The following is a 72089-nucleotide window of genomic DNA, read 5'->3' on the forward strand; positions in this document are numbered from 1 at the left end:
TGAAATCATTTACATTGAATATGCAATACATGTACCATATATAGTATTGATCATGTTGCAATTCTACAATACTATTGAATCATTATTGATTTAAATGCTTATGGATGAGAAAACGTTATAGTTCACGAATTTAGATTTGTGATTTTATATCAAATTAGTGGCTGCTTATTTTTTTTTTTATTTTTTTTTTATTTTTTTATTATTTTTTTTTTTACACTTGTCAGCGTATTTGACTGCTTTATGTTCTTTAAAAGTAATTTTTTACTATAGGAAAGATCTTTACTTTTAATATAGTGTAACAAAGAAAAAAAATGGCAAAGCTTATCATTATAATAATTTGAACTCAATAACATATATATTTTCATTTGGGAGATCCTTTCTATTAAATCTTCAAATAATTAAAACTAGAAGTACAATTTATTTTATGATGAATGGGTGATCTCTTTTTTTCTAAAGACTAAAGAGATACCAACAAAAATACACTGAAATTGAGAGAGTGGAGAAGATAATATATATTTTTCATATATATATCTAAATATTAGTAAAAAAAACAAATTATAGATAGAGAAAGGGTCCCAGTGTAATTGTTTGTTTTTACTTTTTTTTTTTTTTTTTTCATTGCAATTTGTTTAGTTTGTTAAAATAGAAAACACAAATATATATAAAAAAAATAGTTTGTAATATGTATTAAAATAGAAGACAATCATCATATTTAAGATACAATCTCGAATTAAAATTCGAGATGTATAATAGCATTGCTCCATGGCCATAACCAAAAAGATTTATCATCAACACCTTCTCACATATTACTTTAATTATTTATGGTAATTAATTAATTTTTCTCATAATTACTTTCTTTCATTATAAATTATAATGGCAAAAAAAAAAAAAAAAAAAAAAAAAAAAAAAAAAATTAATGAGGACGAAAAAAGAAAAAAGAAATAATACCTTGTGAGACCCACATGAATTTGTCTTAAAGAAAAAAAGAAATAATACCTTGTCTATTGGTATATATATTTTAATTTTTTTTTGGCCTGTATATTTTTTTATGTGATTTGACGAAAATAAATGTTTTGTTAAATGTAGATATCCTAAAATTTAAGAAAAACAAAGAACAGCCCAACTACTTAAGCCTCTTAATCAGGTATTTAACAGCTATTTATTAGTGATGATGTTGATCTCATTTTTTAATATTCCTCAAATCCCCCGAAATTCCAAATCGTCTACTTTTGCCTGTATAGATATATATATATATATATATCGTCGTTTAATGCCCTTTGCCAACTATAATATAAATGCCCCACATAGCAAACTGACCGAACCACAAGTACACAGAGACAAACAAGAAGAAAGAATCACAAATAGCCGACTTCTTGAGCACTCTCAAATACACACACACACACACGCACATATATATCTATATATCTGTGTGTGTATAGACACACGTAAACAACATTTATATATCTCTCTGTTTGTGTGTGTGAAATGTGTTCGCTTGTGTAATGGTTTTGTACATTAGTTTTGATAGGAAGGAGAGAGAGAGATTTAGAGAGAGAAAGAGAGAGATGCAGCAGAAGCGCTGCAGGTGGAGGACGCTGGGACTACTGAGGAAGTCGCTAACCTGCGCCGTATGTTCAATAGCACTGGTGGCTCTTTTCTCAGTCCACGTACGCATTTTTCCTTCCTCCAGAGTCCCCACCATGTTACATGACCCTCACATGTTCTCTACGGTGATCTCTCCCCTCCAATTCTTTCTTTTTTTCCTTTTCTTCAACACTTTCCCTTTTTATTATTATTGCCTTCTCAATCCTAGGGTTTCAAGTTCTTGGTCCTTTTCAACCCTTTCAAGTCTTGATGATTATTTATTTATTTTATTTTAATTCTTTAATCTTTTTTTGTGTTATGTATTTGTATTTATTTCTTTGTGTTAAGGAATGATTTTTGAAAAATAAAAATAAAAATGGGTATATTAAGCAATACCAAGTTAATGTACTCTGTAACTCTGTTACTTGAATATGTTTCTTTTTTGGAAGTTTTTGTTCAAGATTGCGTGTGTACATTAATTTATGTTGTATCACCACATTCAGCAATGATATGGGAATTTTTGGAATTTTATACTTGTTATTTGTTTTTTACTGTAACAATGGATTGGGATTGATAAATGAGATTATTTTCTCACTTATTTAAAAATTAATGTTAAATAAAGGGAAAAGGAGACAATCTTCTGATCTGGGTTGGTTTACTTTCTCAGCAACATGAAATTGAATACCAGAAATTGAGTAGGGAGCAAATCTTCACACAAGCATTCACTCCTCCCTCTTCTGGCAAGGTTTTGTGCTTCTCTCAATGTATCCAATTAATTTTCATCTTTATTTTATTTTTTACTTAATTGATAATCCCTTTCATATTTTCATTAATATGGAATTAGTATTTTTTTATCCTCTACATTGTGCATGTCAAGAATGCTGTATTGATCCAATCAGGTGTATTGTGGTCTCAGTGTCATAGATGGAGATGTATATATATATATTAATGCAAATTTGTCATGCATCTTTCATGTTTTCACTCCTTTAGACTTGACAGTTTGTTGGTGCAAGTGGGATTTCGGATACTGACAAGTTATGGAAGCCTCCGCCAAATCGTGACTATGTGCACTGTGTTGAGCCAAGTTCATCCTACACATGTAAGGAAGTTCTGATTTTGCACTTTTGCTTCAATTGTGCTAATATGAAGTGTCTTTGTATTCATTTTTCTCATACTATTCTCAATTCAGCTCCTGAAGAGTCTCAAGGATACCTGCTTGTTAATACAAATGGCGGGCTCAACCAGATGCGAGCTGGGGTTTGTACTCTCTCTGTCTCTCTAGCTGTGCATCTTTTATAAAGTTTGTACTCTATTTTCATGATCTGCTGCAATGCTAACAAATTATGAGGGAAAAAAAAAATGTAAAACTTGAAATCCTACAATAGCCACTCCAATCCTAACTTGTTATAGACAAATAACTAAAATAGAAGAACGATTTCAAGGCCTATGTAGGCACTTCTGAAATCAATTTCATACTATAAATTCGAAGGATAATTTTCTAATGAAAAGATTTCTGCATAACCTTCAAATAAGTGGTCTGTTATAGTTTTTTGGTGGGAAGTTTTGTGAAATTGTAAAAGTAACTTGCTAAATCAGAAAGGATAATAATTGCAAAAATAGAAAAAAATGTTCTCTTGATGTAATTAATAAATTAAGACATTAGGCAGGGAGGAAATTAGTCATTTCTGTGTGATTTAGCTGATGTGTTGCTATTACTTGTTAAATTATTTATTTATAAAAAAAAAAAAAAAAAAAAAAAAAAAAAAAAAAAATTATTTGTTAAATTATTTGCCTTCCAGTCATATTCAAAGTATTAAAATTAACATGCGACTTAATGACTTCCTCGACTCTAGGGCTGTAAGTAATTGAGGCAGGTCTCCTTTTTAATATTTATAACATACATTACAACCTTTATGATTGTTTGTTGTTAATTTCTGTGGAGAATGACCTTAACTCCCTTCCCCTTCCACTAGCTGAGTGGGAAATTTCCTGTGGGAGTATCACTAGATAGTATTTGGTACTTGGCTGCACTTCTTTTACATATGACTTTTTTATGCACATATACAGAGTTCTATACGTATGAAGTATGCTAATTTATCAAACAGTGGAGTTTGGGGTCTTCAATTTCAGACTTACCAGACACGTATCACTTTTGAGAAGTTTGGTTTGATTTTATGAGGTAATTAGAGAAGTTTGGTTTGATTTTTTGAGGTAATTCATGCCTTATGGCCAATGAAAAAGTTTAAAACCTGTAGACTCCATTGCTGCTGAGCTGTCAATTAAAACTCAAATCCTAAAGATACTAAACACGTTTAGATAGTATTTGGCACTTGGCTGCACTTCTTTTACATATGACTTTTTTATGCACTTACACAGAGTTCTATATGTATGAAGTATGCTAATTTATCAGACAGTGGAGTTTGGGGTCTTCAATTTCAGACTTACCAGACGCGTATCACTTTTGAGAAGCTTGGTTTGATTTTTTGAGGTTATTCATGCCTTATGGCCAATGAAAAAGTTTAAAGCCTGTAGACTCCATTGCTGCTGAGCTGTCAACTAAGACCCAAATCCTAAAGATACTAAACACGTTAGAACTACTTATCTTACTTGCCACTCTATATTTGCACAATCTGGACCGTTAATTGTCACCTCTTTTTAAGTTATGGTCAATGTTTTTTTGTGCATCCATTTCCTAATTAGTCAAAATAGACCTTAACCCGCTTTTGTTTATATTTAATTTTGGTAGTGCAATTATGCTCCCCAAACTGATTCCCCTGCATTTGTACTCGTCAGAATCTAACATTATTGCTTGTTTTCCTCTGCCAATCTATAGTTGGAGCATATCTTAACACAATTCTAACAAGTTAAATGTCATCTTTAGTTCATTGGCATGGTTTACAATATATGACACAACAGCTAAAGCAAAACTGAAGCTGGCAACTTATCCTTGAACAGTTTTAACATTCATCACAAGTTTACTGATACAGCTATTATCTGGAGCTGAAAGAATTGTCTCATTGTTGACTTGCAGATATGTGACATGGTAGCTGTAGCCCGTATTATCAATGCTACCCTTGTAATTCCAGAACTTGATAAACGCTCATTTTGGCAAGACACTAGGTACCATTTGTTTCGTATTTCTATGATATGCATCTCTCTCGAGTTCTGAATGCTTGATGCTGTACTTAGTTTTATATTTCTACATGCAGCAATTTTTCTGATGTTTTTGATCAAGATCATTTTATCAATTCCTTGGCTAATGATGTAAAAGTCATTAAAAAAATTCCCAAGGAATTGTCAACTGCTACCAGGGCAGTTAAGCACTTCAGAAGTTGGTCTGGTATAGATTACTACCAGGATGAGATAACAAGCCTGTGGGAAGATTATAAGGTATATACAATTGGCGTATTCCATTTAGAATCTGTTTAGTCGGTCATTAAGACATTTCAAGTGCAATATCTAATTAAATTTCTTATAGGTTATTCGAGCTGCTAAGTCGGATTCACGACTAGCAAATAATAATCTTCCTCCAGACATTCAGAAGCTGCGCTGCCGTGCTTGTTATGAAGCCCTTCGTTTTTCACCCCGAATTAGAGCAATGGGAAAAGTAAATTTTAAATGCTCAGATGACTTTTAAGAATGCCTTTATTTTTGTTGTGGCCAATGCAATATAGTCATCATTCAAATTATTGTGATTCTGTAGTTGCTGGTGGATCGCATGAGAACAAATGGTCCCTACATTGCTTTGCATTTGCGATATGAGAAGGATATGCTTGCCTTTAGTGGATGCACACATGATTTATCCCCAGATGAAGCTGATGAATTAAGGACAATCAGGTAAAAGACTTCATTTCGGCTTAGTTGCTTAGGACCATTATTATGTCCTATATTTGTATGTGTAAGGACAACCGTAATAACTATATGCTGCGTAATACAGACTTCATTTTTTATATTTTCATTGTGACATGTAGAGAAAACACTGCGTATTGGAAAGTAAAGGATATCAATTCCACCTTACAGAGAGCCAATGGGTTTTGTCCCTTAACTCCGAAGGAGGTTGGACTGTTCCTTACTGCTCTTGGATTTCCATTGAACACACCCGTATACATTGCTGCTGGAGAGATATATGGAGGTGATACTCATATGGCTGACCTGCGATCCCGCTATCCAATTTTAATGAACAAGGTATGGAATGGTGTCACTACCTTGCTTTATGCTTCAGCTTTTCTAATTTTTGATCACCAATAAATAAACTTTGCAGCGGGTTAATAAGAATCTGTTGAACTTCAGTAACTTCTGTTTAGTTGGTAGCAAATAGGTGCTTTTACTGAACTCTATTTACGAGAGACTCATGTGAAAAAATTAATGAGATATGCCTTGGGTCTCTCCAGTCAGTTACATTAGTAACTAGCTACCTAACCACACGACAGCCACTTAGGATAATTGAATGATGCCACGTGCATTGCATGTATCTTCTACTGGTCCATATATTACAGGACTTATTCATAAATTAATGATACAGTGGAAGTTGAACCATGCACTAACTTGGAATGCTATTTCATGAACTGGTTAGCAGTGCAATTGAGAAGTTTTTATGCCTCTTTTATAGAATGGGCCATCGCATATTCGTTTTAGCTTTGTTCCAAGGGTAGGTACTTTGCCTTTATGCCAAGCATGTTAATAGGTTAGATGTCGATAGGATTAAGCACAATTCAATTCTAAATATTATTACATATACCAGTCATCAGAGTTAGGTTTGAACTACGAATTTGATCTATTTTATATTCTTGAATTAGAACTAGTTTGTTTAGAAAATCTAAATCTGATATCCATTCAATTTCAGGAATAACCTGTCAGATCTTAAGTCAGGCAGGTAGCTAAAGATCATGATGTAGTAGTGTCTAAGAAATTACCAAGTATCCACTAAGTATTACAAATTACAGATGCAACTGGATTTGAATATTAAGGGGCCATTGATTGGTGTAATGCAATAATGGTAAAGGTTCAAGCTGCTAAGCATTAGAAAGTGGGTTCAAGTATGAGAACAGTCAATTTGTACAATATAGTACTGTTAGTGTAGTCTGTGTTCAGTCTACCCATCCTAATATCCTGCATGGGAGGAACCAACCTAGGTAATAATTTAAGTTTGTAAATTAATCAAATTTTCTATCCTTTTAACCTTTTCCCATTGATTATTCTCATATTACACAACTTAGATGATCAGAAAGATTAATAATGAGTTCAATATGGTTTTACTAGATGAAATTTAGGCACAATGAACAGTCCTATTTTGGATTAAATCTTTTTTTGGCAACAATTTAAATAATGGTAATAGAGTTGTACTGGTGACTGTCGTAGTGAGTCAGATACTATGTGATTGACATAACTTAATGGGCGCACTTACTAGAATTGTTAATTTTTTATTTTTTTATGTCATGCAACTCTTCAAAATATACCCTTTAGACATGTTTAAATTCCAAAATCCAATAAATTTGAATTTTAGTTTTTTTTTTGATAAACAACAAGGCATATAAGAGTTCCAAAAGGGGGACACGGCCCACTCACTACAAGAATTTTAGTTATTAGGGACAAAAAAAATCATTCCTAAAATTACTAAAAATTGTCCCTATTACCTTTTAGGGACGGTTAATGTCACCGTCTCAATTAGTTGCGTCCCAAAAGGGTTTTAGGGACGGACTAATTGGGACAGAATAAAAATCCGTCCCAAATACTTATTTGGGACGAAAGATTCGCCTCCGTCCCAATTAAGTATTTGGAACTGACGTTTTTTTGTACCAATTAAATATTTGGGACGGTTGTTTTTCTGTCCCAATTAAGTATTTGAGACTGTTGTTTTTCTGTCCCAATTAAGTATTTGGGACAGAATTATTTGTGTCCCTAATTCCATTTTATTATTATTTTTTTAATGGTGGTATTCCCGGCTAGTATTTCAGTAGTCCAAATTTCTTTTTGCCTATCTGTTATATCTTATATATCCATTGCTCATTCATTAAAACTATAAAGAAGGTAAATGTAAAGTAAAAATTAATACAAAAAAGTTAAATTTAATAACCATTAATTAAAAAACAAAGTGATATCAATTATGGTCGTATCAGTACCTAATAGCATAATATGTAAATATCAATAACATAGTTGGAATCATTCATCATTTGTTGGTGATGTGTACGAACCAAACGGGTCAAACATTGGTGGTTGCGGATTATTTAATAGGCTGCCAAAAGGTCCATAAGGAGGCTGCTGCTGCTGTGAGCTGCCAAGTGCAGGACGATATCCGCCGAATGGTGTGAACATGTGAATTGAGGAGAAGACACTCTTTGATTCTCCAAGATGCCTTTCACAGTTGCCTTCAATTCATTTACGGATTCCATCAATTCATCATATTTTTGTTCCGCTCTATTAGACTTCGTCCTTTCAGCCTCCAACTCTGCCTCCCACTCTGCATTTGTCTTCCTCTTACGACTTGAGGATTTTGGAGTCTTCTTTCCATAACCGAAGCCACGAAAATATGTACCCTTTCTTGTTCCAGGACGGTTCTCCAAAATCTGCTCATCCACCAGGACTGAACTACTAGCATCCACATAAACAGATGGATCTAATAATTGGGCCACCATTTTGTCCTGCATTTTGCAAAATAAATTTAGTAAATTAAATGAACAATTATCAGCCATCTCCAAACACATCATACTACAATTATTAACAAAGCACTTTACTTAAATTTTCACCACTCATCCACCAACACATCATACTAATAATGTTTCATCAATTTCCATTTCTACAGCCCCAACACAGATAGAAAACCAAGCCATACGGTGAAATGAAACATAAAACCAAACACAGATAGATAAATTGCAGAGAGGAGTGGTTTTAGTGTGAAAATTAAAAGAGAGCCAGGAACAGAACTGGGGCTTTTTAACTTTCTAGAACAGTCATTAATTGTCTTCAATTATTTGTGTGAAGCAACTTAAAATTATTGTCTCCTCTAGTTCTCCATTCTCTTCACCAACATTTGGAGATCAAAACAGATAAAATGAAAAGAGGGATTTGCTTAGCCTTAATTTAAAGTTGTTGTTAACTAATTCCTCAACAAAGTTCCATAATTAGCATTCAATCCAAGAGGATTTATTGCGTATGGTCCCCTTTGGAGTACCAAAACCACCTAACATCACGACTAACTTTTTCACCATGCCTACTGGAAGAAACGTCACTACCAGAACCACGTTCTCCGACACGTGACATTCTTCAATTTTGCTAATAAAAAATAAAATGTCTGTCTGCTTCTATTGTTGCATGAAAACATCTTCTTAATTAGCAAATTTCTATTAATTGAGTATCATGGAGTACTTATGAAGTATATATATATAGCTGAAAGCTAGGGAATTTTCTCTTATCCCTGAAAACATCTTCAGTGAAGAAATGAAATCGCAAGTCACAAATTTCATTATAACACAAAGCATAACTATATTGCATATTTTGATTAGTGTCCCATTTAATTTTGTGGGAGATACTGTAAACTCAATTCCAATGTAAATCAGTTTTTCAATTTCTCAACATGGATTCCAATTTTTTGTCTTTTCTTCATTTGAGGTCATTAATATTTCAACATGTTGATTTCAAATTTCAGTTTCGGGATGTTAAACATAGCCCACCTACGTATATGGATTCAATTGCTATTGTTTGCATAAAAATTGAAAAAGATAAAAAAATTAAAAATAAACTAGTTGCTAAATCACATACCTAATATATATATACATGCCTCTGAAAATTGGGGGAAATTTATCATAAGTGTGGAGGCCATTGAAGAAATTACGCACACAATAACCGTAAGATTGATTGCGAAAACTTATGGATAGTTGACGATTTCAATCACCGATCGAGAGAGAGAGAGTGAGCTCCGATTGACGCGAGAGAGATTAGAAGCAGCAGAAAAGCAGACCTTCCAAATTCAATCGATCCTCCTCACTATGCTTCTACAAATGAATTCCTTCTTAGCTCTGGTTTTTTGTATGTGTATCGCTTCACGCCGAGAAGAGTGTGGCAAGCTGAACCGGCATGAAGCAGCTGCAACTGCTGCGGCGCCGTCGGCTGTACAGAGAGAGTATGTAAGTGAGAGAGATGAGAATGAGAAGCCGAACTGGCCGGCGTGAGATAGTTGCAACTGGTGCGGCGTTGGTTGTACAGAGAGTAGATAGATGATATATGTTGTTAGGTCAAGTTGTATAGTGAGAGAGATGAGAATGAGAAGAGAGAGAAAGTGGGTTTACAACTTTACAATACCCAAAACGGTGTAGTATGGAAATTTTTTAATATTTTGCGCGTGGAAATTCGGAATTAGGGAGGGAGGAAAATCAAGCGTCAAATTTTCCCAAGTATACAATGCAGCCAAATTTCCCACCAAAAATATTCCCGGTTATTTTTTAGCTCATTTGGGACAGTAGATATGTTGTCCCAAAAACCAGGATCATTTGAGACAATTTTTAAGCCGTCCCAAATAATCTGTCCCAAGAGCCTCATTTTCCCACCAAAAATATTCCCGGTCATTTTTTTTCCTCATTTGGGACAGTAGATATGTTATGGTCCCAAAAACCAGACTCATTTGAGACAATTTTTAAACCGTCCCAAATAATCCGTCCCAAAAGCCTCCTTTTCTTGTAGTGACTACTGCTCAAAACTATAGCCTCAAGCTATCCACAAAAGACAAAAGAATCTCCATAGATTTACAATGAGAACTCTGTAACCACAAGACTAGAGAACTAAAAACAAAGTATTTAACCACTCCCCAAGGAGACTACACCCATCAAAGGATCTCCTGTTCCACTCATTTCAAAAGAGTCCACCATAAGCAAAGAGTTGTTGCTCTCTGCAAATATTTGACTTGGGGACGCACATGGCAGCCACCCCAAGAGTCGATCAGGCCCAACGCATTTCAAGCATGGCCCACTAGATCCCAAAAATGGTACAAAGCATATCCCAGCCATCCCTAGCTCTGGAACAATGAAGAAGTAGATGGTCCGCCGAATCCTCAGCCTGCTTGCTCATACACACCAATTGACAATAATCTGCCGTCTCCTTATCAAATTGTAAATGGTCAAGATCCTCCCCAAAGCCGCTGTCCAAGCATAAAAGGCCACCTTCAGGTGGGCTTGCGAACACCAAATTCCTTTCCACAGAAAGGACATCCCTTGAGAATCCATCAGCCGACGGTAAAATGAGCAGACCTCAAACCTCCTGTGACTCATACCCACCTAGAGCCCACTCATTCGTCCCCCCTCCAGATACAGTCTGACTATAAAGCACAGCTAAAAACTCAACTCTCTCCTCCACTTCCTAATCATACAAAAATCTCTCAAACTGAACATACTAGGACAGTCTCTCGCCATCAAGATATACAAAAATCTCTCAAACTGCACGTCCTAGGACAGTCTCTCACCATCAAGATGATAGCAATGAGTGACCATCGCTTGCCTATCAATTGCAATCCCAACCATCTCGAAAAGAATCTCACAAGTGGTCTCTCTCATCAACATGGGTCATCGCAAAATCTGACAAGGCGCCCATCCCTCACCCTGTAGTGAATTTGTTTGGAGAATTCATCCGAACCCTTCTGGATGCTCTTCCACAATCCAACCGTCAGGGACCTCAATTGCAAAGAGCACCAACCTCCTCTATCCTCACCATATCTATGGCAGTTTACCCTCCTCCATAACCTGTGCCTCTCTACCCCAAACCTCCACAGCCACTTGCCCAACAATGCTTTGTTAAACAAGTCCAATCTCCTCACTCCCAACCCATCCGCCTGAATGGGTCTACATATTTGCTCCCACGGTCCCACCCCACAAGATGGTATTTGAACTCGTCTCCCATGTCGCCGCACAAAAAGATAATATGCAATCTCCCTATCCTCCTCGCCACAGAAGCCGGGATTGGAAAGGGACATAAAATAAGTAGGGAGACTTCCACCCAGCCTTCCGCCTCTTGAATCATTGCACAACTGGATCCCATGACGAAGCTCTCCTCGCCTGGGGACTCCCATCGATAGGCCCACAGGAAGGTCCCCACCCTGGAACACAAAATGTTGGCCAGAAAATCAATCTCCTCCACCGCCCCCACAAGCACATTCTTGCTCTTTTCAAGATTAATCTTCAGCCTCGAGATTGCCCTAGTTACTTCAATTGACTCACCTTGGCATCACAGAACACATTAGTGTCATCTGCAAAAAGTAAACGAGATATCTCCATCTGGCTAGAGAGATCCCTCCCCACCCTTAAACCTCTGAAATAGCCCAACTCAGCCACTCGTCTCATTAGAGTGATGAATTTGTTGCATTCTAGAAGCGGTAGCTTCCTTCCTCCTTCATTCCTATTGCCTCATTCGGTGATAAGTTCCCTTCCCTTTTCTAAAATGCCTGAGTGGTCTGCTCAGCAAATGTACAAAGTGGACCTGCTCGCTGTTTGGCTGACCCTCTTCTTCCAATTCAGGTTGGGTTGACCCAGAAGTATAGTAAGAAGGAATGGAACCACTGGAGAGTCGTTTGCAGTTCACACTTGGGCAAAGACGAGTTACTTTGGAAGCGGAACAAGAACTGATTTCTGCTATTCCGGGTTTTTATTGAGCGTAGCGAAATCAAGGTTTATGATAAAGTCAGCAAAGTTCCTATGGTTTTCTACCTTTGCGCAGTCTTGGTCCAGAGTGTAAGGCTCCGCATCTGAGCCTCGTTAGACTCAGCAGAAGTGTAAGTTGTAAGGGAAGAGAATAGAAGAGATTAAGTTCGTCCCTTAGCCTAGTCTATATCCACAGCTGACGCAACTCTGTACTGATGCCTCACTACTGCACTTTTTCAATTGGTACTTGAATCTTGAATCCTCAACCTCCTCTTCGGGGAGATGGAGGAGATACCACTCAAGTTAATGCTTGGTGGTGAGAATCTAAATACCTTTTACTTTTCACTGCATTTAGGATAAAAATGCACCTAAACAAGAAAAAAGAATTTCAAACTTGTGATAGTTAGATTTAGGCATTTAGGAAATGAATTGTACTTGACCGAGGCTATGGCCTTAAATTGAGCGAGATGGAAACATAGGACTGATGTAGCCGACCCCAAGTAATTGGGAAAAGGCTTGGTTGTTATTGTATGAAATGAATTGTATATAAAAATAAAAGGAGTTTAAATAAGTGAAGATGCCTTCCTATATTTTCATACGATTCAAATATAGAAATAGTATATATTTCTGTAATAAGAGAAAATTACAGAATCTGGTTCTATATAATTGTGGATTTTTCTTATATACATATTTTCTACTGATTATTGAATAGAAGAACATAATACCTTGGGGTATAAAAGTAACAGTCACTTTTCAAAACTCCCTCACAGTTCCTGATCAACTATATTTACATAACAGGACTATATCTCATTTACTTTTCGTCCATGAAATTTGTCATTTCCCTCTCAATTTTCAAAACTGAACATCATAGAGCCCTTCATTAACGGCTTCCACCACCATGTTTTTCCTTTTGACCTCCTCCAACTCGATTGCAATGTTGATCTCCACCTCCTCTCTCAGCTATTGATTGTGAAATCTGGGACAAGATCTACCAACAATTTTTTAAAATCTAACATCAAACAGCATATGAATTCAAGTGAAAATATAAAAAGGTTAAAAAAAGGTTTGAAACTTACCAATCAACTATAATGTCCCAACCATTTGATTCAAGAAATAAGATTAGGTCCTGTGTATTATAGTGTTTGGTGAGGATATCTAGTCTTTCTGTTGCATTGGGTTTAGCAGCTGAATTTATGATAAAGAGTAGGAAAAAAGTGTCAGAAATGAGGTTCATAGATTTTACTTACCGAAACCATCATTACTGTGCTGTAATGGCACATAAACAGCCTTGTAACATCTTAAATGTAACTGTTGTGAAATTATAGTAGTTACGAAATGATGATAAAAGTTCAAGGTAAATGCTTGCTTACTGATTTTCTTTCTCTCTCTCTCACAAAGATGTGCTTGTGCGCATAGTAGATACGAAAGGTTTATGTTTATTTATTTATTTTCCTGTGTGTATTAAGGGGAGGGTGCATGTGCTACTAGCTTTTGAAAATAAAATGTTGTTTGTTTATTGTTCTATATTTGATTTATACTCTGTTAATTTTGCAGGAGAAATTGGCATCGGTTGAGGAGCTTGAACCTTTCATTAATCATTCAACTCAAATGGCTGCACTGGACTATATTGTATCAGTTGAGAGCGACATATTTATTCCATCTTACTCGGGAAACATGGCAAGGGCTGTTGAAGGTCATCGTCGTTTTCTGGGACACAGGAAAACTATCTCTCCTGACAGGTAAGATTTTATTATTTAGAGCACATACAGATTTTCATGAACAAATCATTACCCCAACATGTTTAAAAATGTCTCCTTTTCTTTTCTTCATCCATCAGGAAAGCCCTTGTTCATCTTTTTGACAAAGTTGAGCTGGGAATAATGAAAGAAGGCAGAAATTTGTCAAATCGAATAATTGAAATCCATAAAAGACGGTATGTGAATGTGATCATCTCTTCAGCCACAACTGTTAAGTACAATGTTATGCGAATTGTTTATTGTAATTGTGAATGGTAAAAAATAATGTAACTGTGGTTCTTTTGGTTTGGATATCCAGACTGCCGCCATTCCCTAAGAAGATTGGTTTATTTTTAAATCATTTCATATATAGTACTTATTTAAATATACACACAAGAACTTATAGCTCTATAAGCACACCACATAATAATCATTCCCATGCGGTTCTCATATTTTTGGATATTCCGAAATGGTATGTGGTGTTATAAATATAAGCCTCAAATTTGACACCTGTATGCTGGCATTTTTTTTTTTTTCTGTGTATTATTTCTTCACCATCTTTCCTCTTACACTACCTTAGTTGTTAGAAATGGGGAATGGGACAAGAAGTTGGGTCTTATGTCGATTGCCAGTAGCCTTCACTTCTCTTTTCTTATTCTGTTTACTTTCAGGGTACTCCGGCCTAACCTAAATTCTAGTCCATAGGTAAAAAAGGTTGGACAAAACCCCTTTGGCACTAAAAGGAGAATACTTCCATCACTTCAACTCCCCGCCAAACGGGTGCAACCTTAAACGACTAGGCCACACCAGCAGTAGGAAGTACATACGGTGAGGTGGCGTAGGGGGGGGGGGGGGGGGGGGGGGGGATATTGACATGTACAATGATTGTTAGTTGCATGCATCATATCTAAGTTAGATTCCACAAGAGAAATGGTGTACGACTTTGAAATAATTTTCTTAAGTTCAGATTTCATGACATGAGTTACAGTGCTCTATTATTACTAAAGTTGGTTTTTGTTTCTTTGTGTTGGTTGAACAGGCAAGGGTCTCCCAGGAAGAGAAAAGGCCCTATTTCAGGGACAAGGGGCATGGATAGATTCCGTTCAGAAGAGGCATTCTATGTGAACCCTTTACCAGATTGCTTATGCCGGATGAACACCTCTCTAGTTATTAGGTAGATGAGAATCGAGAGGATTCCTTTGAAGAAACATCTCCCATTGGTGGGTTGGTGGCACGTTCGATTTATATTATCTAATGAAAGCTTGAGAAGCTGGTTTTGCCATCATACAAGTTATAGGGGTCGCAGAGTGTGTATATTGAGGCTACATCACTAGGGCAATATATACGTGTAGATGAAAAAGGAAGGATCGCGGTGACATTTGTGACTCTGAGACATGCCTTCTCTTTCTATTATGAAGGCTCATTCATTTAGACTGGGAAATGGTTCCAAGTCTTAGTAGAATAGGAGAAAGGGGATTCTTGGGGATACAATACTGGGATTAGTGCCAATGTTGCAATAACATGGTTTTTTTTGATGTATCTACTTCAATCGGGGGACACTCAATGCAATAAAAGAAGAGAGAATTGATCGAACGGCCATTCTTTATCCTTTTTACTTGGTATTTTATATAGATGTCAGTGTAAATAATGAGTTTCTTTGGAGTGTCTGAATTCATCCAAGGTTTCCTCTTTCTGTGTATTTTTGATCCAGTTCTCTTCTTTCTCAACAACATTGAGCATCTTACATAGTGAATGCAGTCATTTACTCGGGGACCCTTTTCAACAAGAGCAGGATGTAAAGAGAGTGATTACCCCCGTCCCTTTTTGTCGATGACGGTGGTGTGTGGTTTTTTAAAGCATCCAATAATTCACTACCGGACACATGCAGTCTCCCTGTCCCACATGCATTGGGCAATTACCAAGAAAATTCCTTGACAGTGATTAACTGAAACCAAAACATTTCCAAACAATGCTTTGTTATCATGATTCTTAGATGAAAGCAATACAAAGCTTCCTGCAATCAAAATTTAGAACATATCTACATCGGCCATCAAATGTATTAGTACGATCATGGAAATCATACAGCTCCTCTGTTCTTGTACCTTGATGCTTGGTTAATGAAAAAGTTTGTCACAACGTGTTCAGAGTGCAAGTGTGCAACCCAGATATAATTTACTTGAGAATATTTGGAATTCTTAATATTATTTATTTTGAAATACTACATTGATGGTACTCACACGGACTGTAACTTTTTTTTCTTCATTCAGCGATCTGTGTACCATTCAAAGTCGAAATGGATATTTGAGGATAGAGGGACTCCAATCCCATACATATAAACTAAGCTAATCATACTGGCATCAACGCCCATTATAACCCAAAAAGAAGAAATTTCGTAGAATAATCTCAAAATTAATTGTAATTAACTCAACAAGCAAACTTCTTTAACCTTTTGATAAACTAAACACTTGCATCTGCCAAAAATTAAAATGCTGGATCTTGCGGATACAATTTCTAATATAGAATGTAAATGTATCATTCCATCATTTTATCTTGATTTGGGAGTAATGGCCTCAAGCCCACCCATGAAGGGTCTTAATGGCTCAGGAATGACAACAGAGCCATCTTCTTGCTGGTAGTTCTCAAGCAAACATACAATCATCCGAGGAACTGCGCAGGCTGTTGCGTTTAATGTGTGCACGAACTGTGTTGGAGCAAGATTGCCTTTACCCTTTTTAGGATTTGCTGATGATGATTCTGGACGGTACCGGATTCCCAGCCGGCGGCTTTGATAGTCGGTACAGTTTGATGCACTTGATATCTGTTCAAAATGATGCAGCATGCAGGATTAGAAGATTGCGAAACTCGATTCTAAAAGAGGTAATAATAAGGAAAAATTTGGCTGCATTTCCTGCTCATTTGATGAAGTAAAACCTTTTGGATGGCAACCATCCAAAAAGATTCTCATTAACCAATCTTAAAAATAAACAAAGACCTCAAATTTAAAAAGCTGTAGAACTTATAACTGAGACATAAATCAATTTGGCATGTAACATTTCCAGGCTGGTAATTTTGTTTTTGAGTAATATATGGTTAGATTGAAATTTTATATTAGTGAAGAATACGAGTGCATAACATATGAAACTTAAAAATTTGCATACCTCACCATACCGTCCTAGACCTGGCATCCATGCCTCTACATCATATTTACGATAAGCAGGTGCACCCAAATCCCCTGTAGCCATGTCCAGAGTTCTGCCAACACAATGTTGCCACTGTTATACACATGGACCAGAAATACGATTGATAATGAACAAATGAAATTGATAAGAATAATAAATCCTCACTTAAAATGAAATCCTAGTGATGAGAAGAGATCCTCTTCAATTCCAATTAGTTCTTCATGGTATGAATCACTTTCCTCTGGTCGGCATAGGATAAACATCTCCACCTTGCTGAATTGGTGCACTCGATAAAGGCCCCTGACCCAGAATTGCCACTAATTACCAAAATGATGCAGAAACGAGAAAAATACACTGTAATACTCAGTCTGCTCGTTAATAGGAAAGCCCAAAGCATGGATTAAACAACCACTTTTAGTGCATATATGGCATGTGTTCAGACACTAGTGTGCATGACTCTACTCAACAGGTTTTATCCAGTAGACCATAACCAAATATTTTAAAGACAAAAAAATAAAGCAGAGAGCTCTGTGTGAAATGTAATTCAGGGACTAATTAATAAGGTAGCACCACAACTGATTCAGGGACTAATTAATAAGGTACCACCGCAAGTGAATTATATAGTACAACTATTTTAACTACTGTATGGGAACTTGGTAGTGTGCCACATGCAGGTGACAACATTTCATCATCAATGATTCAACTATGACAAGACTCCAAAAGTATTAGCAATTAGAAAGGTATTGCCTGGCGAATGCCACTAGTAGCAATTGCTGTGAAATGCTAGCATGTATAAAGCAAACTTTCCCGTGTTTATCAGAACCGATCAATGCATTGGTCCTTGACACATTTCTGACCAAAATACAGCTGCACAGAAGGTATGCAACCATTGCAATAGAATGATAATAAAACAAACATATCAATCCAAACCCTTTCCCAACCCATCGAACCCCCTAAAAAAGAAATAATAATAATAATAATAATAAAAGGAAAGAAAAGAGGCAGCAGAAGCATAGGAGACCTCAAGTATTAATGATGATGATAGAGAAGTCAAACGAAAACCATTTCGAAAAATCAAACGGGAACTTGAAAAATTCACATTTGTTGTCCAACTGCACCAGAGATAGAGAGACCAATGTAACTCAAAGAAAGAGTTAAAGGTACCTTCACACATAAGAAGTAATCCACACGACTTACCTTGTTGCCGCACCTGCAGCACCAGCTTCAGTACGAAAGCAATGGGATAAAGCCACGTACTTCAAAGGTAACAACGATTCAGCAAGAATGGAATCCATATGAATTCCACCCACTGGTATCTCTGCAGTGCCAATAAGGCATTGGTCACTATCCTCAATAGAATAAACCTGCCAGTGTATGCCAAAAAAATATCAGCCAATTTTCCTATTTGCTTATAGAAATATCAATCAATTGCAATCAACTTATACCATACTCAGCCTAAAGAAAATAATACAGCTCTCCAAAGGAATATGTCTAGAAGCCAAGTTCCCCACCTCTCACCCACCACCACCCCTAATGCACAAAGGGACTATGGCATCACAGTCTAGCAAGTTGCACTAAATTTTTTCCAATGTCATAAAAAATACCAAACCCTTACCCTATCCTCAGGAACAACTCTTCACCAATAACAACTACAAGTAACAAAAGATGTTCTACTTATATTTATGTTAACAGGTTTGAAGGTTTTACTGGTGAGGAAATGGGTCAGTACAAACTACAACATAGTACATCCACTTATTTTCCTGATTATAGAAAATGAGAACTATTCAGATCTAAAATAAATTCAAAGCAGCCTGTTCAATTACCGCTAAAACCAGTTCACGATGTAACTGTTTTCACCATTTAAAGCACAGCCAAGGATATATGTGAAGCTGAAGAGTGAAGTGTCCAGGTCATGGTCATATGGTCCAACCAATGAATTCATCAACTTAGTGTCGGATGACCCATGTTACATAAATCCCAAGGTTTGTTCATCACACACTTTGGCAGCATTGACATTTTAGAAGAGTGAGTCACTGAACATAGCAAGATCTACAAACCTGAGTATTTGTTCCACGAGGTTGGAAGCCACATTTTTCTACAACAGAGGATCTCACAATTTCTGGGGTTGTAAGAGGAATAAAGCCCCTTTTCATGACTTCAGAGACTGTCCAGTTTAGTAGTCCCATCTCTAGCATAACTGCTTCATTCTTCAGATAATAGAATTTTGACCCACTGACCTGTATTAATTGAATTAAAGCCAGAGGAACAAGCTCCCTATTAGAAAGTTGCAGTAAATAGAAAGCAGGGCAGTCCAATGCACTAAGTTGCAAACAGATGCATATTGACCATATAGATGCAAATGGCTGAAAGGGCATTCCAGCAGACTATGATACCTGAAGTCTATATGATTGACAAACAAGTTTCCGAGTCTATCAAATTAAAGAGCAAAGGGTAATTCTCAACTGATAGTCTTTCCTCTACTCAACTTCTCAAACAGATTATATGCCATTTGGATTGGCACAATACCAGAAACCAATTTTTTTACACACTAATTCCCAATTCATATCTACCACATGCACATTTCTATGCATAGAAAGAGAAGAAGGGTATACATCGTCAATTATGCTCAGTAAACAAATGACTAAATAAGGGGATAACCAAGATACTGGTTTAGAATAAGCCAAAATTTTAATGCTGCACAAAAATTATTCATTAGCACGTGCACAAGTATGAATCCTGATAGAATTTCCATAGAAATCTTAGCACAAGAAAATAAGTTTTCACTTGACAAGCATACTTGACCATATTGCGGATATGCACAAAAGCCAATGTTCCCCACCACAGTCACACTTGCAATGATAAGTCAAATATTCAAATCCAGATAAATACACACAAACACACTGTTTTTGGGCATAAAGTTTTTCAGCTATTGTACAAAGCTCCCATCATTTCAATAAAACAAAATAGCCTCCAAATTAATCAACTAATGCTGCATGAATACCATGGAATAGAAAGCATACCTCGGAAGCAGCATCAAAATCAAAGAGATCTAGTTCTTTCCCAAGTTGAACGTGATCCTTAATAGGGAAGCCAAATTCACGGGGTTTACCAACCTACAATATATTTTAGTAAAAAAAAATAGAGAATGAAAAGGAAAGCTGAATAATTGATGTCCATCCTTGAGAAAGAGAGGTCATAAAAAATACCAATTTCCTTAATGTTGAAAAATCTTCCCCTCCTACAGGAACATCTGGGTGAGTCATATTTGGTATACATTGTGCTTCTTGCTGAAGTTCGTCTGTCAGTTTCAGCAGGTCTTCTTCCAAAGTAACAAGCCCTTCCTTTATGTTCTTTCCTGAATTAGAAGTATATCAGAGGGCCAAAGAAGACAATTCAAATCATAATCTTACAAGCTTGATATAAAATTCCAGTGCATACCTTCTTCAATGAGTTTCTGACGCTCTGGCAGTTCCAACTTTCCTTTCATCTTGTTTGCAACCACATTTCTCTCAGCACGAAGCCGTTCAACTTCCTGCTATCTGTGATCGACAATTAGCTAAAATTCAGAAGAAACAGGTTCGTCTTAAGCTGTTAAGCTGTGCATGTGATGTATTATAGATCAAAATTCAAGAATTGTAATTCAATTCACTGTCTATTGAAAAAGAGTGACCAGTGTGCCAAAAATGTGTGTATATATAATCACAGGCAAGACGACAATATATCTATAAGGAGTAAGTATGACATTCTAGTTGAGATGAGCAATCCACAGCATGCAACTTTTCCTATTGGGGTCTTTCAAAGTTATTCTCCAATTTCAAGGCTAATATATGAGCCAGCAGTAAGCATGGAATTCTTCTCTAGCTAAAAGAATTATTATGCCAGGTCCAAGCAGAACAAATAGTAACAATGAAAATAGTAGAATAAAAAGAGGATCAAACAGTAAACTTTTCCACTCATAGACCTAATTTTAGGTTTTTTGGTATCCCTGTACAACAAGTTATAATGGAATTACAAGGTTCCATTCTGTCCAAAGGCTAAACTGCAATGAATGTTGGAAGGATCTAAATTCTCAAAGGAGTGAAACTCATTGCCCTTAAACTCCATTGGCCACTTACACACCACTCAAAATACGCATACAAAAATGCGAAGGGACTACACACAATTTTTTAGAAGTTAAACCCCATGGACGGAAACAATTTTAGAACAACAGGTTACCATGGTACAGAACTCCATAAGATTATTTCATGTTACTAATCTCTAAATAAGAAGAGACCTTCATAATCTGCTTATACATAATACAAAGCCATTACTGCTTCAAGTAAGCACATCATTTTAGTAATTTCAACAGTTCTATCACTTCCATGCTAAAACGAGTGCTTACAAAGTAATAGTACTCAATATCTTGGGTAAAATCCTACTATCCTTCCTTCATCTCTCACTCACAATTTGATGCTTATTGCAAAATTCTGTGAATGATCTAGCAGCAGCTCCAACTATTTTATCAACTAATGTCATTCAATTAAGATTTTCAATATACATTGGTAAAATCTGGCTTGATTTCAATTATTTTATGTTTACACATAAGAACTTCCATTAGAGAGCAACTATTTTTCTCTTCAAATATTTTTAATTGGTTTTAGCTAATTGCTTGAATATGTTCAACTAAGAATTGACTAGAAGATACCATGATAAAACATATATTGCTCTCTAATTATAAAATGAGAGTGCAGCACATTTCAAGAAAAGAAACACTTTTATCAAATGATAAAATGATTGGAAAATAAAGCTGAAAAGTTAATCAGAAAACAACAGAACCCTAACCTTTTGAACATTTAACAACCTTTCGTAGAGATCAACTACCAGTTCCAAGTTAGCATTGGAGTTCCTGTTCTTTATGTTCACCGCAATCGCTGCCTTATTGTCTCGAATCCACTTGAAATCTATTGCCGCTTTCCATTGAGGTTTCACAACTATAACACAATCATTAAAAAAAAAAAAATTAATAAATAAAATCCAAATTAAATCAGAATAATGGTTTGTTTAATTGCTTAACACAATCATTAGAAATGAAACGAGTTCAAAGTTCCGGTTTTATATTGTCCAATGCATTCAACAACCAACCAAAAAAATAAATACGAATAAAAAATAAAAAGAAAAAGCTCAATTAATTGACCAAAGTGAACCTAACACAACTCCAAAGTTATAAGATGTAGAAATCGCATATATGCACATATCTAGATATATATATATATATATACACACACACACACACACACACACATACTGACCTTTATCGTTGTGGATTGTGATTGGAGTAGTTTGGACAGCTGGTGCTGACAGAGCTCTGACGATGAATGGAAGCAAACGTTTTGGGGGAGAATGGAGGCGGGAAAGAAGTAGGTCTAGGGTTAGGGTTTTGGAGAGTGGTCTGAAAATGGAGGAAGAGTGTGACGGAATTGCTGCGAGTTTCAGAGTTTGAAAGGTCGTCCCGTTAAAACAACACTGCAATCCCATAGCCTCAACTTCAGTCTGTGTGTGGAGTTCGTGTGTTTTGAAAGGTAGCGTCTGTTTGGAGTTCGCAGTGAGGATTAGGTAGATTTTATCTTCCGACTACGATCCTCGAGGTTGAAAGCCCAACCCTTTGAAGCCCACAGCCTTTTAGCCCAGTGATATAATTTGTGTTTCATGTTTGTAAAATGTCATTTATAAATACTAGTCAAAATAAAAATAAAAATAAAAATAAATTGTTTTAGCAAAAAAAATAATAATAAATGATTTTCACCCGTTAACCAAAAAAAAAAAAAAAAACTTTTATGGCTTGTCGCCGTCACCGGAACTGACGTACACCGGCGTAGAGCTCTCCGGATTTGTCGCCGAACTGTCTTTGCTATTTTTATCGCTACAATTAGCCTGTCTTTGCTGGGTTCATGAGTGTGTGAAATTGACTGTAACATACCCATACAACACCACCACCACCACCACCAATCCACCACCACCAATCCACCATCACCATCGATCCACCACCACCAAACCAGGAAAATAGAGCGGTGTTAGACCACCACTCCACCACCACCACCGAGAAGACTGAGAACCTTGAAACTTGGTCAAGTAGAGCGGTGTAAGACGGAAACCGCTGAATGCAATTCAGTGAGTGAAGACTGTCGGGTTTGTGATGATCGATTCGACTGTTACGCCAAACTTCATCGGAAATCTCAGCCTCCGGCTAATTTAGGAGCGACGCAGATTGATTCTCAAGAAGTCGAAGAAGAGCAGTGGAGGAACCCTACCAATTCCGGGTGGTATGGACATTAATCTTTGAATTTCATATCCATATTGAAACGATTTGCCCCTATTTTGTTCGGATTTGTCTCCGCAACTCGCGGATTCAAATTGGTCCATAAACGGTTTAATCCAACCAAAATAAGCACAAAATCGACCAAACAAGAGCTTGATTGAAAAGTTCTAATTTAACTCAATCAAACCCTCAACAAACTGTGTCAACAAGCATATATGAAGCTCCCTTATAGCATCTCCAATGTGCTCTTGGAATTTAGACTATCCGAATTTGTCCGGTATTTTTCAATAGTCATCTCAACATTTTTTATAGGCACGTCAAATTTTAGTTATTTGATGTACATTGTATTTTTGCTCTCCAATTTTATTAATATTTTAATATTTTTTAAATTTTTAATAAAATTAAATTTTTAATTTTTATTATATTTTTAAAACGTTTATATCATACAAAAAAATTTAAACAATATAATATTTATTATTAAAATAATAGATACAACATGAATTTAAACAACACAATAAAAATAAAAAATAATATAACACGACATGAATTTAAAAATAATAATAATAATACAATATCATTATTAAAATCAAATAGGAAAAACATAACAATTAGGAAAAATAGAATAATCATATGGAATGTTTGAGATCTTATTGAAAGCTTGAGTTACCGTGTGAGCGTATAGATGCTAATATTTCATTTTGGCGTTCAATTAGCCATACTTTCCCGGCTTGTGTTGGCATCGATTCTGGATCTTTCTGCATGATTAGCATTTCTTCAGCTCTTTGTTTGTTTTCAATCTTCTTAGTTTGCTTTGAAGTTCGAGTTGTCTGTTCTTTTTTTTATTTGTTTTGCGTGTCTCTTGTGCTATTTGAGCGGCTTCAAGACTTTCAGATTTAGATTTAAAAAGGGATGTTGCATGATCGAATTTGCTAATGAAATCATTCTGAATTTGGTTAGAACATTTATCCTTACTTTGCTTCTGCTTCGTTGCTTTTCGTCCTTGTGGTCGCTGATATTCTTCAACATCTGTCAAATCATTTTTGCCTATGTGCGCTAATCTTTCAACTAAACTTGGTGTCGTTGCTGCATTACTTGATGGAGTAAATGCGTTTGAGCAACCAATAGACTCACTATCATAAATGTGGATTCCACTCATCTTTTTCGGTTGTTGTTGTCGTTTTTTTTTTTTTTTTTTTTTTTTTTTTCATGTCAATTCTTTTTGACAATGTAAATGCCATTTATTGTTGCTCTTCAAAATGTTCCAACAACTGTTAAACTTAAATTTGGTATTATTTTGATGAGCGAACAACTCTTTGGCTGCAATCATCTAAAAAAATAAAAATCAATAATTATTAGAAGATAAATCTTTAAAATATCTACCAATTAAATTTAATATAATAAATAACTTACCTTATACTCATTGTCTTGCCCACTGGGGTAATTCCTTTTGATCTGGGACATGCATCCAGAAAATTTGGTAATCATTTGTTGCATGAAGGACCAACGATTCAAATAGATGTTATGATTTCTTTTAGGTGTACTAGCACCACTAACGTGTTGCTCAAAACTTTCATGAATTCAGATTCATAACACTGTCTTTTGTTGGTCTGAACCGATGACCGCATCAATGCTAATGGCCATCCACGCATAACATAAAGCATCATCTTCAACCGTGGACCAATTTGGAGGCTGAATAACCCTTTGCTTTTCTGGGAGGTTAGGAGTTACTGGGTTGTGACACTTCAGTAGGAATGGGCGAAACTTGAGAAAGTGAGACGGAAATTGAGATTCTTCTCTAACAAATAAGAAGGGATCAAAAATATCATTTGATTGGTTGAATTGGGAGTTATAGTTGTAATATGGTGGTGTCGGATTCATGGAATTGAACTTGAGTAAAAATATAACTAAAAGATTGAGAAAATGACTTAGTAATTGTAGTTGTAGGTTGAAGACTAAAGAAAATGGGGTGGATATGAAGTAAATAATAGTAGGGGTTGATGTATTTATAGAGGAAAAATGAAAGTTTTTTTATATATAATTATTTTTTAAAAAAAAATTCAAAAAATAGGTTTTCATGCCGATATATACGTTAGTTATAAATGTCAGCCAAACAGTGCCTAAAACGGCTATATGTAAGTAGGAATATTTTAAAAAGTAATTTTTTTTTAAAAAAAAAAAACACTTTTCTCTTCTTCTTTTTTAACTTTTTTTGCCCAAAAAGCCTTTAAGGCACTGTTTGTGTCAGCCAAACAGTGCCTTAACGGCTCTTTGGTTCAATTATTTTGAGGAAAAAAAAAAAAAGAGACCAAAAGAAGCCAAAAGTTCTTTTATTATTATTTTTTTTTTTTATTTTTTTTTCAGGCAAACATGCCTTTAGGAACAATGTTATGGGCTAAAACACTGTTTTGGGCCAGAATAAAAAAAAACAAAAACAAAATTAATGCGAGCCCGCATGGCAGGCCTGCGGCTCACCAAGAGGTTCACAGTTTTCAGTGACCCATTTTGCGACCCAGTGGGTGGGGCCCAATTTTTGGCGATGCTATTGGAGGAGTCCAATAGCGAAATTCGGCCCAGAATCTCTGAATTTGAGACCATTGGACCTATTCTTACAGAAATGACTGTTTGGAGAGACGAAGCAGCCAAACAGTACTTTTTCGTAAGAGAAACAGAAATCCTCCGTTCTTTGGAGAATTGTATAAAGGTGCCAATTTAATAATCGGCGAGGGTCGTTTCCATGGACTGAAGCATTGGTTGGAGAAGACGACATGGTGCAGGCGCGTTGACAGTGGTGGCGACCAATTGGCTGTTTAAGGGTTATTTTTGTCCAAAACATAACCCCTTAAACAACCATCCGTTAAAATACTCCCTGATGATAGTTGAGGGGAGTTTTTTTGCTAAAACAATTTATAAGGGTGTTTTTTGTTAACAGGTGAAAGTCAAGGGAGTTTTTTTGCAATTCGCCCTCAAAATAAAAATAAAAATGGATACATTGTAAAAACATTTTATGAGCAATAACTATCACGTGTATTTAATATTAAATAGACTAATCTTCTTTTGCTCTAGTAGCTTTGGATCTTAATTCTGAAACTTGACTTAGGTTTGGAGACTAGTATATAAGGAAGAAAAGAAAAAAAAACGAAAAGAAAAGAAAAAGAAACGATAGTGTACTAAATTGATAATTAATTATTTATTAACTCATTTATATATTAATAATTACAACATAAAATTAAAATAATCAATAAAAAAGGTCATTTGGGTACCTTTTCAAAAAATTTAAATTCGATAACTGAAATGATAAAAATATTAAATAATGCACTAAATTGATATTAATTTATTTATTAACTTATTTACATATAAATAACTACAAATAATATTAAAATAACCCAATGAAAATGTCACTTGGGAGTTGGGGTGCCTTTTCGTTTTCAAATTCAATTACTGAAATGAAAAAGCTCTAAATAATGCGTATGATATGATTCATATGAATTTGCTGTTAGATGTGCCAAGTGAAGGTTTAGAATTTTTATGCTACAAAACTAATTTGTTGAAACCGACACTCATGATAATGTTTCATAAATTGAGGTCCAAAGTTGCGAAGTCTGGGCAATGACAGAATTGCCCGTGTATAAACCAACTATAAATAACAATCTGTGTTTGAAACCCTTGTATATCATCTCCCATAATCATTCCTTTTGAAATGGCAAGGTTTTCAAGAATACGCAAAATACCATTCTTATGCATGTATTATACAGACAAGTCCTTGCCAACAGATAAACTTGCGTTCACATGCTTTCTTCAGAAAGGCATTCATGCAAAACATTCATGCAGCTGGCTTTCTCATGTCTATAAGATTTAGCTAGCATTTCGTCGAAAAACAGTAACCTTTATTACGTGCTTTTGTTTAGCTTTGATCCAATTTACTGTTACAAACCAGTCAAATGCAAACAGATGATAGGGTAAAGTTCCGCGATTAGCAACAATTCTGTTGCAGGAGTAACAACACAAGTCTGTATTTGAACTAGTACGAACAGACTAGCTGGCTTTTATTAACTCGTTTAAAATGGGACATTTCCCTCAGGGATCCATTCTCATCTAAAGAAATTGATCTGGCAGACCCAGAAGCTACTTGAATATAACCGCAAGACGGCAACAACGAAAGAAATTTTAGGTTTTGACTTTTGAACAGGCACCATTTACAAAGGACCTGGAAAGGTGCCATTCTCCCTTTGCTCGTTCCACCGATCAATCTGCATAGAATGCAATTAACATTTAGTTTTTTTCTTTCAACACAATGAGATTGCAGTATTGCAAAGGAAAGAGAATAACACAATATTAGAAGGTCCCTAATTTGGTTAGTTTTACATTCAGACGTGTAAGATCAGTGGAACAGCGGAAGTCCAATATATGTTTCTGTGGAAGTCACATTTCAATAGCGAAAACAGATCTCAACATAAACACTATTGCAAGGACAGCAAACTCGGTAGAGGTACCTACCCATTCACCAGGGCAAAGAGAACGATAATACTTTGCAAACTTGTCACATTCAGTAGCACCTTCCCCTTTTGCAGCTATACACCTGTAAAGACCAACCCAATCAAGATAACTTGTCAAAAAAAAGTACTGGTACCTAACTGGTTTGAGAATGGAAAGTGTTCAATAAACAAGTAGAGGGTTGGTCTTTACAACCCTAGTTGACTAAGTTGTCAAAAAACTAGATTGACTCACCGATGATACTCTATGTAGCGGGTAAAGCAGTGCCTGGATTGATTTGTAGTTGGGAAACGGAAATCTGCTGGTGCTGTCTCAAGCTAGTATCCAACCACCGGACATAAGTAAAAGAATGGAACATGCGAAAATGATATAGCAGAAACATTATGCAATAAGACAACCATTAAGAAGTGCTAAAGATGAATTGTCTAGCCACTAACCTTGATCTCTGGTGTCTGTTCAACTTCTTCATCACCTGAATTCTCCTGTTCAGTGCTTTCACTGCTTTCTTCACCAGCAGCTGGGATGGCTTCAGTATCACCTTCACTCACATTAGGCTTAGTTTCATTGCTCTCTTCAGCAGCAGCATCAGAGGCTTCGCTGCTTTCCTCAACAGCAGGAGGGGTAACTTCGTTACTTTCAACAGCAATAGGTGTTTCCTCGGTTTTCTGAGTGACAACTTCATCAGAGGCAGTATTAACAGAGTCTTTTACCTCAATGGCATCCACAGGTTTTGTACCCATAACCGGCTTCTCTTCCTTCTCCTTCAATAAGTATTGCTGCATGTCAAAAGATCAGACAAGACAGTTTAACACAAGCAGCCAAAATCATTTCAGGTAGGAGAAGTACAATTGAGCATGCTACAAGGCACAGTGTCCATATAGATCTAGCCCTCTGCTTAAATGACTCCATGGTAACCATCATCAGAAGATACAAATTTATATTTGATCAAAAGCCGTAATTTTTCATCATTTCATAATGTTCTTTTTCTTTCTTGGGACATGGCACAATGTTAAATTAGTTCCAATCTTTTCTCATTTCATGATAACTAATTGAAAGCATCATAGAGTGAACCAGACACACCCAATGGACACCCAACGTATACCTTTACAGAAAACCAAAAGATGGAGAGTTTATGAACATGGTAACTTGAGTAAAGATTGTCATGATCTAGATCATACAAGAATGCATCCTAAATGAAGACATAGCTTGTTAGACATATATGATACCACATAGCTTGTTAGACATTGGTACTGCACTCGCAATAGGTAATCCATCATCCATGTAATTGTAATTTAAAAGTATCCTTTGGAATTGCCAATGAACTAGGATATGTTCCTCTCTTCCTTTGTCCCCCATGCCTAAAGTGACAATCTACCAACCGGCAGATGCTTAAGAGCATCTGTATTTATATGTGTGCCTGTTTGCATTTAGGTAAACTGTTTGTATTTGTGAATGATGTCATATGAATGTGTCTAAAATAGAACAGCCCTCTTTATTCAATGTTATTTAACATAACTTGGTTGTCTTTGTGTTATTCCAAATTTCCAGTTAGTCAATTGAATGTGCATTCAAACCCCTCAGTTGCTCGTGATTATCAGATTTTAAAGAGAGACTCACTTTTGCCACGCCATGCCTTCAGAAATGTAATAATTAGGAATATGCAATCCTACCATAATGAAGCCAAATGCCAAATACAGAAGAGAGCTTAGAAAATTGAAATCACATGCTTTGGCCAACGAACCAAGGGAGCAAATTTATTGTCAAACCACCGACCCGTGGAGTGGGAGCACATCTGCCACCTAGGTCTGTAGATTGGGGCACCCAAGGCATGCCTATAGAATGTGAATCTAAGAGGCATGCTAGACTAAGACACTAATTCACGTGAGCTAGAGCTGGAGCAAGTGTGTGTGAGCAACATAACTTAATATTAAATTTAAAGTAGGAGCATTTTCTATAGCTCAAATTCACAAAATTCTATATATAAATGATTTTGTGCAGAGGATCATCGCGGAAAGGAGAAGTGGTAGATTGTTAAAATAACACAACCAATCATCTCCCAGGAAAAGATAACTTACTAACTTATGTTAATACTTGAACACATATAAGAAGCGCAGCGCAGAGCGGTGGGGATATTATGGGTTGGAACTTAAACCTGACTGTTAAACATGCCTCGCTGCCGTCATATTATAACTACTTTTTTGTTTCAGGCAGGCCAAAAATGTAACCAGAGGAGCTTACAGCTACATATGTGGATGTACACATCTGTTAACCAATCCTTCATATACAATCTCAAAGCACCCACATATTATAAGCACCCTTCCGCTATACAGGCTCACAGTTAGATTTTATGAATGTTGAATGAAGTTTGAGGTTTGGTGGATCCAGAAATGGTATGTGGCATGGAGAGCCAAAGAAAGAATGGAGATCTTGGTGGTTTTTGGTGATAGAGGTGGTGACTTTGGGTGATTGGTTGAGTCTCATTTTATAGAAAAAAATATAGAGAGGGAGGATAGGGTGATTTACTCTATTTCCAAGATGATCCATGTCATTGGGGGAGCTCGGGTTATGAAATTTGATGGAACAATTATAGGGAATTTCCCAAACATTTTGTTGGTCAAAAGAATAATCTGGAATTTCAAAGAAGTGAGGGAAGAAATTACCAATTTTCATAAACCTAAGGAAGTGAATATTAGTTCATCCCAAATTTCTAGCAGAACTCGCAAACAGAACAGTTAGTGTTGCACATCAATGAATAAATAAAATTATTTTGATCTTTAATGTTAACCTAGAAACGAATATAAATCATGGAACATACATATAATACACAGATGAAATTTCAGACACAAATATCAGGCTTTTAATGTATAAAAATCGTATGTTTATATAGAAGTAAGAAGCTTACAAACAGAATTCAAAATTATTTTCCGGAGATATGAACCTGGGCACTACAAAAGGAACCCAAACTTCCAGTTAAAATTAAACTCCCTCTCTAACCGTTCCTGATAAGGCATAAACCCTAACGTTTAATCTGAAATTCATATAATCTCACCTTAAGGCTAAACTCAATGCATAAAAGGCATAAACTGCACCTCTATACATGTCATTTTTATTTCAAATGGGCAACATGCTATTCACAGTTAGAGGAGACTCTAAGTTAGAATTATGTAAAATCTCTGATAGACTTTAGTCACTTTACTAACTACACTTGTTGAAACCTTTTGGAACACTATTTGGTACTTGGTACACATAATATATATAAAATTACAGTATCAAACCAATACTATCTCCAACATTTGCAATAAAATGATGTCTTAATACACTAAATTTTTTGTAAATATCAAAATCCATTAAATTACATTGCAATACCGAAGTTTATCATTGTTATGACTGTTCTGTGATTTTCTAAAATGTGCCATTCTTCCTTATGCTCATGTATACCAATGCCAGAACTAGGGAGTTAATTCTTTAGAACCCCATGGCAAATACTTATATGCCTAATTCAGACTAAAATACAATATTGTCATTATCTTTGTGATAAGTAAACAAATTTTATCAAGGAAAAATGGCTAACACATGAAGCATAACCATAAAATCCAATAACCACAAGAAATCCATGGCCTCAATGTTTCCTTCAATCCTTCTCCCCACCCCACCTTCTTCTCTTTACTCTATAGGCAACTCCATAGTTATAACTTATTTCTAGTGAACTAGTAAGAAAATTAATGAAGAACTGGGAATAGGATAAGAATAGAATGAACCCAAAGCCAGGCATCTATTATTATTAATAATCTGTGCCTATTTGTACAAATTCACCGAGGCAACATAAATTATGCATTCAGATGTGAAACGGAAAATACTAGAATGACATTTTATGCTATGTCACATTATGTTCTTAATTGTGCCAAAGTAATATGCAGAGCACAGATCAACAAAGAACAAATATAACAATATTCCTTGATTGTAACTGCATGGACAGAGGGAAAAGAGAGGGGGGAGGTCTTCTATGTTTGCACAATAATTAGGAGTAAGTACCAAAATCACTATTCCAATTTGGTCATTTTAGGCTCAGTAATCTCAAGTTATACCCACAAGATTTGTACAGAAGACTGACAGCATCTATAATCATGTGGTTGGATGTGAACATTGACATTGTTCTAATGTACTAGTTTTTTCAATAGTTAGTTCTAAATTACTAGTTATTTAACTTTAAGGAGAAAGACATGGGAGCTTGAGCTTTTCTGAATTAATAAATGATGATTCTATCTCACAGTTTTTATTTAGAAATTGCATGATGGATTGATGGAAATACCAGAAGAGTTACAGCCTTTATCTTAATAAAATTTTGTTCAGGATTTTTTTATTATTATTATTTTTTTATATAAACATTTTGGTAAGGGGACATTTATTTTCACATAAATGTGGCTAATAAAAAAATAAATTATTTATTTCCAAAGACTCTTTACTTCTTTTAATCAAAATTCAGTATGTAGCATTTGCCAATTTGCATATTTGTTTCCATGTGTTGCACATGTAGCAACTACATTAGACAGTCCAAATATTAAATCAAGAATTCTTGAAGAATAGACATCCATTCACTAACTAATAAATCATATAAAGTTCCATCAAGATCTGTGTGTGTGCGAGCGGGCGCATCTCTTCTCTGTTTTTCTCTTTTATTTTGTGCATGTATGTTCACGAGGGCAACCAGAAGGAACAATGTTGGTTAATTGCAGTGATAAAAGAGTACATATCAATAGAGCTGAGTAATTTACTTCAACAAATTTCATGTCATTATGACAAAAGAAAAAAGCCATTAGGTTCATTACATGTCTAATTGCGTCCACATCAATGAGGACTGCCTATATATTTCACAACAGAAGACTTACCAAACATCTGCTTTAGCACAATTCCTAATTTAAAGTAACTCTTTCAAAGACACTTCACAAGAAGTGATAAATTTGGATAATTTTTTCTGGATTAAAATTTCATATGAATTTGCACCCAAATAGCCTTATTTACTGACTAAAATATTTATCCCAGCAGATTTTTGTTTCTTTTTTCAAAAAAATTAAAAACACTAAAGATCGGTGTTTGATCGGATTGAAATTTCAGTTTCACTAATGCACGTAATTGAAATTGTGGGTCATGTTAGTTTGAGTTTTAAAAAATATGACTCCAATTCCAATCCCAAATCCAAATCCAAAGCATGGATTGCATGCTTGCAACACAGCATATCTATAGAATTATCCAGTGACAACCAGAAAAGCAAACCAGAAGTTACGAATTCAAGAAATCAATATAGATATGATATTGATATAATGTTGATCGTGTGTTCAAAGACATTGTCACATTTCACAGCAATAAAATATGTGCTAATTTAGATATATATATATATATATATATGATTTTACCTCAGCTAGGGTTAGGGGTTTTCCGGCATCGACTTCCCCCATAGATTGAATTGGCGATGAAGCTTCAGCTACGGATGATAGAAGAAGAACGCAAATGCTGTTAGGTTTCGGATATAGATACAGTGATTATACACAATTACCGAATACATACATACATAGGTCAGTGTGAATGTGAAGGCTGAAAGAAAGAGTGAGGCCACCTCAGTTAGCCACGTGTCACATTTTTGGTCAGTAACTGGACTGGCAAATGTGGGCTTGCGTTCCCAATTTTGACTCCGTCTAGAAAAAGTGACTATTGTCCAATCACCAATGAACTCTTCATGTTTTATTACGAGGGTAAATTGCACGGGCCACCACGAGGTGACTACTTTGATCTCTTTTAAATTGGTTTTTAAAATTAGTTTGATCCAAAAATAATATTAAGTTGTGTTCGGTGTAGGAGATAATACAAGAAAAAAAATGTTAATAAGAAGATGATTTATTTTTTCTCCTTTATAAATTTTTATTTATAAAAATGAACGAAAAAAAAAAGAGAAAACAAGTGAATTATTATAAAAATTTTAAATTAAAATATATTATAAATTATACAAATTTTAAATTACAATACTAACCTTTATAAATTATAATATAATAAATATTATTAGATATAATAGTAAAAACAATTAAAACTTTATTTTTCTCTCTTTCTTAATGAACATAGTAAATTATTGGTTTAAGTACAAAAAACACCCCTATAATATGTTTACATTGCATATTGCACACCTTCCATGCAAAAAGTACCCATAAACTATGACATTTGTGCAAATAGGTCATATTTATAAAAATTAGACTAAAATGCCATTAGCAACACATTTTATAATATATATATATATATATATATATATAATATTTTGTGAAATGACTAAAAAAGGTTGGACCCTTCTTCTTTTTCATTGTGCTTTATCAAGCATCCGACAACGAGCTTCTAACCAGGCATGTCGTCACCGGAGCTACTAACTAGGCATGTCCGGCGAAGTTTGTTTGGACGTTTTCGACCCACCTATGCAACCCCAGAATCCATCTTTCTAAAGCTTCGAACATAAGCTTCCATTCTTTGCAGTGAAGCTCCAAGTACCGAAACCCAGTTCATGTCAACGTGTTCCTAAGCGATGACAAAACAATGGCGAGCTAAACGGTCTCTGTAGTTTTCCCACACAGATGCCTCTTTTTGACTATTAATGAATAGACCCCATCGGACTCCTCTGTGGCTGAAAATACAGGCTCCGTCGTCCCGGGCATTTTAGTCCAATTTTTATAAATAGGGGGTAAAAATGTTGCTTAGGGGTATTGTTTGCACACCTTTTTAAAAATTGGACTAAAATGCCCTCAGCAACACACTTTCATAGTCACCGAGATAGTAGCCACCATCATCATCCTCGATAGATGTTTGACATGGAGGAGTTTTGGATAGCAAGTAGGAACCTCTCATGATCGATCAGGCACCGCTCTTCACTTGCTCTACCACGTTTGCATCGTTGAGAAAAGCAATAGCAATGATTGATTATTGATTTGTATAATATAACACATTCGTTTCAAAAGCGGACAAGGAACTCCACGAACAAAAGTCATGTATCAGAATTAGATCCTAATTTATGGCACTTTCTAAGAAATATAAGACCAGATGATCGATACGTGGCGAGACTTTAACACTTAGACACAAGTCACACTACCACAGAGATTGAGCAGGGAGATGGGAAGAAAAACAGAGCTTGAACCGGGAGAGAGAGAACTAAAAATTGGACAGGGGATTTATGCGCAGTCTGTACATTCCTTATTGTACCTTAACATACTGAACACCAACCAACTCTCCACAAGATGACAAAACTCCCACTATACTGCATGAGTACAACTAGAGGGAGATGCATTACTCACCCTTCCATATCAAACAAACATATAAGACCACCTCCAATGCAAAATGCTATTTTTGCATACCAAATATATATTTTGAGAGGAGTTACAGTGTCAAAATGCTATATTTTAACAATTCTGCTCTAATGGTGCATTTCATCCAAAATGCTATTTTTTGATACAACAACCATTATTTTTCAACTACCATTCCTAACTACAATTTTCAACAACCATTTTTTATTTTTTATTTGTGAGTGTTTGTATTTTATTTAGCTTATTTGCCTTATTAAAAATAAATAAATAAAAACATTAACACACACACACAAGCACAACAGACATATATATACACACATATATGTATACACACAATAGACATATACATATATATACACACAACACTGACATATATATATATAAGTATAACTGACATATATATATACACAAGCACAATACCAAATTGGCAGCCCATGCGAGAAAGAAGAGAGAAGGAAGAAAGCAATAACAGATTTGGTAATAGTTATATGTTGTGTTATATTTGGCACAACATTTGGCAAAGTTATATTTTGGCAGCCCATTTGACATACTATGGAGAGCCCATTTTAAACCCACATGTTATATTTTGAAAATAGCAGCCCATTGGAGTTGTTCTAAGAGCTAGCTTTTGTTGAATGCCTAACTACCACTGATGAGGCCATAGTCCACTGAAAAAGGTCATTTTGTTGGTACATAAACTTCTAAATCATTCCATCAAATACATTCTTGTAGTCTAAAAACCACTTGGAGAGAAAACACACACACACGCAAAAAAGAAGAAAAATAAGAAGTATGGTTTGGTAGGGATATTTTTGGAAGAGTAAAAGGATAAAATGGGTATTATATTAATTGGAGGGTGTTTTTGCACAAATTGAAAAGAATAGGGGTGTTGTTTGCACACCTTTTTAAATAGATGATAAAAGTGCTATGAAAAGTATACTTCGGGGGTGTTTTTTACACTTGCCCCTAATTTATTAGCTTATTTTCTTCTCTTCTTCCTAACCGAATAAAAAGAAGAAAATACACAATCTCTTCCCTAATGATTTCTCATCCATCCCTTCTTCTCTCACTTCCATCCAATTTTTTTCTTTTCTACCAAACAAAGCATGACTGTGAAAGTCACTAATACATAGTATTGCATTTTATAGATAAAATTATTATTTTATAAAATTTGATCAACAAGCTTGTTAGAAAGAAAATGGTACACCAAATTAGGAATTCAAAATAAACATGGAACAGTCTATCCATTTAATATAATTTATTCAAATTTCAAGAGAGGTTAATGTAATTTACCCTTTTATTAAATATACTAAAAAATATTGTTTATTCAGACTCTCTATCTATATAACCATTATTCTTTAAAAATAAACTAAAAGAATAAAATTGTTACAAACAAATAATTTCTCAAGACATTTGTCAAGAAAAAGAAAAACACAGCAAAACTACTAAAAAATGAATAATAAAACAGCTTTCAAAAAAATAAAACAAGAGTATATTGTAAAGTTGAGTTATTTCTGTACCTCTAATTTCACATTAAAAAAAAAAAAAACAATTAACTAAGCGAAGTTTTTGACTTTTCTTCTTTTAGAACATTTTTTTGTTCTCAAAACTAATCAAAAAGATTTTAAAATTAAGTAAAGTTCTTATAAACACACAACTATATTGTAAATGATAATACTTGTCCGCTCACCAGTGAGTAGGTGATCTATACTAACCGCTGATGTGGTCTAATCACAAATACACATATAACCTGTTGTACCAAAATGCACACCGGTGAGTAGGCAAGTATTGCCTTATTGCAAATGCAAATGTTGTGTTGTTCAAGTGATTGAGTTACTCCTCGTGTTTAGAAGTTCGTGTTCAAGCCTTGTACTCTCTCATTCCCTTTTTGATAACTAACCACTAACCCCTTGCATAAGATCCTTACAATGTGTGTGTGTATATATATATATATATATATATATATATATATATATAGGTACTGCAAATTGCTTCCTAAATTTTGTACAAAATTATGAATTATTTACAAATAGTTTTCATAATTGCATCTCCTTTACCTTTTACCTCCAAAATTGAGGGTTCAATTTATTGTATCAAAAGGTGGTTGGTTATTTAGGATTTTTCTTAGCTGAGGGGTGAAAAAAATATAAAAATAAAAATAAAAATACTGCAACAAAGTCAAACAGGAAATAAAGGTGGTATTCTAGAAGTACCATTTCAAGTAATTTTTTTAAGGATAAATTACATGTACCTCTCATATGGTTTGTCATAATTACAAAAACTTTCTCTATGGTTTGGAAAATTACTTGGACTTACCTGAAAAATGAAACTAACTTATACGGACCTCCCTACTGTGAAAGTCAATGACAGGACGGATTTTTCTGATGTCATGCACTTAATTAATTAAAATACTCATAATACCCTTATCCCTATCATTTTATAACATAACCTTAGCTTCACAACGTAAGGGCATTTCAGTAAATTAGACAAGTCCGTTAGTGCATTTGACAGTCCGTTACACAGAAGAGAGGTCCGTGTAGATTAGTTTCATTCTTAGGGGAGATCCGAGTAATTTTTCAAACTATAGGAAATGTCCCTGTAATTATAACAAACCATAGAAAAGGTCTGTGTAATTTACCTTTTTTTTAATGTTGCATTTGGGAGGATCAAATGGAATTTAGAATTGAAATTTTTTTTGTTTAAAGGTTTAACTGAGTTTTTGAAAATTAAGGTTTCTTTAATTTTAAATTCAAAATGTCGATTTAGTACTACCAAACATAACAAATTAAAAATATATATATATATATATATATATATATATATATATATATATACAGTCCTGTTCAGTTGCTCCCTGGTGTGTAGGGAGCAACATACCCGACTTTTATTTCAGTCGATGGATTTCATCCCATGACTGAAATTGAAAACAACTATACTGGTTGTTTTTGGTTTTTTAAAACTCCAAAACCACTCAATTTGAGTGTAATTTTATATAAAATTAAACACCTTCTAATAAGAAGGTTTTAATAATGAAAAAATTAAACAAATAATTCCACTAACATTGTTTGGATATAGAAGAGTGAAAGTAGTGGAGTTCTTCTATTACGGGAAAAAAAAAAAAATTCGTACAAAATTTTTAACAGAAAACTCACATTATTTAGCTCTTTTCTCTTTATTCATAATTACTAAGTCCTTCCATATTTAAAAAAAAAAAAAAAAACCACGAAATTGAAAGGAGAGAGGAAAAAAACACCTTTGACACCTTCCTTAACGAAATTAAAAGGAGAGAAAAAAAATAACTTCCTTAATGAAATTGAAAAAAAAAAAAAAAAAAAACCTTCCTTAACGAAAGGTGTATGGAATTCAAAATGTTGAGTGTGCCCTTTTACTATTTAAATATAATTGATTTAAATTGACAAAAACAGTACCAATATAGTAAGACTATTAAATGAAAAAGAAATCTAACCTTGAAAAGGTATACGAGTACTAAATGAAGAATTATTGCAAATTCTATTAAAACGATTAACAGAATCCACATTCCAGTTATAACGAGCTTAAAAAAACAGAGAACTAAATGTAATTATTAAGGAGTTTCATGTATTTGATAGTAAGATAGATCAATATTCAAAACTTGATAGTAGAGTTTGTAAGAAATCTAAACAATGAATACAAAAGAAAGCATGGCAACTTTAGCTGTTGAGAAGGTGGAACAAAAGGGGGGACTTGGTTGGGGTGCATGTGACCGAGCTTGTAACCGGTTGGTCTTGATACTAAATTTTTTTAGTCTTTAACATGTTTTACCAATAAAACTCCAAGAAAAAAGCTAAAGACAACTTCAATCTTTTCTCTACACCTCCAACGCACCTAGATAAAAACAAAATAATATTAAATTATTTTGTACAAATGATAATAACAGAAAGAAGAATACATAAATATGTAAAGTAAACAAAATCATAATTATTTTGAAACAATATGAGAAAACACGTTTTTAAAAAATAATAATTTAAAATATATAAATCTTTGACACAGTTTAGTCACTTTTGTCATGATCAGTATGTTCAGAATGTTCAGACTCGGGAGTGATATCCTCATCACTATTTATGTTTGATCTGTAAAAGAGAAAACAATGTATGTCAAAATTTATTTCATAAAGTGTAAGTGAATAATAATTTGAAAAAGAAAATATTTTACCTATTGTTAAGTTTCGGAGAATTTCTTTTATCATGAGATTGTCCAACTTTGCCACAACCATGACAACGCCTACGTTTTGACTTTCCTCTTTCTCTCTCCATGACCTTAGACGTTTACCACATCCTTTTGCTCTAACTTGTAGGGGATCGTTAAAAGTTCTTTGTTGAGGCACGTCCCATTGCTTTTCTTTTTCAAACCCATTATTTTAAGCATCTTAGCTCGAATTCATGATCTTAAGTTGTTCATAAACTATTTCCAATGTCTTTGTCAGTAGCTCAGTCCTTTCTTCTAAGATAACAGCTTCATCAACTATAGTTAATGCAAGTTGTAATAATTTCGTAAACCTAACCATAACTGACTTATCTTGCACATCTTTAATCTCCATACCATCTTTACCTATTACACTTCCAACCTTTGCAAACTTTGTCCATCTTTTCATTATATAATGTTCAGGCAAAAACATTATTTATTTTTTTCTAAAAAAGGCTAGAATATGCTTGCATGGGATACATTCAAATTTAAAAGACTGGCAACTGCATTTAACTTCTTCATTAATCTTATCATACACAACTCGACGCACTTCAGAGTCTCCATTTACCATCTTAGCCTCGTAAGAACATTGATTTTCATTTTCCGTTGAAATAGTTAATCTATATTCATCACTAGCATAAAGCTCATCTTGAAATTTATGGAAGAACTAATTTGCATACACACCTATCATTTGTGTCTCCATAGGCACTTTAGATCTCAATTTTGGTTGTTCATTGACATCAACATAATCATCAATCACCTCTTCATGTCTTAGGTGTCCTAAAGCTCTGTTAAATCTTATAATAAAATCTATTAATGAATTATTTTTTGAGCAATACTTCTTAAACAATGAGTGTGCACTTACTAGACATTCTAGCAGAAAAAAACTTATTGACATATGCAGGAACCCACTTATCTCGTAATGCATATATCGTTCTCAACCAATCATTACCTTGTTGTCCACTTTTTTCCAATGCTTTTTTTCAGCTTTTTTCAAATTCTTCAGTTGTCTCCGATGTCCATATGGATGCTTGATAAAGGAAATAGTGATCTCGAAACACTATTGAGTCTAACTTCTCTTGAATTTTTTTTAATATGTGCTAGATATAATATCTATGAAAGGTGTGTGGAAGAGTTTGAGATATAGCTTTTGCCATTACTGGGTATTGATCAGTGATAATAACATTTGGCGGACCCTTTGGCATTACTTTGAGTCATGTTTCAAATAACCAGACAAATGATTCGGCAGTCTCGTCACTTAAAAAACCACATCCAAAAATGATTGTCTTTCCGTGGTGGTTGACTCCCATAAGTGGAGCAAATATCATGCTATAACGATTTGTGTTGTATGTCGTATCAAACACAACTACATCATTAAAAAAGTTATACGCCTTCCTTGCATGTGGATTAACCTAAAAACATCGATTGATTCTATCATTCTCATCAGTGTCGATCTCAAAAAATAAAGAAGGATTCTTTTCTTTTTCTGATAAAAAGTACTCATTCATCATGTGTGCATCATAACCCTTGAGTTTTTCCCTCATATTACGCTCATAGTTTCTAAGATCTCTTTCTGTACACCCAACATTTTGAATTCCTCTTGCTGTGTCTCCAAAATATCAAACTGTTGATATGTGGGTATATTTACATTTGCCAATTGTTGAGTTAATTTTCTCTTTGCATCTAAAACATTACGATGTGACCTTAGTAAATGTACTTTGCTTGGGGTTGTAAGTGGATGGTTATGGCCCTCAATGAAACGAGTGACCACATAATGTTCTTCACGCTTAACTACGGTTAACCTTGCTTTGTAGCCTTCGCGTACATTTTCCTGCTTTCGTTCTAATTTGTTGAAACCATCTGTGAGATTCTCATTCATCTCAGTTTCTTTCTCCTTTTTCCTTTTGTAAGTTTCATTCGTTTCACCTACTTTAAAGCAAACATATTGTTTCCAATACATTTCATCGGTCCCTTGGTTTTTCTTACTCTTATCTATTCGCACACTAAAACTGACTTCTCGTGCATACTTATCATAAAATTTATAAGAATCATCTAAAGATTTGAACTCTTGTCCTTGTCTTGGTTTCTTCTCATGTGCAACTTGAGGATTGTATATTTCCTCTTCTTTTCCTATATCGACTTTTTCAACATCGTTCATACTTATATGCAATTAGAGAGTTCAAACAAAATAAATGAAAAACCAAATGTTATAAAAAATAATAATTCTTGTACACTTTTGCCTCTACATAAAAGATGTTATTTTAAAACTATATATACTAGTCTATATGATTTAAATTTGATAATTTGGGCTACATGAAGATTAAGATTCCAAAACAACTCTATAAACAAGTATGTATAATTTGCTCCTTGATAGGCTAGTGTTTAACATAAATTATTCGTTGTTATGAAGACAAATTACAAGTGGGATGTAACATTGTAGAAGATAGGAAAGAGAGGATTCACATATAAAGAGCAAAGCACACAATCAGAAAAGACAATTAAGGTAATACAATCAAATACCATTTTCTATTTTTATTGATTCAGAAGAGTTATCCATTTCGGTGTTTTTTTTTTTTTTTTTTTTCATTGAAATTTTTATTCTAATTTTTTACGTTAGTTTATTTATTTATTTATTTTATTAGTTCCTTTCTTTTGAATGTCCTGCCAAAACTTTTTTATTCTGCTATAATAAATTTGATATTATTCTATCTAATCATATCGATTATATATGTGTATTAACATGATGCTTTTATTATGGTTTATGACTTTATGTATTAGAAGTGAATTCTTTTAAAGGTCTTTCCTTTTTTTCTTCTTCATTTTTTCTGCTACCTTGGCAATATTTGAAGAAAATCTAAGAATTATTTTATACCATCAGTTGTGATGATAACTCCCAAATTTTTTTTATCTTCTTTTATTTTTAATATTAACTAGGGAAAAAAAAAACCTCAACAATTGGAGAAACAAATTGATTACACGAGGATACCAATTAAAAAAAATGTCTCAATGCGAAGCTATTCATAATCATGCATCGAGAAAGGAGTATGTTGAGTAAGGTACTAACCTCTATAAGAAATTTACTCGAGTATGCAGTAACAAAACTTGCACTATTTAAAGAGAAAATTTTTCACCAGAACATGAATATAGAGAAAACAGCTAGAAAAAAAAAAAATGTAAGTTTTTTGTAAAAAAATTTGTACAAAGAGAATTTTTTTCTTTTTTTTTTTTTTTTTTCCTAAATAGAAGGACTCCACGATATTAGTGGAATTATTTGTTTAATTTTTTCATTATTAAAACATCTTTATTAGAAGGTGTTTAATTTTATATAAAACATTCAAATTGAGTGGTTTTGGAGTTTTAAAAAACAAAAAACAACCAGTATAGTTGTTTTTAATTTCAGTCATTGGATAAAATCCAACGACTGAAATAAAAGTCGCGTATGTTGCTCCCTACACATCAGGGAGAAACTGAACAGGACTGTATATATATATATATATATATATATATATATATATATATATATTGTTATTTAAAAGTTGTTTTTGATTTCATTGATCTTAGAATTGTTTGCAGATGACAAATAAAACATAATCAAGATTCAAGTGCAATTTTTTTCGTTCACAATATACTTAGCTTTGGGGGTGAGTTATATAGGAAAAAAATCATCTCCAGTGTAACAGTGAGTTAAGGTAAAAGTGATGATTTGGCACTGAGTTAAATTCTTACCGACTTTGACTATATAAATGTTCTTTGTATATATATATATATATATATATATATATATATATATATATTGTTATTTAAAAGTTGTTTTTGATTTCATTGATCTTAGAATTGTTTGCAGATGACAAATAAAACATAATCAAGATTCAAGTGCAATTTTTTTCGTTCACAATATACTTAGCTTTGGGGGTGAGTTATATAGGAAAAAAATCATCTCCAGTGTAACAGTGAGTTAAGGTAAAAGTGATGATTTGGCACTGAGTTAAATTCTTACCGACTTTGACTATATAAATGTTCTTTGTATAAAATCTTCATACACCATACATTTGTTTTATTTAATTAATTATTGGGACCTACATCATATAAAGACTTACTAAGAGTAAGTGCAGCGGGCTCACACAAGCCCAATTTCCGCGAGCAGATGCACTTTGGCCACACAGCGGCCTAGCTAAACAATGGGGGGCCCACTAGCGATTGCAGGCCAGCTCGCGGTATTCAGCGCCCTCGATCGCAGTTTTATTTTTTATTTTTTATTTTTTCCTAATGCAAAACGGCGTCGTATTGCATTAGCCCCTTTTTGTTTTTTCCTCCAACGGTAGTGCACAGTGACTGAACTGTGACGGCCCAAGTTTTGTAAATCCAGTGCGTTAGTGATGACCAAAAGATGACCCGATAATGGATCCGAAATGCGGAAGCGAAAGGTGAAACAATGGTCTCTAGAGATACAATGCGTCTCTAAGATACCAATGTGACCCTCAATGAGGTACGGAACCCAAAGGAAATAAATGCAAAAGTGTCGTTTCAAAAACGGATAAAAAGAACCTAGGGGCAAAATGGTCATTTTACAAAAAGTGGATTTAGGTGCTATCGAGCACACTGCTGGAAAGAAAATGACAAATTAGTCAAGTTCAAAATTTTTTTTACTCAATTTGGAGTCTGGACGGGGGAGAAAGGTCAAAAACAAAAATGATGTCGTGGCGGCTCGATGAGGACAACCCACCACTGCTGCAACTGAGAGTAAAAACGGGCATCTAAACGGACTTTTTTGGAAAAACTCAAAGAAGAAACCCACCCTAAAATCAAGTTTCCTACCCTATTTGAGGACGGAAATAAAAAAAATGCATTGTAAAATGCCCAGAATGCCCCCAAGAAAATCAAGTCAAGAGGAAAAAAACTAATCCGAGCTACTGCCCAAGTTTTGGAAATAGGGCTTCGGGAGGTTTTTAAATTGCCTAAATTGAAAATGCAATCTTAAAATGCACCCACAAGACCTCCGGAAGTTTCGGATCGGTCATGACGATTTTCAAAAAAAAGTCGATGAATAGTACTAACTACATTTGTACTAAAAATTTGCAAAACCTGGCAGCAAGGATTTTTCAGAAAAATATTGATTTTTGAAGGCCAAGATTATGTTTTTTGGAAAAACACAAAGAAGAAACCCACCTCAAAATTGAGTTTTCTATGTGACTTGCAAGGAAAAAAGAAAAAAACGCATTGTGAAATATCTGAAAAGCCCTTGGAACAGAATAGGATAAAACTTCCTAAAAATGCTACTTAGAGTTTTTGTTTCATTAAGGAAGGTATTGTTTGCCAAAGTGAGCATGTAAGTGTATGTAATATGGTAAAATAGATGTGCTACAATGGCCTATGGCCTCATTACAATACATTTACAACATTTGACATGTTAAACCTCCAAGTTAGAAAAATTACATTTCATAGACAAATCATGAACATGCTAACACTTGCATGTGAATAAGAATGCTTCTAAAGAAGCTCAACTCAGCAAATCACCTAAGCAATTGCAATCTCCAATCTTGTATCTTGTACCTGAAATATGCCCCAGTATCGTAGGGGTGAGTAACATAAAGCTACTCGTAGGAAATGAGCATGCACCGACCTACATTTTACAAGTGTACATGATTTAATCATTGTGGTTTATTCCACCTAACGTCTATGTCAAAGGTGAGACTCAGGGAGCATCCTAACTACCTAAGATCATTTCTAGCATAAAACACATCCTTTATGCAATTTCGACAACACAAGAGCATGCTACACATAGCAACAAGATATAACATACTTACACAAAGCAACTAGTTAGAAACATGCTTACACAAAACAACCAGATAGAAACATGCTTACACAAAGCAACTAGATATAGATTCTCAAAGTTATCAACTTGAAATCTAAATGCTAAATCAACTAAATATAGCAATTTAGTATGGATGTACTTAACAACATCAAATCGCCAATAGCCAAAACCACAGTCACAATATAAACATGATTGATAACTTGGAATTGATTGCGAAAACAAATAGTGGAAAACTTGGACATCAGTCGGATGAGACCGATACAGGGCTAATTTGGAGCTACTAACCCCCAGGCAGCCTACCCAACGCACGAACTTTTGACTTAGAGGACTCTTGTCCCCGTACTAGAGCCAAACCCTAGCCATCATGCAATGTCCCAAGTGGTTCCAAAATAAATAGATAAGTTTACGACTTATATATGTATTGAATAGTACACGAAACTACCTTCATGCACAAGTAGGCTGAAACCACACAACACATGCTCTAAATCCACAATTATTATAGGATGACAATGTCGAATCTTCAGAGCGCGATTCGTTGCGTGCTATAATAACATCACATGTCAAATCTTCAGAGCGCGATTCATTACACGCTATAACAATATAATCCAATATTGAAACATAACTCATAAATCCATTATAAGTCAAAAGTCATGCTTTAAACATACTATCAATGTCAAATACATGAGTTAATCAATAATACAATAGAAACGGAATTTAATCAATAAACTAATTAAATTCCCTAAGCTTCAAATCTCAATCAAATGGCCTCCAATTAATACATGATAAACAATATAGCATGGTCATTACATACACCACATCAAAACTCGATTAGGCCATAAGAACAATAAAGTGGAATTTAATTAAATCATGATAATCAAATCCCTAAAACAACATCAAATGGTTCTAAATTAACATATGCTGGAACACAAGTCATAGTTATCACAAATATCAAGTTAAACACTTAATTAGGCCAATGGAACCCTTAATTAGATTTTAATTAATCATTTTAATTAAAATATCTAGATTTTCATACTTGTCCAAATGCTCTCAAATTAAAGTATGTTAAACAACATGCTAAGACATAATTTAAAAGCATATCACAAGTCAATTTTATGCTAGGTACGACCATGGGATTTAATCTTTCACAAAAGATAAATTTTAAATAAAATATGCAATTCTTATTCAATTAATCCCAATTTAATATATGTTAACAAACATATTAAAACATGATTTTCTAGCATGCCACAATTCCATTTTAAGTTATACACATCCTTGTGAATTAAATTTCATACAAAGAAATAATTAATACTAATTTTCTAGAATCGATACAAGGTATGCAATTAAGTTTTATAATCATGCTAAACACTCAATACAACACATACAAAAGCCTAGAACATCCCCTACCTCAATTTGAGATGAAAATCTCAAAAGCCACCAAATGGAAACCGCTCCGAATCCGACGAAACTTCTAGGTTTTGTCGGGGACTACACCGTGCACATAACCCCCAAGGAAGCCCCATCAAAATCACAACTTGACTTCAAACCCAAACTCAAAGAATGGTCAGAAATGGGTGCTAATAAGGGTGAAAGAAGCGCGTAGTGAACACGAACACTAAACGCAAAGGCCCTTTTATATTCTGACGAAGGAATGAAGCTCAAAAGAGGAGAGAGAAGGTAGCAGCCTCCCTTGGGTTGCCATGGAAGCTTCAGGTCATGCAAGAGAGTGGGGAAGATGAAAAAATAAAATATCTCACCCCCCTTTTATAGAATCTTAAAAAGTGCCCCGAACGGACCCCGCCGGGTCCGAAAAAGTGAAATTTGAGCAGACGTGCTCAAATGACAAAACTCTGTGAATGAAAAAGATTTAAAATGAGAAAATATGAATAACGGAAGAAATGGCATCAAAAACTGAGTCCCGAATAGAAAGTTATGCCCCAAACAAGTTTGGCGTTAACTAGGGCCAGAAACCCTGAAATTGGAAAACAATGACCAAAAGGAATTTCTAAGAGTACACGACTTGACGAAAAGTGAAAATAAATCCCGTACGAGGATCCAGGCTCAAAACAAGGCATTTAGCAATAACTTTCATTAATTGCATAATGGCCCCTCTAAAAAGTGAAAATTGCACTAATAGCCCAGAATGAAAATATCTTCTAAAAATATTTTCTTAAAAATCTCTGAAATAAAATATCTTCAAAAGATATTTACGAAAAACACCCCAAGAAAAGAAAATAATTTCAAAGAACTTTGCATCCATACCCCTATGGACACTGGGAGCAACAATAATACTTTCTTACAAAAGTAAAGATACGTATTTCGTGGAAACCACTCAAGATGGAGATACATGAAGTCAAAAATCAACTTCGAACACAAGAAGTGTGGTTATGCCAACAAAGTGTCAAATGGGGAAAAGACAAAATAGGGAAAAAGGACGAAATAAGGAAAAGGACGAAAAATGAATAGTGTCGAAAAAACGAAAAATGTGGAAACGACTCGGTCCTCAAAGGAAGTTATCAATCCAAAGAAAAGAGTCTCGGAAATCAGTCCAGAGCACTCAAGACGACATTAAGCGAAGAGGAACTGAACTCAGAAAGGAAAGACAATAGAAAGAAAAAATATATATATATATATATATATATATATATATATCCGTGAAAATCTGGGTCATTACAACCTTCCCACCTTAAAGGGATTTCATCCTCGAAATCTAGCCCCAACCAAAACAAAAAGGAGAAACTAGGATAACTACGGAGTACATCTCCGAGTATCCCATACAACGCGATACAAAAGCAATCCCAAAGCTGAAAGACAATGCATAGACCAATGTCATTCGCACCCATGTGCTAATGACAGGACAACCTCTCAAAAGGAAAGTGACTAAATGGCCACCCAGTGATGAGCACTGAAAAGTGCGCATTTAAATCCGTTAAGCTTAAGCATTCTAGTACCTTTATCTATCTTACTTTGCCGTTTTAGACTTATTACGTGTTATTTATATTTTCAAGCACTAATCCCAAAATTGAGCTAACTCAGCCAAATAAGAGCTTAATTGAAGCAATCCTGAGATAAACCAAAGGATGGAGCAAAGTGGAGAAAGAAAGGAGCAAAAAGGAATCAAAGTTGTGCAGCTGAAAAGTTCGATTGATCCAACCTAGAGTTCGATCGATCGAACATCTATGATCGATCACAGTACTTCTCAATAGATCCAACCTTGGCCTTTACTGAAATTCCAAGTTCGATCGATCCAACATCACCTTCAATCGATCGAACCCTATTTTGTCCTATTCAAATGATTGATTTTATCCACAGCTGTACGCCTACCAACCACTTTTATCCTTTTCCCCATAAATATCTTCGAAATATCTCAGCCTTGTCCTTATCCGGAGGAGTCAGACCACTTCGATCGATCCAAGATGCAGTTCGATCGATCGAACCCATCTTCGATCGATCCAAGTTAAGGTTCGATCGATCGAACTTCCTCCAGCGAGAAAAAGTTAAAGTCCAGCTCATTTATTCCGTCCTTCACCCAATCATTGGAGAATATGCCTTGCACGACCACAGCTCATCATAGGGTGTATTTGACCTACCTATATAAGGAATATGATACACTTTTTGGAAAAAAAGGCTCTAGAGTTTCTTGTCACACATTGAAAATCACCTTGGAGGCTATTCTTGGAGAGGAAGAAGGGAGGAAGCTAGAGCAACCATTGGAGGAGATCTTCATCTACAAGGAGCAGCCATGGAGTTAGCCCTTGAGGGTTGGATCATCACTACCATGAGTGGCTAGACATCTTCTTGGGGCTAGAGTTAGCCCCAAACATGCTTTCTATACTCTAATCTTGTGTATTATTGAGGGATTAGTGTTGTATGATACATCTTGATATTCATGTATATATAAATCTTGATTATTTCATGGTTTGTATGGTTTAATGCTTCTAATTGACTATTCTATTCTACCCATATGTCTATGTATGCTAGAGTAGGATATTCATGTGCTTATCTCTAGATTTAGTGTTTTTGATGCATGTCTATGTGTATTGATGCTATAGATCTAGAGATTATCAAGATGATATGCTTAATGAATGCTATTTTGGTTCATTTGATGGTTTATGCCTATTCTTGATGGTTTGTGCCTCTCCCCTAGTCTAGATAGCTTTATTTTCATGCTAGTAGTGTAGATTTAGTGTAGTGGTAGTATAATGTTAGATGGGAGGACAATCTACTCTTGATGTTTGATGTTCCATGCTTGTGAGTCCAAATGGCATATTCCTCTAATATTGTGTTGTATGTGGATTGTGAGCTTAGTGAATGATTAATGACTTGTTTTGATCTATTGTGCTATCCCCATGTTGTCTAGACAATATATGCTCTATTATTTAGATATATTGTGCTCTTCACATGATGTTTAGACAATACTTGCTTGATTTGTCATCCTTGCCAATTGAATCAACCTAATGCACACACACCCTTATCATATTGCAACACATCCATTACCTTCAATTGATCACTTGTTAGTAGTATAGAAAAGTATTGCTTGGTGGTGATCTCTACACCCCAAGACCTCTCTCTCTTGTTTACCTCATATTATTTTATTTAGTTGAATTCAATTTAGCTTAATTAACCAACCAACCAATTGTGTGATCACTCGACCTACTAACCCTAATTACCATAGTTTCACAATTCGATACACCATCAAATCCCTTGGGACGATCCCTACTCGCCCTATCTATATTTTATATAGAGAAAGGTAGTAGTGGCTTTCTATAAATGTAAAACTTGGTCACCTCCTAAATTCACACACAACTTTCAAGCTTTGTTGGTTGTGGCGACTCCATCAAGGAAACCAACAAGTTTTTGGCGCCGTTGCCGGGGATTTTAAATTGGCAACGTCGAATTGTGAAATTCAATTAGGATTAGTACTCTTTTGATCGTGTCTTTACTTTCTTTTTATTTTCTGTTTTTGATTACTTATTAAGTTTGTTCTTCATTAACAAGGTGCATTGAGCAAGGAGCTAGCAAAGAACTTCCAAGCTAAGGAGCAAAGCAAAGCAAAGGAAAAATGCTTAAAATGAAAAATTGCTAAGTAAAATTGCTAAGCTAAGCTTTTAATTTTGGAGTTGAAGTGCTAAAGGACTATTGTGAGACCTTCTTACTCAATCTCCTTAGTTAAATCGGGGGCCCACGTGGAGGCATTTATTTGACATACATTGCATTTGAAAATTGTGGTTGTGAAGTTTAATTGCATTGTTGAGAAAGTTGCTTATTCGTGTTGCATTGTGCATGCATGGTCGTCGTTCATTGAGACCTACTCTTGTCCCTCTTGATTTGCATTTAGAATCCACTATTAGGAATCCAAGGGGAAGAGGAAGTTCATATAGAACCAATCTACCAATGGACGCTCTCAATAATGATCATGTTGAAGACCTTGGTCACATAGACCAACAAGGCATCATTCACCCTAATGTGCAAAATGATAATATGCAAGTTCCATTAGGCATGCCTAGGCCATACATTCATCAACCTCCTCAACAACAAGGCCAAATTCCAATGGGAATTCCAAGGCCAATGTATGCACCACAACCCCCCATCATTAATTAAGCTCAATATAACCAAGGTGTCCATGTTGCACCTCAAGTTGCTAATCCACCACTCGCATTGAGAGATCACTATGTGCCTAATGAGTATAATGCACCCACATGCATTCAATTGCCACCATTTAGAGCACACCATTATGAGATTAAAGCACAAACTATCCAAATGCTACCTAACTTTCATGGACTTCCTAGTGAAGAACCTTACAAGCATTTGGATGAGTTTCTTGAAGTTTGTTCTACCGTTCGATACACGGACATGCCGGAAGAAGTTTTAAGGCTGAAACTTTTTCCATTCACCCTTAAAGATAAGGCGAAGTATTGGTTTAACAACCTTAGGCCTTTTTCTATAACTTCTTGGGCAGAAATGCAACAAGAATTTTTGAAAAAGTACTATCCGGTTTCGAAGACCAATGCTATGAGAACCGCCATTAGAGAATTCACACATGGGGAGGGAGAAACTTTCCACGAGGCATGGGAACGCTTCAATGAATTGCTTAGGAAGTGTCCTCACCATGACATGCCTAAATGGCAATTGGTCCAATTCTTCTTTGAAAGCTTATCGGACAATTATAAAGGCATGGTTGATGCTTCAATGGGAGGTTCTTATATAGACCGGCAAGAGGAAGACGTGTGGCGTCTTTATGAGAGCATGAGTGAAAACTCTTTGCATAGAACATTGTCATTTAGGAATGGTAGAAATTCTCAAGGTAGGAAGAGTGTTGGCTTGCATCAAGTTGACCACTCAAATGATATAACCGCCGAGATGAAGTCTTTATCTCAAAAGTTTGATCAATTGATCAATCAAAACTTGGCGAATCAAGTGTCCTCCTTTCCTAACCATTCTCCTAGAGCTCAAAATGAATCATGTATGACTTGTTCTAGTGTTCTTCATTCTACTTCTAATTGTCCTCATGGACAAATTCAAAATGAACCCATTAAGCAAGTTAATGCAACATTTGTGAACCAAGGGAACAATCCTTATGGTAACCATTACAATCCCGGTTGGAGGAATCATCCTAATTTTTCTTAGAAAAACCAAGGGAAGGGCTCAAACTCTTCCCAAGGCGGTTTTCAAGGGAAATACATTCCACCTCCACTTCAAAACCAAGGATCCCAAGGTTCAAGACCATATAACTCACAAGGAAATCAATTTGATAATTCTCATTTTTCTAACCAATCATATTCTCAAGGAAATTCTAGAGGTTCCGCTTTTGAGGAAAAGGTTTTAAATGCTTTGGGCACTCTAGAAGCAAATACTCAATTGTTGTATTCTCATTCTCAATCAATTGCCAAGCTAGAAACCCAAGTAGGGCAAATAGCTGAAACACTTAATGCTAGAGAGAAGGGAAAGATGCACATGAATGCCCCAATCAAACAACAATGTGTTGTGGAAACCAAATCCTCATTGGAAGGGCATAATGTTGAGCATGTCAATGCGGTAACAACCTTAAGAAGTGGTAGGGTAGTAGACAATCAAGTTAGAATGCCTAATAAAGAGAGTGAACCGGTACAACCTCAAGTTATCACCCGTCCCGTTCCACACACTATTCCTCCTTCATTGCATGTGCATGATCTTGAGAATGAGAAGCCCTCAAATTGTGAGTTGAAAGATGATTTCCAAAGAGATTCATTGAAAACAGTGTTGAAAAATGTGTTTGAGAAAAGTTCTTTAAAAAATGTTATTCATGATTCTTCTTTGAAAAGTGATTTGAAATCCAATGAATCGAACAAGTCCAATGTTGAAAATTCTTTGAAAGAAAATGCTGAAAGAATTTTTGAAAAAGCTCCATTTCCAGACGCCTTGAAAGGGTCCATTTCAAAAGAAAGGCAAAAGACCAAGAACAATGAGATAATGGATATGTTTAGGAAAGTCACAGTTAATCTTCCACTTTTGGATGCAATTAAGCAAATTCCGGCTTATGCCAAATTCTTGAAGGACTTATGCACCCAAAAGCGGAAGAACAAGAGCCAAACATCAAAAAAAGTGGTCTTAACCGAACAAGTGAGTTCCATTCTACAACACAACACTTTGCCAAAGTTTAAGGACCCCGGTGCACCTACAACATCTTGTGTCATTGGTGAACATGTCATCAACCGGGCACTTCTTGACTTAGGGGCTAGTGTTAACCTTCTTCCTTATTCGGTTTATGTCAAATTGGGCCTAAGTGAATTGAAACCGACGTCGGTGGTTTTACAACTTGCCGACCGATCCATTAAGAAGCCTAGGGGGATAATTGAGGATGTGTTGATTAAGTTTGATAAGTTCTTCTTCCCGGTTGACTTTGTCGTCATTGACACGGAACCGGTGCCCAATCCAAAGAACCAAATTCCGGTTATCCTTGGCCGTCCTTTCTTGGCAACCTCAAATGCCAACATAAATTATAGGATGGGGATAATGAAGATTTCTTTTGGGCACATGAGAGTGAAGTTGAACATCTTTAACCCCACACCCAATCCATTTGACAAATATGAAGAAGAGGATAATGTGGTAGAGGAATATTATGATCTTGCTTGTGAAAGGAATGAGCTTTTGTGCATGAACAATGTTTCAAAGCCTTCATCTTCATCTTCAGCATTGCATGCAAGAAAAGTGATTTCGAACTCTTGTTGTGAAAGGGCGTGGAAGCCCAAGGAAAGTTTTGACAAGGAACTCAAGACGTCTTTTGAGTTTACCCCAACAAGTTCTTCTAAGAACCATTTGTTGGGAGTAACTCGAAACATCTCTCATCCCAAAAAGGAGGGAATGCATTGCAAGATCTTTGATCCGGGTTAAAAGAACCCTAGGTCTTGCTAGAGACGTTAAAGACTAGCACCGAAATTCGTAGGATGTCAAAACCCTATTCCTCCCTCATTTTTATCTTGCATTTTGATTCTTGTGAAGTCTAGATACTGTTTTTGTGGTTCATATACATTAGAAGGAACTGAGTAAGGGATTGCATGAGCATTCAAGTCATTTTGAGCATTTAGGCATAATTTCGATCGATCCAAGTTTTGGTTCGATCGATCGAACATTGGTTCGATCGATCCAACTATGGACTCGTTCGATCCAGCTCTCATTTTGCACCCAACACTTAGAAAAATTTTGGACCTGCATCCAAATTCCAAAATGCATGCTCTCGGGATCTCCAAATTTTCAAAAGTTCGATCGATCGTAAACCATTTCGATCGATCGAACTACCTTTTGATCGATCCAACATGTGGTTCGATCGATCATGAGTGCCAACACTTAGAAAAATTTTGGACCTGCATCCAAATTCCAAAATGCATGCTCTCGGGACTTTTCAAAATTTTTCATGTTCGATCGATCGAATTCCAAGTTCGATCGATCCAAGGTTCCAACACGTATCAACTCTTGAACCCTTAAACTTGTACATTCTTTATCCTCTTTGATCGATCGAAATCTTTCTTCGATCGATCGAAATTTGCATCTTATTAATTTAATTTCCTTTGATTTTTCAAAATTCATTCAAAAAAAAAAAAAATTCAAAAAATGCCATTAAGAGTGGAGACCTAAGTTTGATCGATCGAACTCCATCTTCGATCGATCGAACTCTGCATATCGTGTTTTTAAAAATATAACCGAGTTGGATCGATCACTTTAGATCGATCCAACTTCAAAAGGAAACCAAACCCTAGTCTCCCTCTTCTCTCAATTTCATCTCAATCCGGCCAACCTCCAATTCCCAATCATCTTCCCCATCTCCGGCGAGCAAATTCCGGCCAACTCAAGTCTCATTTTCCCCGCGGCTTCACACCTTTCTCTCATCTCATCTCTCTCGGTTTAGAGGTAAACCGAATGCAATTTTCTTGATTCCAAGCTTAAATTGATGCATGTTATTGATTTTTTATGTCGAATTATGTTATAAATGTGTAAATCATCCATTTTGAAGCTTGAATTTCCTATTACATGATATACATATACATATCCATTCGGCCGAACCAAATTGGGGATTGTGATGTGATTTGTGGAGTTTGGGGAGTGTTTCGGTGTTGAGGATTAGATGTTTGGTGTGTAGATGGGCCCACAAACACGTTTGTGTGGGCCCTGTACTCTAGATCTCACAGATCTGCGACTTTTCAGATTCGACATTCGTACAGTTCGATCGATCGAACTTGTGCTTCGATCGATCGAAGTAGTGAACTTTATTTCACTATCTTCGATCGATCCAATCTTGTGCACTTTCATGCTTCGATGGATCCAAGTGTTGGATTGATCCAATTCACTTCGATCGATCCAACTTTTGAACATTTTTCACTTCGATCGATCAAAAATTTTCGGTGATCGATCGAACTTTCACAGATCACACAAACACACTCCATTCATCTTGTGTCGTCTTCATGCTATCTTTATATACACAATGCCTGTGATATTCCACATTGGATGCATTTCATACCTACATTGCTTAGCATGACTCACATTACATCATTATCATAGATTCATGTCATCCATATTTTGTCTATCTTATTTGACATACATGTTTCTATTATGCATTTAAATTCTTATATATCTGGCACTGACTTATTTATTGAAATTTTCTTGTCTTTTTACAGATCATGCCTCCGCGGTACAAGAGTACAGCCAAGAGATCTTCGGGGCCACAGCGACCCCGCAGACATATACGGCCCAGGATAGAGATGGTTGCAGAGCCATCTCATGCTCAGGAGGAGCCCGCACAGGCTACTCCCCCTCAGTCCCCATCCCACGAGGCTGAGGAGAGAGCTGACCACATGCCATCTACATCCCAGGCTCCTCCAGCCTTCACACCATCACCTTCTCCTGTGCGCCATCAGGCAGATGCAGCCACCATGCCATCACCGCAACCACCTCTACCGGCTCAGCGCCGTGACCGAAAGCTGCCGAGATATGCAGCTATGACCGTGGCTCAGGAGTCATACTTCGATACTGAGTACTTCTCCGAGTCTATCCTAACCCGGTCTGGCTATCAGGATATCATGCAGCGGGGCCTCTCAGCCATCTTTGCCCCAGTCACCGGCCTTGTATACCCGCGACTGGTGCGGCTATTCTTTTAGCATCTCCGGCCTTCACCACGATCTACCGCGGAGATGATCACTACACTGGACGGCCATGAGATTGTCATCACAGTTGACACTCTGGCCCGTGCTTGCCGGTGCCCACACCGGTGTCCACCTGAGCTTGCAGAGACATACCCGAGGCTGCATAGGCCTTCATTTTCTAACATGGCTGTCTCCTTGACAGGCCATCATGCTGGTGGTCAGACATTCGCCACCAGGACCTTCTTGCCTGACGACCTCTGGTTCATCGACACAGTTCTTTTCCAGAACATTTACATGGCGGGCCACAAGATCCAGAGGCGTCATGACTACTTGACAGCTCTTTACGCTTTTTACACGGGCTGCTGGGTATCTATCCCAGTCCTCATCTAGAGCGTAATGAGGTTACTGTATGATTCTTTCATTTCCAGGAAGGACCTTAAGCGGTCCAAGGTCCTGCCCTTCGGACACCTCATCACGCAGATCCTTCTTGACCAGCGCTACAGAGTGCCCCCAGATGAGGAGCCCCTTGCACTGTCCAGCTTCTATAGGAGGAGCGACTGGAATAAGAGCTACAATGCTCTTATTCGGAGTCTTCAGGAGCCAGCTGTAGAGGCAGCAGCTGAACTAGAGGAGGAGGAGGCAGCCTAGGCACAGCCGGCACCTCCAGCAGCAGCAGATATCGCAGCGGACGACGCACCAGTCGGTCTGGCTACCGATCGCATGGACATTGACCTGGAGCAACCTGCGGAGGAGTATGCCGATGCTGCAGATGATGCTGATGCTGATGATACCAGTGATCGAGCCGCTGCTCAGGAGCGAGTTCGGGAGTCTTCTTCAGAGGCATCTCTGCCTGAGTCTCCAGTTCCCACTCCCGGATTCGGAGCACGCTTGCAGACACTGGAGGAGGACGTAGCAGCTATGCGAGCCGACATCACTGCCCACCGAGCTGAGTTCACCTCTTTCAGGGCGGATGTCATGGCTTGCTTTGCCGATCTCTCCAGCCGACTCCTCGCACCTCCAGCCACTACAGATCTTCACGATCAGGCCTCCTGAGACTCCACTTCCAGTTGTTCTATGCTTTCATTTCTTTTATTCTGGATCTGTATTATACTGTCACTGTTACTGTATTATACTTTGCGGCCGGTCTGTCGGCTTTATTATTTTATTGATGTACCTGCACTTTATATCTATATATATTGCTTTTTGATTATGGATGTCTCTTAATATCTCATATTTGTATGTTTGACTCCATCAGGTACACCACAGTGACTTCAGTGAGAGAGTACTGCCCAATTTTTCAGGACCACTCTTACACCTCTCTCTGTATTCTCTATTTATCCCATTTTACACTTGCATGTCCACTGTGCACTAATTATCCTATCTTGTTATCTAATGAGTTTATCCGAGTGCAAACTTTTCAGGACCACAGTTTATCCCAAGTTTGGGGGGGCCATGCCACCCACTTTGGATATTTCTATCCCGATCATTCATGTCTAAAGCACTGGTATACTCTTTCCTTTATTCTCTTCACACATTGAGGACAATGTGCAGTTTAAGTTTGGGGGTATTGGTGTATGTTTCAGTGTTACTTTAAAATTCAAATTTTGAGCATGTCTTGTGTATTTGAGGGATATTTTTATACTTGGTCCATTTCTAGCTATGATTTTGATCTTTTGAGGACTATATTGCTTAAAATTTAAAAATTGCTTGACTTGAGAGTCCAATACTCCTTGTATGCCTTGAGGATGCCATTTAGGAGTAAATTTTTTAAAAGATTGATATCTTGCTTGCATTTATGGTCCACATCATCTTGAATTTGTGATTGTTTTGAGATTCATTCTAGGATTCTACACTAGCACCGGTGCACACTAGCATTCATTTGTGGGGTACATGCTTTGTTGATTATTGAATTGGTTATATCCCAATTGGGTTAGTAGTGCATTGAAAGCTTTCATTCTTGATAAAGGCGGATAACAACCCCTTTTCATTGAGTAGCCGGGATTCTTGCCTCATTAAGCAGTGAACTTCTCGCGCCGAAAGGTGGAGGGCCCAAACTCTAGGTTAATACTTGATTAAAAAAAAAAAAAAAGAAAAAGAAAAAGAAAAAGAAAAAAAAAAAGAAGTTGCAAAAGCAATAAAAGTGAGGACTTCTCCCAAAAGGCGAGAAGTGGGAAATGATTAGATGGTTGCTGTCTTGATTTGTAGCCTAGTTGATTTGAGTTTGTAAGTCCGTAGGGGTGTCTTAACACCTAATGCCCTAAAGCCATCTGGTTTGGGAGTCATTGACCTAACGCTCGCTACATGAATCTTCTAGAAAGTTTAAGAGATCAACACATTGCACAATACTTCCATCTTTGATCCTCAATAAAAAAAAAAAAAAGCAAAAAAAAATAGAGTGAAAAGAATAAGCGCACCTAGAACAATAAAGCTTTAATAAAAGGTCCACTCTCTTATCTTGATGATCGGTACTAGATTTGTGTGCTAGTTTGAGGGTAAGGATGTGATTACTTCTCTAGTTGGCTAAGATAGCAACACACTTGATGCCGGACCTCTCACATGGATTCTAGACTTGTTTCAATTTTCATAATCATTTTCTTGATATGTGGAGGACCATACTTGCTTACTTGATATTAAAATTTTGAGAGATTGCTTAGAAACGGTTGAAAAATTGCATACTTGAGGTAGTTTTCTCCCAATGTTTGTTTGCAATATTGGTGCCTCTTTTGAAAGAATGAGCTTAATGTTTGTGGGTACCATTTCTGGAAACCCTCACGAGACTTCACTCGTCCACTAGGGGTAACCTAGGGGTTTAAAAGGCTTATTGCATATGCTAAATGCAATCGTGTTCCCTACGAAAATGGTGTTATCATTTTACTTGCTTTCCAGTTTATACTTGTTTAGTTGTTCATTTCATTCCTTTACTTCTTAGTTCATTGCTAGGGACTAGCAATATTTAAGTTTGGGGGTGTGATGAGCACTGAAAAGTGCGCATTTAAATCCGTTAAGCTTAAGCATTCTAGTACCTTTATCTATCTTACTTTGCCGTTTTAGACTTATTACGTGTTATTTATATTTTCAGGCACTAATCCCAAAATTGAGCTAACTCAGCCAAATAAGAGCTTAATTGAAGCAATCCTGAGATAAACCAAAGGAGGGAGCAAAGTGGAGAAAGAAAGGAGCAAAAAGGAATCAAAGTTGTGCAGCTGAAAAGTTCGATCGATCCAACTTAGAGTTCGATCGATCGAACATCTATGATCGATCATTGTACTTCTCGATAGATCCAACCTTGGCCTTTGCTGAAATTCCAAGTTCGATCGATTCAACATCACCTTCGATCGATCGAACCCTATTTTGTCCTATTCAAATGATTGATCTTATCCACAGCTGTACGCCTACAAACCACTTTTGTCCTTTTCCCCATAAATATCTTCGAAATATCTCAGCTTTGTCCTTATCCGGAGGAATCAGACCACTTCGATCAATCCAAGATGCAGTTCGATCGATCGAACCCATCTTCGATCGATCCAAGTTAAGGTTTGATCGATCGAACTTCCTCCAGCGAGAAAAAGTTAAAGTCCAGCTCATTTATTCCGTCCTTCACCCAATCATTGGAGAATATGCCTTGCACGACCACAGCTCATCATAGGGTGTATTTGACCTACCTATATAAGGAATATGATACACTTTTTGGAAAAAAAAAAAAAGGCTCTAGAGTTTCTTGTCACACATTGAAAATCACCTTGGAGGCTATTCTTGGAGAGGAAGAAGGGAGGAAGCTAGAGCAACCATTGGAGGAGATCTTCATCTACAAGGAACAACCATGGAGTTAGCCCTTGAGGGTTGGATCATCACTACCATGAGTGGCTAGACATCTTCTTGGGGCTAGAGTTAGCCCCAAGCATGCTTTCTATACTCTAATCTTGTGTATTATTGAGAGATTAGTGTTGTATGATACATCTTGATATTCATGTATATATAAATCTTGATTATTTCATGGTTTGTATGGTTTAATGCTTCCAATTGACTATTCTATTCTACCCATATGTCTATGTATGCTAGAGTAGGATATTCATGTGCTTATCTTTAGATTTAGTGTTTTTGATGCATGTCTATGTGTATTGATGCTATAGATTTAGAGATTATCAAGATGATATGCTTAATGAATGCTATTTTGGTTCATTTGATGGTTTATGCCTATTCTTGATGGTTTGTGCCTCTCCCCTAGTCTAGATAGCTTTATTTTCATGCTAGTAGTGTAAATTTAGTGTAGTGGTAGTATAATGTTAGATTGGAGGACAATCTACTCTTGATGTTTGATGTTCCATGCTTGTGAGTCCAAATGGCATATTCCTCTAATATTGTGTTGTATGTGGATTGTGAGCTTAATGAAGGATTAATAACTTGTTTTGATCTATTGTGCTATCCCCATGTTGTCTAGACAATATATGCTCTATTATTTAGATATATTGTGCTCTTCACATGATGTTTAGACAATACTTGCTTGATTTGTCATCCTTGCCAATTGAATCAACCTAATGCACACACACCCTTATCATATTGCAACACATCCATTACCCTCAATTGATCACTTGTTAGTAGTATAGAAAAGTATTGCTTGGTGGTGATCTCTACACCCCAAGACCTCTCTCTCTCTTGTTTATCTCATATTATTTTATTTAGTTGAATTCAATTTAGCTTAATCAACCAACCAACCAATTGTGTGATCACTCGACCTACTAACCCTAATTACCATAGTTTCACAATTCGATACACCATCAAATCCCTTGAGACGATCCCTACTCGCCCTATCTATATTTTATATAGAGAAAGGTAGTAGTGGCTTTCTGTAAATGTAAAACTTGGCCACCTCCTAAATTCACACACAACTTTCAAGCTTGACTTGGTATTGCGACCCTTGTAAAAGAAGACCCGGTCACCCAACAAGTCGAAACTCACACACAGAACCCAAGGTGAGACAAAGGAACGAAAGACAACAATTGTAAACATCCCTCAAGATAAACCATCATACCGATCCAAAAACGACCACCAAAAGATCTCCAAGATAACCATGTATCATATCAGGGTACCGAACAAGACGATGCGGCAGTACGAATAACGACCAGAACCTGCCCACGACGTACTCAAATGTGTGGTAGCAATGACAGTGCCTAGTGCCCGCCCACACTTACTCGTCAGTAAGGTAGCATCGACGGCAACTAGTACTCGCCCACAGCACACAACTTTGTATGGTAGCATGGCAGTATAAGGTACTAATTCAAAACCTGCCCCCCACTAGGTCTACCCAAGAAACCTCTCGATACAAATGACATCAATGTCAAAAATGATCATTATCAAAAGCATTACGGGGACCAACATTTTGTATCAGAGTTGAGATATGGTCCAAAGATGTCCGGCCGGACCATCCTGGCCAATCCCAAAATCTGACAACAATGCTATAGGTACCGTTATGCTTAAGGCCTTAAATCCTCAATACAACAAAACCAACATCTCCAATGTCTCAAAATACCTCTATTAACAACATTAATCAGGAATCTAAAACTTGATAGATAAATAAACCCCACCATGAATCAAAACGAACCTCAATACAAGACATTTCATCGAAAGTCCCACATATCTCCCTGAAACAAATCAATTACAAAACTACACCGAAATTAAACATCAGATCCACATCCTTATCATGGATAACTAAGTCCTCGAAAAACAAGTCCACCACGTGGCATACACATCAAAATTCTGACAACCATGGTCATAAAAACAGAGTCTCTCAAAACCGTGCTTGGCAATACCAAGCTAAATCAAAATTCCTCAATTTCATTCCATACCCAATCACTGGAATTACAATTCCTCAAAATGATGCCTAGCCATAACTAGGACTAGAAAACTTCACAAACAAGCCAAATCTAACTGCGATCCTTCAAAACCTCTCTTAAGGGTCAACCGCATCTAGGTTTCCAAAATCGAAACAAGTCTCCAAAAGACATTCTCAAAAGAGCATCGAGCTCACCTCACAAATCAAAAAAAATCCTCAATAATATGGACATAAGTCCTCGTAAAATGATCTCACACAAATCAACCCACCCTGAGCACCATAACTCCATCAATAAACACGGTACAAACTCCCCAAGGGAAGACACGAAAGAAAGAAAACCACCAGTCCTAAGAAGGACAACACCACGACTCCATCTTTGAAACAAAAGACAACAAGGTCAAAGACTTCACCCCCTTCTGGGAAGTAAGTCGACCAAATTCCACCAAACCCTCACCAAGGACTCAAGACAACCACGGTGACCCGCACGGACCAACCAACCCCAAAACTGTGTACGAGGCGACGAAGAGAAGAGACAACCAAGAAAAAGAGGAGAAACCCTATCCCCTCACGAGTGTTAAAACAACGAACACGAAAATGGAGCTTTCTTCCCACCTTAGGGAAGCGGACAGCTCAAAACAAAACAAATGTGAAAACTCCTCCACAAGGAATCTCACAATAGAACCATTACAAAACCCACATACGCACTAAGTGCGACCGGAGGAAACAAAAGGGAAAACTAAACATGAAAGTCATGCATATGACAAGGAATGCAACTATCAAGTAAGCAAATCTACTCACATAGATAAAATCAAAGGTACATGCAGCATATCTCCACGTAACGCAAAAGCATATTATTAAAGCATAGTAACAACATGGCATTTCTAAGCATGTAAATAAGGTATGCTAATGTCATACAGTAAGAAAACAAATGTGGATAGACCTCCACCTACTCATGCATCGCAATAACATAAATCATACTACTAACATGGTAGTAAACGAAACTGTATAAGATAAGATCATGCAATAATGAACCCTATGTACATCGTGTCCTAGAGTGTCTAGGTAAAAGGAAAACAAGTCATAGCTATAATCTGACTCCAAACAGACGTGAGACCTTACCACAATGGTAAGACTCTAACAATCTAATTTTGAATCTAAAGGTGACACTACAAGTGACACTAACAGTGCAGTGCTCTCACTACCCGAAACATCAATCAATTAACTTGATCCCAACGCAAGAACTCTTCAAGGAAAATGGCAACTACAGCCATACCAACAACAACTAAATTAATCACCACGACTGATCCCCAAAACAACCATCATCATCACTAATCAAAGGACAACGCTTATCAAAACAAAACCAACACCGATTCCATCCAAACTGCGCTTGTAGTTAGCCAGCACGGTAGCATGACTGTGCCATGCACCTGCCCACAAACGTACCCGCCCACGAAAATTGCAATCTCAGAGGAATCTTCCTAAACAACCAAGGATCCTAAGAGGTCCACAACTTCATCATGGCCCAAAACCAACAAATCCAGCACTACGACTATGCATAATGGCTCACCCCACGAGACCCTAAACAAAAGGTGACCATCCACCTATCCAAAGCCAATGCTAGGCCAACAACGACCTAAACTACCATGAAACCAAATTGACAATTGCTAACAACATCTAAGAAGAGTACCTAAACAAAACCAAAACACACCAAATATTGCACTAAGTGCAAACTCACCAAACAACCCAACCTCGAGTCAAACATCCGTGACTAATCCCAAGTCCTATCAAATACGCAAAACACTATGTATATACAAATCTAACCTAGCATACATCATATGTCATGCTTCTTATACTAGAATAAAATCATGCTTTAACCAAACGATATACTATATATACCACCTAGGCACATAAACATGTTATCAAACCAAAACATGTTATCATAAAGCATATAAACAAATAGAGCATGGCAACACAAACATGATATGCACCCAAAACCCGTCATCCAAGGTATTCAAACCTAGGAGCTCTGATACCACTTGTGACGGCCCAAGTTTTGTAAACCTGGTGTGTCAGTGATGACCAAAAGATGACCCGATAATGGATCCAAAATGCAGAAGAGAAAGGTGAAACAACGGTCTCTAGAGATAGAATGCGTCTCTAAGACACCAATGTGACCCTCAATGAGGTCACAGAACCCAAAGGAAACAAATACAGAAGTGTCGTTTCAAAAACGGACAAAAAGAACCTAGGGGCAAAATGGTCATTTTGTAAAAAATGAATTCAGGTGCTATCGAGCAAAACGCTGGAAAGACAATGACAAATTAGTAAAGTTCAAAAAGAAGTTTACTCAATTTGGAGTCCGGACGGGGGAGAAAGGTCAAAAACAAAAATGATGTCGTGGCGGCCTGACGAGGACAACCCACCACTGCTGCAACTGAGAGTAAAAACGGGCATCTAAACGGACTTTTTTGGAAAAACTCAAAGAAGAAACCCCCCCTAAAATCAAGTTTGCTACCTCGCTATTGGACGAAAACAAAAAAAATGCATTGTAAAATGCCCAGAATGCCCCCAAAAAAATCAAGTCAAGAGGAAAAAAACTAATCCGAGCTACTGCTCAATTTTTGGAAATAGGGCTTCAGGAGGTTTTTAAATTGCCTAAATTGAAAATGCAATCTTAAAATGTACCCACAAGACCTCCGGAAGTTTCGGATCGGTCGTGACGATTTTCAAAAAAAAAAGTCGATGAATAGCACTAACTACATTTGTACTAAAAATTTGCAAAACCTGACAGGAAGGATTTTTCGGAAAAATATTGATTTTTGAGGGCCAAGATGATGTTTTCTGGAAAAACACAAAGAAGAAACCCCCCTCAAAATTAAGTTTTCTACGTGACTCCTAAGGAAAAATGAAAAGAACGCATTGTGAAATATCCAAAATGCCCCTGGAACAGAATAGGGTAAAACTTCCTAAAAATGCTACTTAGAGTTTTTGTTTCATCAAGGAAGGTATTGTTTGTCAAAGTGAGCATGCAAGTGTATGTAATATGATAAAATAGATGTGCTACAATGGCCTATGGCCTCATTACAATACATTTACAACATTTGACATGTTAAACCTCCAAGTTAGAAAAATTACATTTCATAGACAAATCATGAACGTGCTAACACTTGCATGTGAACAAGAATGCTTCTAAAGAAGCTCAACTCAGCAAATCACCCAAGCAATTGCAATCTCCAATCTTGTATCCTATACCAGAAATATGCCCCAGTATCGTAGGGGTGAGTAACATAAAGCTACTCGTAGGAAATGAGCATGCACCGACCTACATTTTATAAGTGTACATGATTTAATCATTGTGGTTTATTCCACCTAATGTCTATGTCAAAGGTGAGACTTAAGGAGCATCCTAGCTACCTAAGATCATTTCTAGCATAAAACACATCCTTTATGCAATTTCGACAACACAAGAGCATGCTACACATGGCAACAAGATATAACACGCTTACACAAAGCAACTAGTTAGAAACAGGCTTACACAAAGTAACCAGATAGAAACATGCTTACACAAAGCAACTAGATATAGATTCTCAAAGTTATCAACTTGAAATCTAAATGCTAAATCAGCTAAATACAGCAATTTAGTATGGATGTACTTAACAACATCAAATCGCCAATAGCCAAAACCACAGTCACAATATAAACATGATTGATAACTTGGAATTGAATGCGAAAACAAATAGTAGAAGACTTGGACATCAGTCAGATGAGACCGATATAAGGCTAATTTGGAGCTACTAAACCCCAGGTAGCCTACCCAACGCGTGAACTTTTCTGGGCTAATTTGGAGCTACTAACCCCAGGCATCCTACCCAACGCGCGAACTTTTGACTTAGAGGACTCTTGTCCTCGTACTAGAGCCAAACCCTAGCCATCATGCAATGTTCCAAGTGGTTCCAAAATAAATAGATAAGTTTACAACTTATATACGTATTGAATAGTACACGAAACTACCTTCATGCACAAGTAGGCTGAAACCACACAATACATGCTCTAAATCCACAACTACTATAGGATGACAATGTCGAATCTTCAGAGCGCGATTCGTTACGCGCTATAATAACATCACATGTCGAATCTTCAGAGCGCGATTCGTTACGCGCTATAACAATATAATTCAATATTGAAACATAACTCATAAATTCATTATAAGTCAAAAGTCATGCTTTAAGCATACTATCAATGTCAAATACATGAGTTAATCAATAATACAATAGAAACGGAATTTAATCAATAAACTAATTAAATTCCCTAGGTTTCAAATCTCAATCAAATGGCCTCCAATTAATACATGATAAACAATATAGCATGGTCATTACATACACCACATCAACACTCGATTAGGCCATAAGAACAATAAAGTGGAATTTAATTAAATCATGATAATCAAATCCCTAACTTCTAAAATAACATCAAATGGTTCCAAATTAACATATGCTAGAACATAAGTCATAGTTATCACAAATATCAAGTTAAACACTTAATTAGGACAATGGAACCCTTAATTAGATTTTAATTAAAATCTCTAGATTTTCATACTTGTCCAAATGCTCTCAAATTAAAGTATGTTAAACAACATGCCAAGACATAATTTAAAAGCATATCACAAGTCAATTTTATGCTAGGTACGGACATGGGAGTTAATCTTTCACAAAAGATAAATCTTAAATAAAATATGCAACTCTTATTCAATTAATCCCAATTTAATATATGTTAACAAATATATTAAAACAAGATTTTCTAGCATGCTACAATTCCATTCTAAGTTATACACATCCTTGTGAATTAAATTTCATACAAAGAAATAATTAATACTAATTTTCTAGAATCGATACAAGGCATGCAATTAAGTTTTATAATCATGCTAAATACTCAATACAACACACACAAAAGCCTAGAACATCCCCTACCTTAATTTGAGATGAAAATCTCAAAAGCCACCAAATGGAAACCGCTCCGAATCTGACGAAACTTCTAGGTTTTGTCGGGGACTACACCGTGCACATAACCCTCAAGGAAGCCCCATCAAAATCACAACTTGACTTCAAACCCAAACTCAAAGAATGGTCAGAAATGGGTGCTAATAAGGGTGAAAGAAGCGCGTAGTCAACACAAACACTAAACGCAAAGGCCCTTCTATGTTCTGACGAAGGAATGAAGCTCAAAAGAGGAGAGAGAAGGTGGCAGCCTCCCTTGGGCTGCCATGGAAGCTTCAGGTCGTGCAAGAGAGTGGGGAAGATGAAAAAATAAAATATCTCACCCCTCTTTTATAGAAATCTCAAAAAGTGCCCCGAACGGGCCCCGCCGGGTCCGAAAAAGTGAAATTTAAGCAGACGCGCTCAAATGACAAAATTCTATGAACAAAAAAGATTTAAAATGAGAAAATATGAACAACGGAAGAAATGGCATCAAAAATTGAGTTCTGAGCAGAATGTTATGCCCCAAACAAGTTTGGCGTTAACTGGGGGAAACTGGAAAACAATGACCAGAAGGAATTTCTAATAGTACACGACTTGACGAAAAGTGAAAATGAATCCCGTACGAGGGTTCAGGCTCAAAACAAGGCATTTAGCAATTACTTTCATTAATTGCACAATGGCCCCTCCAAAAAGTGAAAACTGCACTAATGGCCCAGAATGAAAATATCTTCCAAAAATATTTTCTTAAAAACCCCTGAAATAAAATATCTTCAAAAGATATTTACGAAAAACACCCCAAGAAAAGAAAATAATTTCAAAGAACTTTGCATCCATGCCCCTATGGACACCGGGAGTAACCAGAGTACTTTATTGCAAAAATAAAGATACATATTTCGTGGAAACCACTCAAGATGGAGATACATGAAGTCAAAAACCAACTTCAAACACAAGAAGTGTGGTTATGCCAGCAAAGTGTCAAATGGGGAAAAGACAAAATAGGGAAAAGGACGAATTAGGGAAAAGGACGAAAAGTGAATAGTGTCGAAAAAACGAAAAATGTGGAAATGACTCGATCCTCTAAGGAAGTTGTCGATCTACAAAAAAGAGTCTCGGAAATCACTCCAGAGCACTCGAGTTGACACTAAGCGAAGAGGAACTGAACTCAGAAACGAAAGATAACGGAAAGAAAAAAAAAAAAAAAAATATCCGTGAAAATCCGGGTCATTACATGGACAATGCCTTAAGGCACTGTTTGGCAAAATTTTCTTTTAAAAAATACCTAAAAATAGGTTATTTAGAGTTATTTTTTTTTGAAAAAAAATAAAATAAAATAAAATTCATTAAATAAAAAATATATTGTTTAGGCACTGTTTGTCCCAAAAAAAAAATTATTTGGGCCAAAAATAAATTAAAAAACATTTTTTTTTTGTTTTGATTTTTCCCCTTAAAATTTAGTTTTTTTTTAAAAAAAAAATTTGCTTTAAATTTTAAATGTGTACCACAAATAGTGTATTTAGCTGTTAAGACACTGTTTGGTTGACACAAACAGTGCCTTAACGGTTTTAATTTTTTAAAAAAAGTTTAAAAATTCAATTTTTCTTAACTTTATTCAAAAAAAAAAAAAATAATTAAAAATTTTAAAATCTCTATAAATACCCCAACTTTTACCATCACTCATTACATCTAACACATCTCCATTGTCTACCATTCAACTTATTTCTTTTTCTATTTTCTCAATCTTAGCTATTATTTTCAAACTTATTTCGATTCCATAAATCCTCGACATCCATTTTATTACAACACCCAATTTAACACATCAAAATGATGAGTTTTTGCCATTTCCTGAAGACAATATCAATTATTATAGAGGAGATTCTCAATTTCCTTCTCATCAACCATCCCACCCTTCTTATCAACCATTCCAAACTTCTCATCAATATTGTGGTACTAGTGTTCCACAATCAAGTAACTTAAAACCCCCGCTAAAACAACCGGTTATCCGACATAATAATTGGACTAGGGCTGAAGATGAGGCTTTATGTTGGGCGTGGATGTCCATTACCTCTGATGTGATTACGGGGCAGGCCAAAGTAAGAAGAAGTTATGGGAGCGAATTTTGGAACAATATATACAACATATTGGTGTTCCTCTAACTGAGCAAAAATGATGGAGGTTTGATGAATCATTGGCCGGTGATCCAACAAAAAATCAGCAAATTTTCTAGGTGCATGACTACCATGGAAATGAATCGTCCCAGCGGCTTCAACAGTGATGATATGGTGAGTTATTTATTGTTTAAATATAACTCATAAATATTTTAAATAGTCGGCTTTTAATTTTTTGTTTTTTTTGTTTTTTTTTTGTGTAAATGATAGCAGCTAAAGACCTGTTTCGTAAGCAAACAAGTGGTGAATTTAAGTTAGAAAGTTGTTGGGAGATCTTGAAGCATAACAATAAATGACATTTCATATTATGCCGAACAAGTAGGAAAAGGAAAAAAGAAAAAACAGTCGAAGAAGAAGAGTGGATTTGACTTTGACATTAATGAGTCTGTGGGGCACTTATTACCATCTACTCTGTCAAGTCATGCAGCCACGACAGATGGAGTTTCAACTGAAGAATCACCACACATAGGGGAAAATGATTCACCCGGTGTGGAAGAACATCAACAACTACAAAGACCAGCAGGAAGAAAAGCGGCGAAGCAGCGCCGAACAAAAATTAATTTAGTGAATGAATTACAAACTTCATTCGTTTCGAATTTTAATAATATCACTAGCCATTATGAGAGTCGTCTGGAGAAAATGAAGGATGCTCAAGTGGCACGAGAGGTAAGAAAAACGGAGAAAGAGAAGACGAGGCAACTAGAGTTTTTGAGAGAAATAGAGACTAGATCATGTTAATAGATCTAAATTCGGCACCAACAAAAGTGGGGAAAGCTTGGATTATTGCACGACAAAACGAGATATTGGTATCTTTGAATTCACGGTCAGCCCCAAAGTTCCCATAGGATTTTGTAATCATTGGTTTATTTATTTTCTTATTCTAATTTAGGATATTCTATTGTTTAAGTTATTTTTAATTGTTTTGTTTAATTTATTATTTTTTTAATCCATAATGGATAATGTATTGTTTCAAGTTATAATTGTTACGATTTATATGCCCTGGCATAGCAAATTCCTGTTTGGATTAAAGTGACATATGTTTCTGACATATCTGAAATATTTATGATTTATATAATTGGTGAATTCAATGTATTATGTTTTGATTCACTATGAAATTGATAGTGTCCCTGTAATTACAAGAAATATTTATATATATGTATGTGATGGCAATCAATGCATGATATATAAATAGTAATTATAAATTGTTCATAATCGGTAATTATGGATGGACTCATAATTAATTAAGACTTGAACTGGATCCGCGTTAGGTTGAGATACATTGCGAGAGCCGTCGTATGCAATTGCTCCCTATCACCGTCATGGCATTTGACTCTTAAGCATGAGAAAATTATAGACTCTTTTATTAATTAATAAATACTTTGATTTGTTCGGCGGATACTTCGGGATCCTTAGACCGACACTTTGGGTAGTTATGTAATTAATAGTTAGAGGGTTATATTTTCGATATTTGCATCATTGCTACTTGTATTTATTTTGTATTGACTATGGTTAATCACAAAGTAAATTCGAAAGCCTTCGTATGTTTTTAGACAAAATGATTTATTATATATTTATTTATTTAAATTATTATTTTTGTCAAACAAATGTTTTATTGTGATCGAGCCAGAAATAATCAAAGGTACCAAAATAAATATATTAATTAAGTAGTCGGATTGATGGCTTTATTTATCCGATAACTAATTATGCATAGAGGGGTCAAAGTGCAATATTGACTTAGAGGTTATTTATTATTTAATTGGAGTTCAATTAATTTCTTTTAGTGGAGTAGAAATTAATTTATGAATTAATTGAATTGAGTCCATGGACCGGGCCAATTGTTAATTCATTGTAGCCAATAAAATAATAGGCCCAATGGATTCTCACTCATATCCCAACTTGATAGTGGAATCATATTAGATTTGAGACATGTGAATTAGAGATTGAGAAGGATTTGTAGTTTCCTTTTCTTTATCTTTATGTTGCCTATAAATATACATGGTCTATGTATATTTTTGGGGGTGATTTTTGAAAGAAGGAAATAGGAATCTATTTTCTCTCTCTAGAAAATTAGGGTTTATGTTCTCATCTAATGGAGGCTCCCACAAGCCTAATTTTCAAGGTCATTCATGGAGGCTTATGAGTGATTCCTAAAGGCAAAACTATTACCAAGAAGATAGAGATCCATGGAAAAGGTGTCTAGCAAAAGGGATCTACAATAAGTGAGAACATTCACTTTAGAGGAGAGATCTAAGGTTTACTCAAACTTTGATGTAAGTATTGAATCTTTTAATTGAATGATACATCATATTTTATTTTTGCATAAAACTTGTCTCTATATGATGAATCAAGATCTATAAATCAAAATCCCTCAAAAAGTTTTTAAAACTAGCACGTTTCCCAACAGTGGTATCAGAGCATGGTTTGATTCATTACTAGAGATCATGATTTTATAAAAATCATCATTCATGGATCCAAAATTATATTCATATATATTTTTATTGATGTATGATTTAATATGTTGATATATATTGATATATAATGATGTATGAATAATTGTGAATGAATGATGATGTATGGTTGGGTCATGGATGAAGCTTATAGGTTAAATTAATGTAATTTTATCTTTGGATGAATGTAATTAAGGCTTTAATTTAGCCGTTTAAAAATTCAATGATGTAATTTAATTTTTTCCATTGTATTTCAAATTGTAAATATTTTTAAAGCCATGTAATCTTCGTCAAAGGATGCTATGAAGCTTCAAGAAGGTCCAAGAGGGTTAAATTAGGCTTCAGGAATTTTCTAGGATTTTTTAGAAATTTTCCGGAATTTTTCTGAAATTTTTTAAGGCCTAATTTAATTTCTGGAATTTTTTGGCGATTTTCCGGCGACCGAAGAGTTGTCGGCGGCAAGGTTTTGGCCGGAGATCAAGAGGGATTGATGGGAAATAATCCCATGTGACGCGGCTAATGATAGACACTCGCGCATTACTTAGAGTATATAAATGTTAAAAGCTGAATCCATTGACCATTTAAATTGCTTCTGTCTATTATTTATTTATTTAACTGATGTATGGAATAATTAATTGTTTATTATTATTATTCATGCATTGGATCCATGATATTTAATTAAATGATTTGATTTATATTAATTAAATTATGAAAATTAATTGGATTTGATTACTAATTAATTTGAGAGCACTTATTGGGAAACGAAAAATTGTTTTTGTAAATTATTTTTAAA

General features: G+C 35.8%; 3 protein-coding genes across 6 annotated transcripts; 1 reads left to right on the plus strand and 2 right to left on the minus strand.

The window, feature by feature from the left end:
* Positions 1-1308: 1308 nt before the first annotated feature.
* LOC132278513 (O-fucosyltransferase 7-like) lies at positions 1309-15532 on the plus strand. Of its 2 annotated transcripts, XM_059780318.1 has the most exons (12): positions 1309-1730; positions 2252-2329; positions 2584-2683; positions 2774-2841; positions 4616-4704; positions 4794-4974; positions 5063-5191; positions 5288-5421; positions 5556-5769; positions 13758-13942; positions 14041-14136; positions 14979-15532. In XM_059780318.1, exons 1-12 carry the CDS (start codon positions 1503-1505, stop codon positions 15115-15117), a joined length of 1641 nt encoding a protein of 546 aa, XP_059636301.1. In that variant the 5' UTR covers positions 1309-1502; the 3' UTR covers positions 15118-15532. The 2 variants fall into 2 exon arrangements, with proteins under 2 accessions (XP_059636301.1, XP_059636302.1); XM_059780319.1 differs by lacking the exon at positions 1309-1730 and having other exon boundaries at positions 2246-2329; positions 2575-2683.
* Positions 15533-16306: 774 nt separating this feature from the next.
* LOC132278511 (serine--tRNA ligase, chloroplastic/mitochondrial) lies at positions 16307-22853 on the minus strand. 3 transcript variants are annotated; one of them, XM_059780315.1, is made up of 11 exons: positions 22407-22853; positions 21940-22088; positions 20557-20650; positions 20325-20473; positions 20139-20231; positions 19176-19355; positions 18316-18482; positions 18140-18230; positions 17284-17435; positions 17098-17191; positions 16307-16757 (listed from the first exon to the last, which is right to left on the minus strand). In XM_059780315.1, the coding sequence occupies exons 1-11, from the start codon at positions 22630-22632 to the stop codon at positions 16485-16487; spliced, it is 1668 nt and encodes a 555-aa protein (XP_059636298.1). In that variant the 5' UTR covers positions 22633-22853; the 3' UTR covers positions 16307-16484. The 3 variants fall into 3 exon arrangements, with proteins under 3 accessions (XP_059636298.1, XP_059636299.1, XP_059636300.1); XM_059780316.1 differs by lacking the exon at positions 18140-18230 and having other exon boundaries at positions 17284-17418; positions 22407-22851; XM_059780317.1 differs by lacking the exon at positions 22407-22853 and having other exon boundaries at positions 20557-20657; positions 21940-22080.
* Positions 22854-27275: 4422 nt separating this feature from the next.
* Positions 27276-33466, minus strand: LOC132278872 (cytochrome c oxidase subunit 6b-1-like). Its single transcript, XM_059780767.1, has 5 exons — positions 33316-33466; positions 28342-28680; positions 28139-28221; positions 27908-27989; positions 27276-27660 (listed from the first exon to the last, which is right to left on the minus strand). Exons 1-5 carry the CDS (start codon positions 33355-33357, stop codon positions 27607-27609), a joined length of 600 nt encoding a protein of 199 aa, XP_059636750.1. The 5' UTR covers positions 33358-33466; the 3' UTR covers positions 27276-27606.
* Between the last annotated feature and the right edge of the window lie 38623 nt (positions 33467-72089).

Source organism: Cornus florida, unplaced genomic scaffold (assembly GCF_030987335.1).
Source record: "Cornus florida cultivar Cherokee Brave unplaced genomic scaffold, ASM3098733v1 CherokeeBrave_3.0.0_Hap2_Chr10, whole genome shotgun sequence".
Classification (NCBI taxonomy): domain Eukaryota; kingdom Viridiplantae; phylum Streptophyta; class Magnoliopsida; order Cornales; family Cornaceae; genus Cornus; species Cornus florida.

Excerpts from the sequence above, each read along its gene's own strand:
- LOC132278513 (XM_059780318.1), top strand. The coding sequence starts at position 1,503 with ATGGTTTTGTACATTAGTTTTGATAGGAAGGAGAGAGAGAGATTTAGA. Across the intron at positions 4,975-5,062 it reads GCCTGTGGGAAGATTATAAG|GTTATTCGAGCTGCTAAGTC; the intron begins GTATATACAATT and ends AATTTCTTATAG. Across the intron at positions 14,137-14,978 it reads ATTGAAATCCATAAAAGACG|GCAAGGGTCTCCCAGGAAGA; the intron begins GTATGTGAATGT and ends TTGGTTGAACAG.
- LOC132278511 (XM_059780315.1), bottom strand. The coding sequence starts at position 22,632 with ATGGGATTGCAGTGTTGTTTTAACGGGACGACCTTTCAAACTCTGAAA. Across the intron at positions 20,232-20,324 it reads TTTCAACATTAAGGAAATTG|GTTGGTAAACCCCGTGAATT; the intron begins GTATTTTTTATG and ends AATATATTGTAG. Across the intron at positions 17,436-18,139 it reads CATCATCATTAATACTTGAG|TGGCAATTCTGGGTCAGGGG; the intron begins GTCTCCTATGCT and ends TTTGGTAATTAG.
- LOC132278872 (XM_059780767.1), bottom strand. The coding sequence starts at position 33,357 with ATGGGGGAAGTCGATGCCGGAAAACCCCTAACCCTAGCTGAG. Across the intron at positions 28,681-33,315 it reads AACCCCTAACCCTAGCTGAG|CAATACTTATTGAAGGAGAA; the intron begins GTAAAATCATAT and ends TTTGACATGCAG. Across the intron at positions 27,990-28,138 it reads CGCTACATAGAGTATCATCG|GTGTATAGCTGCAAAAGGGG; the intron begins GTGAGTCAATCT and ends TGGTCTTTACAG.